The 72,089-nt window shown below is 31.4% G+C and overlaps 3 protein-coding genes across 6 annotated transcripts; 1 reads left to right on the top strand and 2 right to left on the bottom strand.

The window, feature by feature from the left end:
* Positions 1-32,235: 32,235 nt before the first annotated feature.
* LOC127251078 (monodehydroascorbate reductase) lies at positions 32,236-35,891 on the bottom strand. The gene is made up of 10 exons (XM_051274643.1): positions 35,727-35,891; positions 35,067-35,138; positions 34,482-34,533; positions 34,033-34,113; positions 33,782-33,900; positions 33,476-33,695; positions 33,260-33,378; positions 33,042-33,167; positions 32,826-32,966; positions 32,236-32,736 (listed from the first exon to the last, which is right to left on the bottom strand). The coding sequence occupies exons 1-10, from the start codon at positions 35,775-35,777 to the stop codon at positions 32,413-32,415; spliced, it is 1,305 nt and encodes a 434-aa protein (XP_051130600.1). The 5' UTR covers positions 35,778-35,891; the 3' UTR covers positions 32,236-32,412.
* Positions 35,892-57,886: 21,995 nt separating this feature from the next.
* Positions 57,887-63,242, top strand: LOC127251096 (70 kDa peptidyl-prolyl isomerase-like). Of its 3 annotated transcripts, XM_051274671.1 has the most exons (14): positions 57,887-57,983; positions 58,067-58,280; positions 58,836-58,922; positions 59,323-59,580; positions 59,684-59,764; positions 59,853-59,933; positions 60,199-60,393; positions 60,573-60,662; positions 60,751-60,926; positions 61,009-61,131; positions 61,205-61,351; positions 61,425-61,552; positions 61,632-61,752; positions 62,943-63,242. In XM_051274671.1, exons 2-14 carry the CDS (start codon positions 58,076-58,078, stop codon positions 62,976-62,978), a joined length of 1,728 nt encoding a protein of 575 aa, XP_051130628.1. In that variant the 5' UTR covers positions 57,887-57,983; positions 58,067-58,075; the 3' UTR covers positions 62,979-63,242. The 3 variants fall into 3 exon arrangements, with proteins under 3 accessions (XP_051130628.1, XP_051130627.1, XP_051130629.1); XM_051274670.1 differs by having other exon boundaries at positions 57,914-58,280; XM_051274672.1 differs by lacking the exon at positions 57,887-57,983 and having other exon boundaries at positions 58,132-58,280; positions 58,831-58,922; positions 62,943-63,241.
* Positions 63,243-64,157: 915 nt separating this feature from the next.
* On the bottom strand, positions 64,158-70,800 carry LOC127251046 (double-strand break repair protein MRE11). Of its 2 annotated transcripts, XM_051274601.1 has the most exons (23): positions 70,660-70,800; positions 70,379-70,424; positions 70,066-70,201; positions 69,625-69,782; positions 69,280-69,370; positions 68,771-68,890; positions 68,609-68,677; positions 68,440-68,531; positions 68,243-68,345; positions 68,061-68,168; positions 67,893-67,955; positions 67,749-67,820; positions 67,541-67,618; positions 67,337-67,399; positions 67,186-67,246; positions 66,651-66,736; positions 66,175-66,288; positions 65,982-66,059; positions 65,809-65,874; positions 65,466-65,722; positions 65,015-65,135; positions 64,653-64,877; positions 64,158-64,407 (listed from the first exon to the last, which is right to left on the bottom strand). In XM_051274601.1, exons 2-23 carry the CDS (start codon positions 70,393-70,395, stop codon positions 64,375-64,377), a joined length of 2,211 nt encoding a protein of 736 aa, XP_051130558.1. In that variant the 5' UTR covers positions 70,396-70,424; positions 70,660-70,800; the 3' UTR covers positions 64,158-64,374. The 2 variants fall into 2 exon arrangements, with proteins under 2 accessions (XP_051130558.1, XP_051130559.1); XM_051274602.1 differs by lacking the exons at positions 70,066-70,201; positions 70,379-70,424; positions 70,660-70,800 and having other exon boundaries at positions 69,266-69,370; positions 69,625-69,667.
* Between the last annotated feature and the right edge of the window lie 1,289 nt (positions 70,801-72,089).

The following is a 72,089-nucleotide window of genomic DNA, read 5'->3' as shown; positions in this document are numbered from 1 at the left end:
AACGCAGATATTGAGTAACTAAATTATTTGTCTTCTTTTTTTTTTTTACGCAGTATATAACTGGATATATATTCTATATATTTGTTAGGCATTCAAATAATGAAAAAAAATAATGGATATGATTTAATTTGAAGATTGTTTCAACTTTACTACTTTTAGGAGGTTGACCCTAATTTTAAGGGTAAATTAGTTTAATTCAACAGTTTTAAATTTAAATACGGTATGGTGTTCTTTACCTTATTGGTTTCAAATATGATTTCATAGATAAATCGATTAAATTATATTAGAAAAATTAATATTCTTTTTAAGTGAGTACTTACATAACTTCTACAAATATAAAATAAAATCTAAAATTGTCCCAAGAAAATAATGTGAAACATTTGTTTTTGTCTTTTTAATTTCAAACTACATATCATTTGCATAGCTATTGGATTCAATAATTATGATAAATTTTAATGTATGTAATTGTACTAATGGAAGCCTGCAAGTCTTTCATTGTTTTAGCCATTGATTCAACAATTTTTGTGTGCAATTATCGATATGTTGAATGACTAATGTGATTATGATGGATATATATTTAGAACATGATGTTTAGAAGATAGATATATGATATAATAAAAATTCGTCAATACGTTACTTTCGAAATCGATAAAAAAATAGAAAAAAAATCAATTATCTTAACCACTTCCTATATATTCAGAAAGTCGATTCTAATTAAAAATAAAAAAATTCTAATTAAAAATAAAAATTTTTAGAAATAATTATTTTACTAAATCATACATATTCAAAATATAATATTATATATAGTTATCATAGATGATGTCTTTATAAAGCTATTATGATATTTTATCACGAAATACACTTCATATATAATTTACTAGAATGACATTTTCATAAATATATTACTGATATATCTTTTTAATTCGCAAATTATTTATTATAATAAAATAACAATTAATTATATGATCATTTCATCATCCCCACCCACAATTTATTTACTAAACTTAATTTTACCATGCAGAGTCTCCCTCCCTCCTCTCATTGTCTTGCCTACGTCGACCACGCATTCTGTGACCACCGACGACGACATCTCTAGCCGTGCCCGCCTCCGTCAAACACACTAGTCACATCCGCCCTCAATTTCCCTTATATTTAAACCTCCGCATTTGACAACCGCTGCCGTCTACATCTCTGGCCGCGCCCAACGCCGTCTAACACGCTAGCCGGTTCCGGCGTAGATTCCCCTTCTATTTACACCTCCACAGTTGACAACCATCGATGACGACATTTCTGGCCGCATCAGCCGCATCAAACACGTTTTCCGCCTCCGCTCTCGATTTCCCTGTCGTGCGAGGTAATGGGAGGGGGAGAGGTAGGACTGATTAAAGATGAATGAATTTGGTGGTTGTACTTTTAATACTGTGTAATTTTCTTATGATGATCGTGCGTAAATGTGCATTCTTGATTAGTCTCTTTTAGAATAAAATATCTAATATATATATTGCGTAGTTATTCCTAAAAATTTTTTTGTTGGTCTTCGGACATGTACGATGTATATTTAGGACACATATATTGTTTAACTCAGGATAAATTGATAACACTAAACTTTATTATGTACACTTTTATTTCATGTTATGGTTCATATTTATGATTTACATATTACATTGTTATGATATATTGATCATATTTAAATCATGAACCATGTTAGATATATTTTTCACAATTATGTTTATAAATATGATATATACATCAAATATAAATGATGTAAGTTGCATATTAGGATATTGAACATATAGTTATGATATATTTCATTTTATAATTGATATATATAATTTATATATTGCATAGTATGATGCATTTGTCATGTTTAAATGATGGACTATTTTATATACATTTTTCACCATTATGTTTATATGTATGATGGAGCGGTAACATTCTCTGAACATATTCTTTTATTATTGGGGTCAACTTTACTGTCATTTTTTTTTTATCTCATTTTATTGTAGCAATAGTGAATGTATTGTACATTATTATGATCACTTTTTGTCTTTTTTTCATTTATTTTCGCACGGAAAATCTCCGTTTATGTGCGTATCTATAATATGACTTATACGCATCGTCAGAATTTGAAAATAATGCATTTGTCCAATAGTCGTCACCTGAATAGTCGAATGATATACACCGTTATAAAATATGTTGTTTATTTTAATATAATATAGTTTACAGGATATAATATTATAATGTTGCTCGAGCGCAAATATTGAGTAACTAAATTACTTGCCTTTTTTATTTTTACGCAGTATATAACTGGATATATATTCTATATATTTCTTAGGCATTCAAATAATGAAAAACAATATTGTATATGATTTAATTTGGAGATTGTTTCAACTTTACATATTTTTAGGAGGTTGACCATAATTTTAAAGGCAAATTAGTTTAATTCAACAGTTTTAAATTTGAATAAGGTATGATGTTTTTTATCTTATTAGTTTCAAATATGATTTCACGGAGAAATCGATTAAATTATATTAGAAAAATTAATATTTTTTTAAGTGAGTACTTACATAACTTCTACAAAAATATAATAAAATCTAAAATTGTCCCAAGAAAATAATGTGAACAATTTTATTTTTTTAAATTTCAGACTACATAACATTCGCATATCTATTGGATTCAACAATTATGATAAATTTAATGTATGTAATTGTACTAATGGAAGCCTGCAAGTCTTCCATTGGTTTAGTCATTGATTCAACAATATTTGTGTGCAATTATTGATATGTTGAATGACTAAAATGATTATGATGGATATATATTTAGAATATGATATTTAGAAGATAGATGTATGATATAATAAAAATTCATCAATACGTTACTTTCAAAATCGATGAAAAAATAAAATAGAATAATCTTACCGTATTCTACAATTTTTAGAATGTTATCTTTGTATACAATACATTGGCACTGGCCGGAATGCACATCATTTTGCTTAAAAATAAATATTTTGAGCTACACATGCTTTGCACAGAATACAAAAATTCCATTACATATATTCTTACCATCAATAATAGTAACAAATAATTAGGTAAGTATCAAATTTTCGCAAATAAATGAATGATTTTTAGCTAGCCAGGGTTCAAACGAATAAATAGTTTTAAGTCAATCACGATCCAATCGAATGAGTAGCTTTTAGCTTACTATGGTCCAATCCATAAATAATTTTTAGCTTTGTCATGGCCTAATAAATACTCCATCCATCCAATTTGTATTGTCCTAAAGTATATTTGCACAGTTTTTTAGGTGATTGTCTTTTTTTTTTTTTTTATGAATTGACAAATTTGCCTTAATTGTATGGTAGAGATTAAAAGTAATAAATGAATTAAGGGTAAAAATATAAAATTTGTGTTAAAAAAAAAATAGGACAATAGGTGTTGGACGTCCCAAATAGGAAATTAGTATATTAGTTTGTGGACAAATGGAGTATTTGTTAACCAAGTATGACCCTATGAATAGTTTTTATCCGATCATAGCTCAATCGAATAAATAGTTTTTAGCCTGTCACGGCCTAATAAATAGCTTTTAGCTAGATATAACCCAATGAATAGATTTTAGCTAGTCATGATCCAATCGAATGAATAAACTTTTAGCTGTACACAGCCCAATAAATAGTTTTAGTCAATCATATACAAAATTTTCATGTTAGTCAATCAATTCGATTCATATTTGTGATCAGGCATGTGTACTAGACAAATGTTACACTTGTTTTACATATAAAATTTACTTCTAAAGCATAATATATTTGTCTATAGAAACACATTATTAATGTTTAAGGGTCATTTTGGATTGACTTAAAAAATAAGCATAAGTCAGAAGCAAAAGTCAAAAACATCAGCTCGATTTTGTGTTTATATAAATCATTAGAAAAACAGTTTTTTGTACAAATAATTGTTTGGACGTTATAGAGTTGAAAATACTTTTAAACTGTTAAAATTGTTTAAAATGACATGCGGTTAATATAATACTCCTTCCGTCCCTTAACAATAGACTAAACTATTTTATTTTTTTTTGTAACTGTATGATCTACTAACATTACAAATACTATTACAATTTACAATATATTACACCAATGTCATTACATTTATATCATACAATATTATTAAGAATAGTTTAGTCTTTTTATATTTATTTATACTGCATCTCAATATAATATTAATATTTTTAAAACTCCCCGTAAAAAGTAAATTTATAGATAGATATGGGATGAATGGAGTAGTATTTTTCTATAACACTTTTATAATTTATTTTAAATTTTATTAATTATATTTAAATATTTTAAATTAGCATATAAAAAATATACTTTTAAAATTTGATTATTTATATTTTAAAATTTTAATTTAAGGATAATATATTAATTAGATATAAAATTACATTATAATATTAAATTATTTGTATTTTATAATTTATTTTAAAATTTTATAAATTATATTTAGTAATTTAAGTATAATTAAAAAATTTATATACTTTTATTTAAATTTGGTATCTCAATTTAAAATTTTAATTCAAGTAAAATATATAAATTAATATAATTATATTTTTAAATTTTTATTAAAATATACTCCTTCCGTCCCATAAGTATTCATTTAGTTTTTGCACGGAGTTTTATGTATATTAATATTATATTGATCCTACGGATGTGTTTGTTTGGGAAATTGAATTTTATATTTGAATTTTTGAAGATTTTAAAGTAGGAATTTGTAAGTTGTGTTTGTTTGAAGGTTTAAATTTTGTAATGATTATATTGGGAGAAATTATTATTTTATTTAAAAAAAATAATATATTGATGTGATATTTTGAAATTGATAGTACTCCCTCCGTCCTATTGAAAGATTGTCATTTTTTCATTTTCGTCCGTCCCAAAACAAGGTTACCATTTCCTAATTTAGTAATTGTATTACATACCTAACATAATAAATACCCTTTCAACTTACACTATATTACACAAATGTCATTACTTTTATATTACACAATACTAATAGGGATATTTTCGTCTTTTTCACTACAATCTATTATAATATTAATATTTAAAAATCTACGTGCAAAAAGTAAATGGCAACCTTGCACCGGAACGGAGAGATTATATAAATATTGTTAAAACAATATTAAGTAATAATGAAAAGTGATGTTTGATTTAATATTTAAAAATTAAATTTAAAATTAAATTTTGGAGAAATATTTATTGTTCTTTCATTTTTTTTAGGATTGTGATTTATTTTATCAAATTCTCTCAAATTTGTATTATAAATGCTAATTTTTTCGATTAAAACTATCAATCAAACAATTATTTTTAATTTTTTACATTATACTTAAAAAAAATAATAATAATTTGTCATTAGCACCGTCACACTAACACCCATTTTCAATTTTGATTTTTTTACTAATCCCAATCCCAATCAAAAATCTCAATTGCAATTGCGAGCACGTCAACAGTCACATGCTGGATTTGATGACTTCTTACAATTTCTGAGAGAAAGAAAGGCCAGGAAGCACAGCGTTTGTTAGAAATTTTGGGGAAAAATAATGAGATTATATTATTGATCATCAGAGCCTATATATAGGCAATACAAAACAGGCTCGATAGACTCAAATATAAGTAATCTAATATATGAATAAGATCAAATCTAGATATAAATCTACTATATCTAAAACTGAATATCTAAAATATCTCAACATCTCCCCACAAACTCAAGTGGTATAACATAAACCAACTTGAGTTTGATGAGAAATTTGAATATAAATGCAAAAAAAAAACATAAATAAAATTAGCAGTTGACTCTTCACCTACCGGAGCAAAAAACGAGATGACTCTCCACCGGAGTCGAAAACGAGATACTCTCCACCGGAGCAAAAAACAAGATGACTCCACTGGAGTCGAAAACAATATGACTCCACCGGAGCCGAAAACGAGATGACTCCACCAAAGTCGAACACGAGATGACTATCCACCGGAGCCGAAAACGAGCCTAAAGCAAGATGACTCCACCGGAGCCGAAAACGACAAGACTCCACCGGAGCCGAAAACGAGATGACTCCACCGGAGTCGAAAACGGGATGACTCCATCGGAGCCGAAAATAAGATGACTCCACCGGAGCCGAAAAACGAGATGACTCCACCGGAGCCTAAAACGACATGACTCCACTGAAGCCGAAAACAATATGACTCCACCGGAGCCGAAAACAGACAAATCGCAAACATCGGACAGATCAGATCGCACGCAAGCAACAGACAAACAACGGACAGATGGCAGATCATAGACAGATTTTCGGCAACAAATAAGCAACGAAAGATGGCGGATCGCACGCAGACAACGCAATGACAGATGGCAGATCGCACGCAGCAACAGACAGACGATGGACATATGGCAGATCGTTTTAGATCGCTCGAAGGCAACAGACAAGCAGCGAAGATTTCAGATTGCACACAGTCAACAGATAAGCAGCGGATAGATGACAGATCGGAGACGAGACGAGACATATTTGCAAAAAGACAACTTGCAAAGGCATGATCTCAAAATCACAAGACCTCCGGGTACAATCCAGGTTGAATGTACCCGGAGAAACACGGGTTGATAGGCTATATCTACAGCATGAGAAAAATAGGCTCTAATACCATGTTAGAAATTTTGGGGAAAAATAATGAGATTGTGTTATTGATCATCGGAGCCTATATATAGGCAATACAAAACAGACTCGATAGAATCAAATATAAGTAATCTAATATATTAATAAGATCAAATCTAGATATAAATCTACTAAATCTAAAACTGAATATCTAAAATATCTCAACAGGGTTTAGGCTAAGGATTTTTTATTTACTTTTATGTACAGTAATTACATAGTAAATCTTAAATCCAATTTATCAAACGAACACAACCGAAGGAATAAATTTGAAATGACTAAAATAACTTTATTAGTATTATATAATATAAATATAATGATATTTATATAATATATTGTAAGTTTGTAAGGGTATTTGTAATGTTTAGGTAGATAGTACAGTTGCTAAAAAATAAAATTGATAGTTTGTTATGGGATTGACCAAAATAGAAAAATTGAATAATTTGTTAAGGGGCGAAGGAAGTAATATATAAATTAATTATTTTTATATTATTGTATTTCATTTTTCTAGTTTTATTGTTAGATTTAGATATTTCTTTGATATTATATTAGATTTAGATATTTTCTTAATATTAGTTTGTTATATTAAGATCTGAGTCTACTACTATATATATCTTGTAAACTCTTATTTTTTAGATATACAATTTCATTATTTTCTCCCAAAGATTCTAACATGGTATCAGAGCCTATTCGTTATCGTCTTCGGCAGTCACATATTAGTTAGGACCATCTTGACCTTATTCAAATCTTGATGGCCCTTCGACCTGAATATGAGGTTGTTCGTGCCTCACTCCTACATCGACATCTATTGCCTACTCTTGATGCTGCAATTCAGAATATTACTTTTGATAAGACCCATCTCTAGTTGGCTAAGACATTGAGTTCTGATTATGCTTTAGTTGTTTCTCGCCAGTCCCGATCTGCTAGTACTGGATGTCGAGTTTGCAAGTCTTCTGATCGCACTTGGTCCACCTGTCCTAAGATTGAGTGCCACTCATGTCGTCCGCATGGCCATATTGCTCCAGTTTGTCCCACTAGATCTCAGCGTTCAGGTAGCTCTGCTCCCAGACATTCAGGTGGTTCTGCTCCCAAACCTCGGGAGCCTAGTGGGTCTTATTCGACTGCTTCTTCTTCAGTTACAACTGCTACTACTAATGAGACTCCGCATTCGTCTTACAATCTTCACGACATAGAAGCCATCATCAAATAGGTTATGCAAACCAATTCTGCTATGTCTACTACTTCAGGTACATCTACTTGGTATTTTGATTTTGGTTATTGTTACAACATGACCTTTAACCTTTATAACTTGACCTCTATGTTTCATGTCTTCCATTTACCACCTATGCATACTGCCAATGATACTATCATGCAAATTACTCACACCGGTCTTGCGTCCTCCCCTTCCCAATATCTTTCTGATACATATTGCATCGCTGACTTAGCTTTAAATCTTATTTATATTGGTCAATTAGTTGAACAAGGTCTTACCGTTACATTCTTTTCTGGTGGTGTGCAGGTTCAAAATTCTCAGACGGGTCAGCTTCTCGAGACGGGTCACAAAACGGGTCGGTTATTTGAGCTTGAGTCTCTCCATACCTTCTGCACATATCTCCGCTCTGCAGCTCATACATCTTATTCCTCCAGTCTTCATTGGCATCTTCACCTAGGTCATGCGTCTTCCAGCAAGCTCCAGTCACTTCATACTAAAGGTCTTTTAGGCCCAGATAGTTTTGAGTCTTTTAATTGTGTCGATTGTAAATTTGGAAAGCAACCTACTCTTAGTTTTTCATAAAGTTCATCTATTGCTACTGAACCTTTTTCTTTAGTACATTATGATATTTTGGGTCCTTCTCCTATTACGTCCATCAGTGGTTTTCAGTATTATGTTATATTTATTGATTATTTTTCACGATTTACTTGGATTTATTTTTTGAAAAATCGTTATGAATTACCCTCTATATATTCTCAGTTTGCTCAGATGATTCACACTCAATTATCATGTCCTATTAAAGTCCTTCATACTGATAATGCTTGTGAGTACAATACGTCATCATTTTTGCAATTTCTATCCAGTCAAGGTACCTTGGTACAACGTTCTTGTCCTTATACATCTCAACAAAATAGACAGGCAGAACGCAAACATTGTCACATTCTCGATATTGTTCGTGCCCTTCTTCTTTCAACTAAGTGTCCTGATCGTTTTTAGGGGAAAACAGCCTTGACTGCTGTTTATAGCATTAATTGGTTACCCTCATCAGTCCTCAATGATGTCAGTCCCTTTGAGCGTCTATTTGGTCAGTCCCTTGATTATAGTTTGTTTCATCTATTTGGTTGTGTGGGCTTTGTCCTCCTCCCTCCCCATGAGCGGACAAAGCTTCAACCTCAAGCTCGTTTATATTATTTCTTGGGTTATGGAGTCGAACAGAAGGATTATAGATGTTGGGATCCTATCTCTAATTGGTTGCACATATCTCATATGTCACCTTTTGGGACCGCACCTATTTTTCCATCTTATCCAAGTTTAGCACACTGTTTCACTCATATTCTCCCTTCTTTTCGTCTTCTATCTCCGATCTCTTCCCAGACACCTCTTCCTCTTCTTCGCTGCAGCTTATTGATCAATTTTTCTTATCACCGTCTCCTAGAGTTGATCCGTCTGCGCCTCCTGAGCTGACGCCTCCTCCTGCACCTTGCGTATCTATAATATGACTTATACGCATCGTCAGAATTTGAAAATAATGCATTTGTCCAATAGTCGTCACCTGAATAGTCGAATGATATACACCGTTATAAAATATGTTGTTTATTTTAATATAATATAGTTTACAGGATATAATATTATAATGTTGCTCGAGCGCAAATATTGAGTAACTAAATTACTTGCCTTTTTTATTTTTACGCAGTATATAACTGGATATATATTCTATATATTTCTTAGGCATTCAAATAATGAAAAACAATATTGTATATGATTTAATTTGGAGATTGTTTCAACTTTACATATTTTTAGGAGGTTGACCATAATTTTAAAGGCAAATTAGTTTAATTCAACAGTTTTAAATTTGAATAAGGTATGATGTTTTTTATCTTATTAGTTTCAAATATGATTTCACGGAGAAATCGATTAAATTATATTAGAAAAATTAATATTTTTTTAAGTGAGTACTTACATAACTTCTACAAAAATATAATAAAATCTAAAATTGTCCCAAGAAAATAATGTGAACAATTTTATTTTTTTAAATTTCAGACTACATAACATTCGCATATCTATTGGATTCAACAATTATGATAAATTTAATGTATGTAATTGTACTAATGGAAGCCTGCAAGTCTTCCATTGGTTTAGTCATTGATTCAACAATATTTGTGTGCAATTATTGATATGTTGAATGACTAAAATGATTATGATGGATATATATTTAGAATATGATATTTAGAAGATAGATGTATGATATAATAAAAATTCATCAATACGTTACTTTCAAAATCGATGAAAAAATAAAATAGAATAATCTTACCGTATTCTACAATTTTTAGAATGTTATCTTTGTATACAATACATTGGCACTGGCCGGAATGCACATCATTTTGCTTAAAAATAAATATTTTGAGCTACACATGCTTTGCACAGAATACAAAAATTCCATTACATATATTCTTACCATCAATAATAGTAACAAATAATTAGGTAAGTATCAAATTTTCGCAAATAAATGAATGATTTTTAGCTAGCCAGGGTTCAAACGAATAAATAGTTTTAAGTCAATCACGATCCAATCGAATGAGTAGCTTTTAGCTTACTATGGTCCAATCCATAAATAATTTTTAGCTTTGTCATGGCCTAATAAATACTCCATCCATCCAATTTGTATTGTCCTAAAGTATATTTGCACAGTTTTTTAGGTGATTGTCTTTTTTTTTTTTTTATGAATTGACAAATTTGCCTTAATTGTATGGTAGAGATTAAAAGTAATAAATGAATTAAGGGTAAAAATATAAAATTTGTGTTAAAAAAAAAAATAGGACAATAGGTGTTGGACGTCCCAAATAGGAAATTAGTATATTAGTTTGTGGACAAATGGAGTATTTGTTAACCAAGTATGACCCTATGAATAGTTTTTATCCGATCATAGCTCAATCGAATAAATAGTTTTTAGCCTGTCACGGCCTAATAAATAGCTTTTAGCTAGATATAACCCAATGAATAGATTTTAGCTAGTCATGATCCAATCGAATGAATAAACTTTTAGCTGTACACAGCCCAATAAATAGTTTTAGTCAATCATATACAAAATTTTCATGTTAGTCAATCAATTCGATTCATATTTGTGATCAGGCATGTGTACTAGACAAATGTTACACTTGTTTTACATATAAAATTTACTTCTAAAGCATAATATATTTGTCTATAGAAACACATTATTAATGTTTAAGGGTCATTTTGGATTGACTTAAAAAATAAGCATAAGTCAGAAGCAAAAGTCAAAAACATCAGCTCGATTTTGTGTTTATATAAATCATTAGAAAAACAGTTTTTTGTACAAATAATTGTTTGGACGTTATAGAGTTGAAAATACTTTTAAACTGTTAAAATTGTTTAAAATGACATGCGGTTAATATAATACTCCTTCCGTCCCTTAACAATAGACTAAACTATTTTATTTTTTTTTGTAACTGTATGATCTACTAACATTACAAATACTATTACAATTTACAATATATTACACCAATGTCATTACATTTATATCATACAATATTATTAAGAATAGTTTAGTCTTTTTATATTTATTTATACTGCATCTCAATATAATATTAATATTTTTAAAACTCCCCGTAAAAAGTAAATTTATAGATAGATATGGGATGAATGGAGTAGTATTTTTCTATAACACTTTTATAATTTATTTTAAATTTTATTAATTATATTTAAATATTTTAAATTAGCATATAAAAAATATACTTTTAAAATTTGATTATTTATATTTTAAAATTTTAATTTAAGGATAATATATTAATTAGATATAAAATTACATTATAATATTAAATTATTTGTATTTTATAATTTATTTTAAAATTTTATAAATTATATTTAGTAATTTAAGTATAATTAAAAAATTTATATACTTTTATTTAAATTTGGTATCTCAATTTAAAATTTTAATTCAAGTAAAATATATAAATTAATATAATTATATTTTTAAATTTTTATTAAAATATACTCCTTCCGTCCCATAAGTATTCATTTAGTTTTTGCACGGAGTTTTATGTATATTAATATTATATTGATCCTACGGATGTGTTTGTTTGGGAAATTGAATTTTATATTTGAATTTTTGAAGATTTTAAAGTAGGAATTTGTAAGTTGTGTTTGTTTGAAGGTTTAAATTTTGTAATGATTATATTGGGAGAAATTATTATTTTATTTAAAAAAAATAATATATTGATGTGATATTTTGAAATTGATAGTACTCCCTCCGTCCTATTGAAAGATTGTCATTTTTTCATTTTCGTCCGTCCCAAAACAAGGTTACCATTTCCTAATTTAGTAATTGTATTACATACCTAACATAATAAATACCCTTTCAACTTACACTATATTACACAAATGTCATTACTTTTATATTACACAATACTAATAGGGATATTTTCGTCTTTTTCACTACAATCTATTATAATATTAATATTTAAAAATCTACGTGCAAAAAGTAAATGGCAACCTTGCACCGGAACGGAGAGATTATATAAATATTGTTAAAACAATATTAAGTAATAATGAAAAGTGATGTTTGATTTAATATTTAAAAATTAAATTTAAAATTAAATTTTGGAGAAATATTTATTGTTCTTTCATTTTTTTTAGGATTGTGATTTATTTTATCAAATTCTCTCAAATTTGTATTATAAATGCTAATTTTTTCGATTAAAACTATCAATCAAACAATTATTTTTAATTTTTTACATTATACTTAAAAAAAATAATAATAATTTGTCATTAGCACCGTCACACTAACACCCATTTTCAATTTTGATTTTTTTACTAATCCCAATCCCAATCAAAAATCTCAATTGCAATTGCGAGCACGTCAACAGTCACATGCTGGATTTGATGACTTCTTACAATTTCTGAGAGAAAGAAAGGCCAGGAAGCACAGCGTTTGTTAGAAATTTTGGGGAAAAATAATGAGATTATATTATTGATCATCAGAGCCTATATATAGGCAATACAAAACAGGCTCGATAGACTCAAATATAAGTAATCTAATATATGAATAAGATCAAATCTAGATATAAATCTACTATATCTAAAACTGAATATCTAAAATATCTCAACATCTCCCCACAAACTCAAGTGGTATAACATAAACCAACTTGAGTTTGATGAGAAATTTGAATATAAATGCAAAAAAAAAACATAAATAAAATTAGCAGTTGACTCTTCACCTACCGGAGCAAAAAACGAGATGACTCTCCACCGGAGTCGAAAACGAGATACTCTCCACCGGAGCAAAAAACAAGATGACTCCACTGGAGTCGAAAACAATATGACTCCACCGGAGCCGAAAACGAGATGACTCCACCAAAGTCGAACACGAGATGACTATCCACCGGAGCCGAAAACGAGCCTAAAGCAAGATGACTCCACCGGAGCCGAAAACGACAAGACTCCACCGGAGCCGAAAACGAGATGACTCCACCGGAGTCGAAAACGGGATGACTCCATCGGAGCCGAAAATAAGATGACTCCACCGGAGCCGAAAAACGAGATGACTCCACCGGAGCCTAAAACGACATGACTCCACTGAAGCCGAAAACAATATGACTCCACCGGAGCCGAAAACAGACAAATCGCAAACATCGGACAGATCAGATCGCACGCAAGCAACAGACAAACAACGGACAGATGGCAGATCATAGACAGATTTTCGGCAACAAATAAGCAACGAAAGATGGCGGATCGCACGCAGACAACGCAATGACAGATGGCAGATCGCACGCAGCAACAGACAGACGATGGACATATGGCAGATCGTTTTAGATCGCTCGAAGGCAACAGACAAGCAGCGAAGATTTCAGATTGCACACAGTCAACAGATAAGCAGCGGATAGATGACAGATCGGAGACGAGACGAGACATATTTGCAAAAAGACAACTTGCAAAGGCATGATCTCAAAATCACAAGACCTCCGGGTACAATCCAGGTTGAATGTACCCGGAGAAACACGGGTTGATAGGCTATATCTACAGCATGAGAAAAATAGGCTCTAATACCATGTTAGAAATTTTGGGGAAAAATAATGAGATTGTGTTATTGATCATCGGAGCCTATATATAGGCAATACAAAACAGACTCGATAGAATCAAATATAAGTAATCTAATATATTAATAAGATCAAATCTAGATATAAATCTACTAAATCTAAAACTGAATATCTAAAATATCTCAACAGGGTTTAGGCTAAGGATTTTTTATTTACTTTTATGTACAGTAATTACATAGTAAATCTTAAATCCAATTTATCAAACGAACACAACCGAAGGAATAAATTTGAAATGACTAAAATAACTTTATTAGTATTATATAATATAAATATAATGATATTTATATAATATATTGTAAGTTTGTAAGGGTATTTGTAATGTTTAGGTAGATAGTACAGTTGCTAAAAAATAAAATTGATAGTTTGTTATGGGATTGACCAAAATAGAAAAATTGAATAATTTGTTAAGGGGCGGAGGAAGTAATATATAAATTAATTATTTTTATATTATTGTATTTCATTTTTCTAGTTTTATTGTTAGATTTAGATATTTCTTTGATATTATATTAGATTTAGATATTTTCTTAATATTAGTTTGTTATATTAAGATCTGAGTCTACTACTATATATATCTTGTAAACTCTTATTTTTTAGATATACAATTTCATTATTTTCTCCCAAAGATTCTAACATGGTATCAGAGCCTATTCGTTATCGTCTTCGGCAGTCACATATTAGTTAGGACCATCTTGACCTTATTCAAATCTTGATGGCCCTTCGACCTGAATATGAGGTTGTTCGTGCCTCACTCCTACATCGACATCTATTGCCTACTCTTGATGCTGCAATTCAGAATATTACTTTTGATAAGACCCATCTCTAGTTGGCTAAGACATTGAGTTCTGATTATGCTTTAGTTGTTTCTCGCCAGTCCCGATCTGCTAGTACTGGATGTCGAGTTTGCAAGTCTTCTGATCGCACTTGGTCCACCTGTCCTAAGATTGAGTGCCACTCATGTCGTCCGCATGGCCATATTGCTCCAGTTTGTCCCACTAGATCTCAGCGTTCAGGTAGCTCTGCTCCCAGACATTCAGGTGGTTCTGCTCCCAAACCTCGGGAGCCTAGTGGGTCTTATTCGACTGCTTCTTCTTCAGTTACAACTGCTACTACTAATGAGACTCCGCATTCGTCTTACAATCTTCACGACATAGAAGCCATCATCAAATAGGTTATGCAAACCAATTCTGCTATGTCTACTACTTCAGGTACATCTACTTGGTATTTTGATTTTGGTTATTGTTACAACATGACCTTTAACCTTTATAACTTGACCTCTATGTTTCATGTCTTCCATTTACCACCTATGCATACTGCCAATGATACTATCATGCAAATTACTCACACCGGTCTTGCGTCCTCCCCTTCCCAATATCTTTCTGATACATATTGCATCGCTGACTTAGCTTTAAATCTTATTTATATTGGTCAATTAGTTGAACAAGGTCTTACCGTTACATTCTTTTCTGGTGGTGTGCAGGTTCAAAATTCTCAGACGGGTCAGCTTCTCGAGACGGGTCACAAAACGGGTCGGTTATTTGAGCTTGAGTCTCTCCATACCTTCTGCACATATCTCCGCTCTGCAGCTCATACATCTTATTCCTCCAGTCTTCATTGGCATCTTCACCTAGGTCATGCGTCTTCCAGCAAGCTCCAGTCACTTCATACTAAAGGTCTTTTAGGCCCAGATAGTTTTGAGTCTTTTAATTGTGTCGATTGTAAATTTGGAAAGCAACCTACTCTTAGTTTTTCATAAAGTTCATCTATTGCTACTGAACCTTTTTCTTTAGTACATTATGATATTTTGGGTCCTTCTCCTATTACGTCCATCAGTGGTTTTCAGTATTATGTTATATTTATTGATTATTTTTCACGATTTACTTGGATTTATTTTTTGAAAAATCGTTATGAATTACCCTCTATATATTCTCAGTTTGCTCAGATGATTCACACTCAATTATCATGTCCTATTAAAGTCCTTCATACTGATAATGCTTGTGAGTACAATACGTCATCATTTTTGCAATTTCTATCCAGTCAAGGTACCTTGGTACAACGTTCTTGTCCTTATACATCTCAACAAAATAGACAGGCAGAACGCAAACATTGTCACATTCTCGATATTGTTCGTGCCCTTCTTCTTTCAACTAAGTGTCCTGATCGTTTTTAGGGGAAAACAGCCTTGACTGCTGTTTATAGCATTAATTGGTTACCCTCATCAGTCCTCAATGATGTCAGTCCCTTTGAGCGTCTATTTGGTCAGTCCCTTGATTATAGTTTGTTTCATCTATTTGGTTGTGTGGGCTTTGTCCTCCTCCCTCCCCATGAGCGGACAAAGCTTCAACCTCAAGCTCGTTTATATTATTTCTTGGGTTATGGAGTCGAACAGAAGGATTATAGATGTTGGGATCCTATCTCTAATTGGTTGCACATATCTCATATGTCACCTTTTGGGACCGCACCTATTTTTCCATCTTATCCAAGTTTAGCACACTGTTTCACTCATATTCTCCCTTCTTTTCGTCTTCTATCTCCGATCTCTTCCCAGACACCTCTTCCTCTTCTTCGCTGCAGCTTATTGATCAATTTTTCTTATCACCGTCTCCTAGAGTTGATCCGTCTGCGCCTCCTGAGCTGACGCCTCCTCCTGCACCTTGCGTATCTATAATATGACTTATACGCATCGTCAGAATTTGAAAATAATGCATTTGTCCAATAGTCGTCACCTGAATAGTCGAATGATATACACCGTTATAAAATATGTTGTTTATTTTAATATAATATAGTTTACAGGATATAATATTATAATGTTGCTCGAGCGCAAATATTGAGTAACTAAATTACTTGCCTTTTTTATTTTTACGCAGTATATAACTGGATATATATTCTATATATTTCTTAGGCATTCAAATAATGAAAAACAATATTGTATATGATTTAATTTGGAGATTGTTTCAACTTTACATATTTTTAGGAGGTTGACCATAATTTTAAAGGCAAATTAGTTTAATTCAACAGTTTTAAATTTGAATAAGGTATGATATTTTTTATCTTATTAGTTTCAAATATGATTTCACGGAGAAATCGATTAAATTATATTAGAAAAATTAATATTTTTTTAAGTGAGTACTTACATAACTTCTACAAAAATATAATAAAATCTAAAATTGTCCCAAGAAAATAATGTGAACAATTTTATTTTTTTAAATTTCAGACTACATAACATTCGCATATCTATTGGATTCAACAATTATGATAAATTTAATGTATGTAATTGTACTAATGGAAGCCTGCAAGTCTTCCATTGGTTTAGTCATTGATTCAACAATATTTGTGTGCAATTATTGATATGTTGAATGACTAAAATGATTATGATGGATATATATTTAGAATATGATATTTAGAAGATAGATGTATGATATAATAAAAATTCATCAATACGTTACTTTCAAAATCGATGAAAAAATAAAATAGAATAATCTTACCGTATTCTACAATTTTTAGAATGTTATCTTTGTATACAATACATTGGCACTGGCCGGAATGCACATCATTTTGCTTAAAAATAAATATTTTGAGCTACACATGCTTTGCACAGAATACAAAAATTCCATTACATATATTCTTACCATCAATAATAGTAACAAATAATTAGGTAAGTATCAAATTTTCGCAAATAAATGAATGATTTTTAGCTAGCCAGGGTTCAAACGAATAAATAGTTTTAAGTCAATCACGATCCAATCGAATGAGTAGCTTTTAGCTTACTATGGTCCAATCCATAAATAATTTTTAGCTTTGTCATGGCCTAATAAATACTCCATCCATCCAATTTGTATTGTCCTAAAGTATATTTGCACAGTTTTTTAGGTGATTGTCTTTTTTTTTTTTTTTATGAATTGACAAATTTGCCTTAATTGTATGGTAGAGATTAAAAGTAATAAATGAATTAAGGGTAAAAATATAAAATTTGTGTTAAAAAAAAAAATAGGACAATAGGTGTTGGACGTCCCAAATAGGAAATTAGTATATTAGTTTGTGGACAAATGGAGTATTTGTTAACCAAGTATGACCCTATGAATAGTTTTTATCCGATCATAGCTCAATCGAATAAATAGTTTTTAGCCTGTCACGGCCTAATAAATAGCTTTTAGCTAGATATAACCCAATGAATAGATTTTAGCTAGTCATGATCCAATCGAATGAATAAACTTTTAGCTGTACACAGCCCAATAAATAGTTTTAGTCAATCATATACAAAATTTTCATGTTAGTCAATCAATTCGATTCATATTTGTGATCAGGCATGTGTACTAGACAAATGTTACACTTGTTTTACATATAAAATTTACTTCTAAAGCATAATATATTTGTCTATAGAAACACATTATTAATGTTTAAGGGTCATTTTGGATTGACTTAAAAAATAAGCATAAGTCAGAAGCAAAAGTCAAAAACATCAGCTCGATTTTGTGTTTATATAAATCATTAGAAAAACAGTTTTTTGTACAAATAATTGTTTGGACGTTATAGAGTTGAAAATACTTTTAAACTGTTAAAATTGTTTAAAATGACATGCGGTTAATATAATACTCCTTCCGTCCCTTAACAATAGACTAAACTATTTTATTTTTTTTTGTAACTGTATGATCTACTAACATTACAAATACTATTACAATTTACAATATATTACACCAATGTCATTACATTTATATCATACAATATTATTAAGAATAGTTTAGTCTTTTTATATTTATTTATACTGCATCTCAATATAATATTAATATTTTTAAAACTCCCCGTAAAAAGTAAATTTATAGATAGATATGGGATGAATGGAGTAGTATTTTTCTATAACACTTTTATAATTTATTTTAAATTTTATTAATTATATTTAAATATTTTAAATTAGCATATAAAAAATATACTTTTAAAATTTGATTATTTATATTTTAAAATTTTAATTTAAGGATAATATATTAATTAGATATAAAATTACATTATAATATTAAATTATTTGTATTTTATAATTTATTTTAAAATTTTATAAATTATATTTAGTAATTTAAGTATAATTAAAAAATTTATATACTTTTATTTAAATTTGGTATCTCAATTTAAAATTTTAATTCAAGTAAAATATATAAATTAATATAATTATATTTTTAAATTTTTATTAAAATATACTCCTTCCGTCCCATAAGTATTCATTTAGTTTTTGCACGGAGTTTTATGTATATTAATATTATATTGATCCTACGGATGTGTTTGTTTGGGAAATTGAATTTTATATTTGAATTTTTGAAGATTTTAAAGTAGGAATTTGTAAGTTGTGTTTGTTTGAAGGTTTAAATTTTGTAATGATTATATTGGGAGAAATTATTATTTTATTTAAAAAAAATAATATATTGATGTGATATTTTGAAATTGATAGTACTCCCTCCGTCCTATTGAAAGATTGTCATTTTTTCATTTTCGTCCGTCCCAAAACAAGGTTACCATTTCCTAATTTAGTAATTGTATTACATACCTAACATAATAAATACCCTTTCAACTTACACTATATTACACAAATGTCATTACTTTTATATTACACAATACTAATAGGGATATTTTCGTCTTTTTCACTACAATCTATTATAATATTAATATTTAAAAATCTACGTGCAAAAAGTAAATGGCAACCTTGCACCGGAACGGAGAGATTATATAAATATTGTTAAAACAATATTAAGTAATAATGAAAAGTGATGTTTGATTTAATATTTAAAAATTAAATTTAAAATTAAATTTTGGAGAAATATTTATTGTTCTTTCATTTTTTTTAGGATTGTGATTTATTTTATCAAATTCTCTCAAATTTGTATTATAAATGCTAATTTTTTCGATTAAAACTATCAATCAAACAATTATTTTTAATTTTTTACATTATACTTAAAAAAAATAATAATAATTTGTCATTAGCACCGTCACACTAACACCCATTTTCAATTTTGATTTTTTTACTAATCCCAATCCCAATCAAAAATCTCAATTGCAATTGCGAGCACGTCAACAGTCACATGCTGGATTTGATGACTTCTTACAATTTCTGAGAGAAAGAAAGGCCAGGAAGCACAGCGTTTGTTAGAAATTTTGGGGAAAAATAATGAGATTATATTATTGATCATCAGAGCCTATATATAGGCAATACAAAACAGGCTCGATAGACTCAAATATAAGTAATCTAATATATGAATAAGATCAAATCTAGATATAAATCTACTATATCTAAAACTGAATATCTAAAATATCTCAACATCTCCCCACAAACTCAAGTGGTATAACATAAACCAACTTGAGTTTGATGAGAAATTTGAATATAAATGCAAAAAAAAAACATAAATAAAATTAGCAGTTGACTCTTCACCTACCGGAGCAAAAAACGAGATGACTCTCCACCGGAGTCGAAAACGAGATACTCTCCACCGGAGCAAAAAACAAGATGACTCCACTGGAGTCGAAAACAATATGACTCCACCGGAGCCGAAAACGAGATGACTCCACCAAAGTCGAACACGAGATGACTATCCACCGGAGCCGAAAACGAGCCTAAAGCAAGATGACTCCACCGGAGCCGAAAACGACAAGACTCCACCGGAGCCGAAAACGAGATGACTCCACCGGAGTCGAAAACGGGATGACTCCATCGGAGCCGAAAATAAGATGACTCCACCGGAGCCGAAAAACGAGATGACTCCACCGGAGCCTAAAACGACATGACTCCACTGAAGCCGAAAACAATATGACTCCACCGGAGCCGAAAACAGACAAATCGCAAACATCGGACAGATCAGATCGCACGCAAGCAACAGACAAACAACGGACAGATGGCAGATCATAGACAGATTTTCGGCAACAAATAAGCAACGAAAGATGGCGGATCGCACGCAGACAACGCAATGACAGATGGCAGATCGCACGCAGCAACAGACAGACGATGGACATATGGCAGATCGTTTTAGATCGCTCGAAGGCAACAGACAAGCAGCGAAGATTTCAGATTGCACACAGTCAACAGATAAGCAGCGGATAGATGACAGATCGGAGACGAGACGAGACATATTTGCAAAAAGACAACTTGCAAAGGCATGATCTCAAAATCACAAGACCTCCGGGTACAATCCAGGTTGAATGTACCCGGAGAAACACGGGTTGATAGGCTATATCTACAGCATGAGAAAAATAGGCTCTAATACCATGTTAGAAATTTTGGGGAAAAATAATGAGATTGTGTTATTGATCATCGGAGCCTATATATAGGCAATACAAAACAGACTCGATAGAATCAAATATAAGTAATCTAATATATTAATAAGATCAAATCTAGATATAAATCTACTAAATCTAAAACTGAATATCTAAAATATCTCAACAGGGTTTAGGCTAAGGATTTTTTATTTACTTTTATGTACAGTAATTACATAGTAAATCTTAAATCCAATTTATCAAACGAACACAACCGAAGGAATAAATTTGAAATGACTAAAATAACTTTATTAGTATTATATAATATAAATATAATGATATTTATATAATATATTGTAAGTTTGTAAGGGTATTTGTAATGTTTAGGTAGATAGTACAGTTGCTAAAAAATAAAATTGATAGTTTGTTATGGGATTGACCAAAATAGAAAAATTGAATAATTTGTTAAGGGGCGGAGGAAGTAATATATAAATTAATTATTTTTATATTATTGTATTTCATTTTTCTAGTTTTATTGTTAGATTTAGATATTTCTTTGATATTATATTAGATTTAGATATTTTCTTAATATTAGTTTGTTATATTAAGATCTGAGTCTACTACTATATATATCTTGTAAACTCTTATTTTTTAGATATACAATTTCATTATTTTCTCCCAAAGATTCTAACATGGTATCAGAGCCTATTCGTTATCGTCTTCGGCAGTCACATATTAGTTAGGACCATCTTGACCTTATTCAAATCTTGATGGCCCTTCGACCTGAATATGAGGTTGTTCGTGCCTCACTCCTACATCGACATCTATTGCCTACTCTTGATGCTGCAATTCAGAATATTACTTTTGATAAGACCCATCTCTAGTTGGCTAAGACATTGAGTTCTGATTATGCTTTAGTTGTTTCTCGCCAGTCCCGATCTGCTAGTACTGGATGTCGAGTTTGCAAGTCTTCTGATCGCACTTGGTCCACCTGTCCTAAGATTGAGTGCCACTCATGTCGTCCGCATGGCCATATTGCTCCAGTTTGTCCCACTAGATCTCAGCGTTCAGGTAGCTCTGCTCCCAGACATTCAGGTGGTTCTGCTCCCAAACCTCGGGAGCCTAGTGGGTCTTATTCGACTGCTTCTTCTTCAGTTACAACTGCTACTACTAATGAGACTCCGCATTCGTCTTACAATCTTCACGACATAGAAGCCATCATCAAATAGGTTATGCAAACCAATTCTGCTATGTCTACTACTTCAGGTACATCTACTTGGTATTTTGATTTTGGTTATTGTTACAACATGACCTTTAACCTTTATAACTTGACCTCTATGTTTCATGTCTTCCATTTACCACCTATGCATACTGCCAATGATACTATCATGCAAATTACTCACACCGGTCTTGCGTCCTCCCCTTCCCAATATCTTTCTGATACATATTGCATCGCTGACTTAGCTTTAAATCTTATTTATATTGGTCAATTAGTTGAACAAGGTCTTACCGTTACATTCTTTTCTGGTGGTGTGCAGGTTCAAAATTCTCAGACGGGTCAGCTTCTCGAGACGGGTCACAAAACGGGTCGGTTATTTGAGCTTGAGTCTCTCCATACCTTCTGCACATATCTCCGCTCTGCAGCTCATACATCTTATTCCTCCAGTCTTCATTGGCATCTTCACCTAGGTCATGCGTCTTCCAGCAAGCTCCAGTCACTTCATACTAAAGGTCTTTTAGGCCCAGATAGTTTTGAGTCTTTTAATTGTGTCGATTGTAAATTTGGAAAGCAACCTACTCTTAGTTTTTCATAAAGTTCATCTATTGCTACTGAACCTTTTTCTTTAGTACATTATGATATTTTGGGTCCTTCTCCTATTACGTCCATCAGTGGTTTTCAGTATTATGTTATATTTATTGATTATTTTTCACGATTTACTTGGATTTATTTTTTGAAAAATCGTTATGAATTACCCTCTATATATTCTCAGTTTGCTCAGATGATTCACACTCAATTATCATGTCCTATTAAAGTCCTTCATACTGATAATGCTTGTGAGTACAATACGTCATCATTTTTGCAATTTCTATCCAGTCAAGGTACCTTGGTACAACGTTCTTGTCCTTATACATCTCAACAAAATAGACAGGCAGAACGCAAACATTGTCACATTCTCGATATTGTTCGTGCCCTTCTTCTTTCAACTAAGTGTCCTGATCGTTTTTAGGGGAAAACAGCCTTGACTGCTGTTTATAGCATTAATTGGTTACCCTCATCAGTCCTCAATGATGTCAGTCCCTTTGAGCGTCTATTTGGTCAGTCCCTTGATTATAGTTTGTTTCATCTATTTGGTTGTGTGGGCTTTGTCCTCCTCCCTCCCCATGAGCGGACAAAGCTTCAACCTCAAGCTCGTTTATATTATTTCTTGGGTTATGGAGTCGAACAGAAGGATTATAGATGTTGGGATCCTATCTCTAATTGGTTGCACATATCTCATATGTCACCTTTTGGGACCGCACCTATTTTTCCATCTTATCCAAGTTTAGCACACTGTTTCACTCATATTCTCCCTTCTTTTCGTCTTCTATCTCCGATCTCTTCCCAGACACCTCTTCCTCTTCTTCGCTGCAGCTTATTGATCAATTTTTCTTATCACCGTCTCCTAGAGTTGATCCGTCTGCGCCTCCTGAGCTGACGCCTCCTCCTGCACCTCTCCTTACTTTTCGTCGCTCCACTCGTGTAAGTAAACCTCCTTCTCACCTTAATGATTACCATTGTTACTCTGCCATTTTATCTCATCATGAACCTAGGTCCTTTCGTGAGGCGAATGTTGTTCCATTATGGCGGCAAGCTATGACTGAGGAATTGCAGGCTCAAGAAAAGACTCACAATTGGGATTTAGTGGATTTTCTCTCTGGCAAGACCCCTATTGGGTGCAAGTGGATTTTTAAAATCAAGACACACTCTGATGGTTCCATTGAGCGCTACAGGGCTCGTCTGGTGGCCAAAGATTATTCCCATGAGTATGGAATTGACTATAAGAAGACCTTTGCTCCCGTTGCTCATCTCACTACTGTTCGTTGTCTTCTTGTCGTTGCGGCCGTTCGTCAGTGGTACCTTCTTCAGTTAGATATCAAGAATACATTCCTACATGGCACACTTTTTGAAGAAGTTTATATGACCCCTCCTCCAGGTTTTTTGTCTTCTGGAAAAGTTTGTCGCTTATGTCATGCTTTATATGGGTTGAAGCAGGTCCCTCGGGCTTGGTATGCCACATTTAGCGCTGCACTGTTGGAGTTTGGTTTTACCATATGTGTTTACGACTCTGGTTTATTTCTTTGTCATTCTTCATCTGGGATAGTTATACTCTTGCTTTATGTTGATGATATGATCATCACGGGAGATGATGCATCTAGTAATTCTGATCTACAGGTATATTTTAGCCAGCAGTTTGAAATAAAGAGCTTGGGTCCCCTTCGTTACTTTTTGGGGCTTGAATTCTCTGATTCTCCCGATGGTTTCTCTCTGTCCTAGGGTAAGTATACCTCCGATCTTCTTGCTCGAGCTGGTCTCATAGACTATCAGGTAGCCTCCACACCACTTGCCTATGACTTTCGGCTTACCCCTCATGATGGCTCTCTTCTTGATGATCCTACCATCTATTATCAGGTTGTTGGGAGCTTGATCTATTTGACTGTTACTTGACCAAATATCACTCATACAGTCCATATTGTGAATCAGTTCATGGTAGCTCCGAGGACTTCTCACCACTCTGCCGTCTTAAATGTTCTTCGTTATGTGAAAGGTACACTTCTGCATGGCTTATATTTCTCCTCTCACTCGTCATTGACTCTCATCGGTTACTCTGATACTGATTGGACTAGTGATCCCACCGATCGTCGCTCGACCACTGGTTTCTGATTCTTCCTTGGTGATTCTCTCATTTCTTGGTGCAGCAAGAAGCAAACTTTAGTTTCTCGCTCTAGTGCCGAGTCAGAGTATCGTGCTCTTGCTGACTCTACTTTAGAACTTTTATGGCTTCGACGGCTACTCACTGATCTTGGTGCCCCTCAGCCATCTTCTACGGCTCTTCACTGTGATAGTCAGAGTGCTATGAAGATGACCCATAATGATACCTTTCACGAGCGCACTAAACATATTGAGCTTTACTGTGACTTCATTCGACAGCATGTCGTCAATGGGGGAGTTCATCTCGTTCCAGTATCCTCTACAAATCAGACATCAGATATTTTCACAAAGTCTCTTCTTCCGGGCCGCTTCTGATTACTCTTGGACAAACTCAAGTGGTCTCTACTGCCCCATCTTGAGTTTAAGGGGATGTTAGATTTAGATATTTTTTTTTATATTATTTTAGATTTAAATATTTTTTTATATTAGTTTGTTATATTTAGATATATGTCCACTACTATATATATATATATCTTGTAAACTCCTATTTTTTAGATATGCAATTTCATTATTTTTCTCCAAAGATTTTAATAATAATTATTATTATTATTAGAGATAAAATAGTAATTTTAACGGAAAAGTGCTTCTACTTATTTAAGAAGCTGCCTTTTGAAAAAATACTTTTCAGATTCAAAAAATATTTCTACTTTTGGACAAAAGCTCATCCAAATAGATACAAACTATTTTTTTAGAAACATAAGCCAATCCAAATTGAGTAAGCAATACTAATTTTCACGTATTTCTTCTTCTAAGTATAAGTACTTAATTGAATTCATAGATTTAAAATAATAAATGAATAAATAAATAAATAATAATAATAAAGTGGCTACCTGTATGATTAGACAAATAAGCATACACTTCACAAAAAATAAGATTCGAACAAATAATACTCCCTCCGTCCCGAAATTAAGTATTCATTTACTTTTTTTTGCACGTAGTTTTAAAAATATTAGTATTATATTGGGATATAAGTAGAAATAAAGTAGAAATGACTAAAATAACCTTATTAGTATGTGTGATATAAAGGTAATGGCATTTGTGTAATATATTGTAAGTTGTAAGGGTATTTGTAATGTTAGGTAAAAAATACAGTTACTAAAAAAGAAAATGGATATTTTGTTATGGGACGGACTAAATAGAAAAATGGATACTTTGTTATGGGACGGAGGGAGTATTTAATTTTAAACAAAATTTATAGTCTATATATTTAAAACTCTTTATTTTTCGTAAAATTAATTTATATTAATTACAAACAAATAAATATATTTTTATTTATTTATACTATATAAGATTTTATTATCTAGAAATATTCATACTATACATATTTTATTGAAATATGATGTTTTAAATATTTAAACACCTATTTTTAAAACAAAAATTAATCATATATATTAATTTTTTATTTTAAAAATATTAACAACACTAGACTTGCTCATTTGGTTCAGAACCGCCGGTTTTCCGCTTTACGAACCGGTGGTTTCGGTTCGGGCTCAAACCGAACCAAAACCGTCAATTCGATAGTTCGGTTTCAATTTGTGTTTGAGCCAAACCGTGAACTTCCGGTTTACGGTTTGAACCGGCAGTTTGTACAATATATTTTTTATTTTTTATTTTTAAACTATGCCCGCCCAAACCGGCGGTTTAAGCGGGTTTATTTTTTCAAAATGAACGGTCAAGATTAATTCACGCAAATCCGACGGTCGAGATTTGATGGAACAAACCGGCGGTTTCAGTTTGAACCGCCAGTTTGAGCGGTTTTTTTTTTAATTTGAAATTTTGAAATGAACGGTGGAGATTTAATGTACGTTATAGTAAATGAACGGATGAGATTTAATGATCATGTGTATAAATAGATGCATGAATTAGATGAATTTTCTTCACCCCAACTTCTACATTCTTATCTCTCTCTAAATCTCACTCTCTCACTCACCTACTCTAAGTGTTAAGTAATTAAGTTTATACTAATATTTTAATATTCTACGAATCTACTCTATTATATAGTATTTTACTTTAGATAAAAGTATACTTTTAAAGTAGCTAATAGCTATTGGTTGAATTTTTATTTATTTGTATTGTTTATTTCATTACATTATTTATATATTTAATATCCATTAAAAATTAATTTTTAAAATAGAAAAATGTTATCGTCTATGTTTAGAGGAAAGAGCAAAAGTAAAGCTACTGTTGATTCACATCCTCCTCCTCCCCAGTTTCCTTTTTTTTTTTTTTAATGAGCAATGAAATATAGAATATTTGGATGAGCTTGATTCGTTAAATCAAAATCAATGTCCCGAGGCTCCCGACAATGTAGAAGATGTAAGTTGAAAACAAAAAGCTCCTCAAATTCAAGCCTTAAGATCCGATATTTTCTCCGTTCATTTTATCAAGAAAGCAACTGAGGTAAGTAATTGTTTTCAAGTTATTTGTAATTATTGTTCTAAAGTTTATAATTACAAGAAAGGGGGAGAATATGGAACATTTACATTCTATATCGAGAAGAAATACCCTTCTAAAATTGGAATAACTACATCACAAACATAAATTCGAGGACAAATGCCGTCATCCATTTCCAAAATTGGAGATGAGGTAAGTACCCCTACTTTATTTAAATATAGTGATATTACTGCTAGAAGAGAATTAACTAAGTTAGTTTGTTCTAAACATCTTTCTTTTAGATTCGCAAATGATTTACACTTTGAAAAATGGGTTACTAATGCTTACAATCCTTCGGCTAGAAGAATATCACGCTCGACACTCACCCGTGATATTGATATAATGGTTGGTGAATGGAAATTAGAATTAATTAATATGTTTAATAATTTTCAAAATAAAGTTTCTATATGTTCGGATGTTTGGAGTAATCATTGGCAAGAACATCATTATATGGGCATTACATGTCATTGGATTGATAACTCATGGACATTACAAAAACGTTTAATTGCATATAGAGAATTTGATGTAGAACACACCGCAAAAAATATTTCTTACAAGATACGATCTATTTTGCAAGAATATAATTAACTTACAAAAAAAATTCAATTTCATTTGATAATGCAAGTGCTGATATGGCTGGTTTAAATTCTCTTATTGAATATTGTCAACCATCAATTGGTGGTAAATTTTTTCATATTAGATGTTTTTGTCATATTTTAAATTTATATGTTCAAGATGATTTATATTGTTTGAAAGAGCATGTACATCCTATTAAACAAACAATTTTTTATCTAGTAAGACATGCATCATTATTAAAACGATGGAAAAGATATTGTAGACAAAATAATTACAACAAAAAAAAAAATCGGTTGATATTTCAACTTGATGGATTTCTACTTATAAAATGCTACGTGGTTCATATGAATATAGAAATGCACTATATGATTTTTTTCTCATGAGAAGCATATGAATGTAGTTTTATTTTATTTCTACAAGAATGGGATTCATGTTCAAATTTGTGTGAAATATTACAAGTTTTTAGTGATACTACTACTGAATTATCTGGTATTTATTATCCTACTTCTAATTTGGCTATAAATCATTGTGTTAAAATTGCTTTAATATTAAAGGAATCTTCAAATAGTTTGCTTCAAAATGCTATTGTTTCTATGAAACTTAAATGGTTTAAATATTTTTTATATTTACATGATATATTCTTAGTTGCTAAAATACTTGATCCTAGAGTAAGATTAGATGGATTAGAACAATTGCTAACATATTATTACGACTCATTATTTCCTGAAAAAGATAATGAAACCCCTAACCCTACTTCAATTGCATATGGAGCAAAACAATTTTTAATGGATATTTATAGAGAATATAAACAACAATTTGATGCTTGTAGAATTGATCTTAACCAAAATATAGATAGTAGTTCGGGTGTGTTTGTTTGGGGGTTTGGATTTTAGATTAGGATTTGAATAGCTGTATGATGTGATATAAATATGTATTGATGTGATGTTTTGAATGTAAAATTGATTTTTAGTATAATATAAAAAATGAAAAATAGGTGTTTGATTTGATATTTTTGGGGGGAAAAAATTTGTGTGAATAGTAGAAATTCACACAAATCCTTCAAACAAACACACCCTAATGTTTCTTGTAGTGATAGTTTATCTCAACCTTCACAACTTTCACTCTTTTATGATTTTTATAATGTAAGAGGACGTAAACGTTCTAAAGAAATTTCAAACCCATATTTAGAATCCGAAACTTATTTAACAACAACTTTTGAATATGGTGAAAATGAATTATAAGAAATTGATATTTTAAAATGGTGTTCTAAAAGAGCATCTACTTATCAAATAATGACATTAATTGCAAAAGAAATACTTGCTTGTCCCGTGTCAACTGTAGCTATCGAACAAGCTTTTAGTAAAAAAAAATTGCTAAAATGGTCCTTTAATGCCAAATTTGCCACACTGGTCCGCCGTTGCTAATGTGGCTGACATGTCATCGTCACGTCAGTGACACATCGAGGACCATTTTAAGGAAAAAAAATTTACTTTCGGGACTATTTTTAGATATGGGTTCATTTAAGGTCCTAAAATGATAAATATGGTACTAAAAAAATAGTTTACCAAGACATTTTGTATAATAAAAAAAAATTCATGTGTCGCTAATGTGGCATCTACATGGCGATGACATGCCAGCCACGTCAGTGTCACGTCAGCAACGGCAGGCCAACGTGGCAAGTCTGGCACCGGAGAATCATTTTATCGAAAAAAATTTTACTTACGGGACTATGTTCAAACATGATACATTTAAAGTTTTAAAATGATAAGAGAGTCCGATACCGGTGTAAAAATATTTTATCCAAAAAAAGAATAATTTAATATAAAAAAAAAAAAAAAATAATACTAATCTGATATATTTCAAAAGAGAAACCTGGACACGAAGCAGGTTTGTTTTGTGTTTTGGTTTGAAAAAAAAAAATAATATGAGGTGTAAAAAAATGTGTATATAATATAAAAATAAGACATGTGTAGTATATTAATTTTTTTGAAAATATGTTTTAAAAAAAATTTTAGAGAAAAAACAATCTCAAAGTACAAATCCACCCCACTTTATAACATATATTCTAAATAATACTCACTCTATTCATTTTGAATGTATATGTACTCTTCGAGAGTTTTATAATAAATTAAGAAATAATTTTATTTTATTAGTTAGTGCAAGTGTGTAAAATATTTTAATATTTCTTTTTGTATAAATTAATTGGATGTTTGTAAATTGAAGTAAAAGTTAAAAAGTATTTTAGTATTAACATATAATTACTTTTACTAAAATATGAAAAATGTACTTTGGAATTGGACGGACGAAAATCGTAAAAAAAATACTTTAAATTGGAACGGGAAAAATATATTACACGCATTCGTTATTTTTTATATTATATTCACAATTCTCTGTACCTGACATAATATATATATATATCCTTAAACCATTTTACAAAAACAAACACACCATCAGATTCCGTTATAATTATATCGATTTTTTTTTTCATGCTTAGTTAAATTTATATAGTAAATAATTTTATTCAGTCACAGTTTTATTGTTTTTATTTTAATAATAATAATCAATTTCTCATTATTTTTTAATTATCACATCATATTTTTATCAATTTTCTAATAAATATTCTCTAATCCACTTTACTTTTTATCTATTCTACTTATATACTACCTCCGTCCTGGGTCAAATGACTCATTTAGTTAAAAATACAGTATTTTAGGTAATGTAAATTAATAAGTTATTAATAATAACTTGTGATATTATTTTATTATTTTTTTATATGATTAGTATCGTTGATATTTTAAATATTTTTAGTGTTATGTCTTAATAAAAATATATACAATAAGGATATTATTTCGTAAATTATAAAATTTTATATAATACAAATAAATATAAAAAACATACTACATCTGTCCAGCTCTAATGGTTCTATTTATTTTTTACATATTGAGTTTTGAATATTAATTATTATATAAAAACGTAGTACAAATTAAGAGAAAATGACAAAAATATTTTTATTAGTGTTTTATAATACTCTTATAATGACATTTGTGCAAAAAATTATACAAATATAAGAATATTTTTAATGTTAAGTACAATAACGCAATGGTAAATGAGACTCTTAAAGCCGAACGAACAGAGGAAGTATTTATTTATTTATAAATAACTTAAAACTAATTTTATTAAAAATAAGAAATTTTAAATATAAATAAAAATATTTATTTATTAAACAGAAATATAGAAAGTGAATCCTGTAAACTGATAGAAATTTAATTTAATTAATTTATATTTTTTAAATTTTTTAAATTAATAAATTTACTAAAAATAAAATAAAATAAATATTTTTTATTTGATAAAAATAAAGGTCATATGAAACCGAACATAGAAAATTTTAAAATACTAGTCTCTTTGTTCCAATAGAGTTGTCTTGTTTATCCATTTTCGTTCGTTCCAAAACAATTGTCTTGTTTTCTTATTTAGTAATTGTGGTTCCCACTTTATAACAAAATTATTCCTCATTTTCCAAACTATCGCTAATTATTACTCTAACCTACTTTTTAAAATCATTAAAAAAAAAAATAGTATTTTAGTCTTTTACCTTCTACTTTATACTCACTTTTAATTAAATATTATTATTCTTTAATTACGATGACAACTCCCAATAAGCTTTTTTGGGATGGAGTGAGTATTATTTTGTAGAACTTTAAATGAATCATATCCTGTAAGTGAAATTTTTCACTAAAATGGTCCTCCGACACATCTGACATGTCATCACCAGGTAGATACCACGTTGGAGGATCATTTTAGCGAAAAAAATTTAGTTAAGAGACTATTTTTAAACATGGTCCAACATGATAAAAGGGATACGGGACTAAAAAAATAATTTACCCAATTTTTTAATTTTCGTGTACAAACATAATGACGTAATTACCCTAAACAAATGGAGTATTTGTATACGACTGATTTAATTTTTTTTTCATATCTCATGCATATTGAAAACATATATATTATTTTATAAACTAAAACTCAAAACAAACACGAAAGAAACACATTTCATCATCTTAATACAATACATCACATCATAAGATAAGATCATTTCGTCTCAAACATCACATAGTCGCATTCCATATTTCACAGAAAATAAGGATCACTTTCATAGACCATATAGTATACAACAAACAAACAAACAAACAAACATTCCATAATAAACTTCATACCTTGGTTGCGAACGCAAGACCCTCCGCCGTCAGTTCTTCCAGGCTGCCGACGGCGGGCTGCCCGCGGGCAACTCTCGCGATCGCCGTGTTCTCCTCCGGAGTTCCGCTCTCCAAAAACGCGCCGACGACCTTCCCGTCTTTGATCCAGTACGTTCCAAATTTGTGGCTAGACGACGCAGGATCGTTGTCCCCGAATAAAACAGTCTCGCCTACATTGTCGCCGTAGAATTGCCACGAAAGATCGAAGGCCCGCGAATAGAAATACGGAAGGTAGTCGTATTCGTCGATGGATTTCCCTTGTTCACTAGCGAAGATCGCCTGCAATCGACTCATCAATAAGCTAAAACGCTGTCGATCTTTACAGCCGAGTAAATGTAGCTTGGAAGAGAACTCGGAGAAGTCGATACCTTGACAGCCTGCTCGGCAGATTTACGTGCATGATCGACATGTTCGACTCTTCTATCCTCGTTGTATAATTTCATGGGGAATGTCGCGACGTCGCCCACAGCGTATACATCAGGAACGCTCGTTTTAAAGAAACCATCAGTCTGCGAAACCGACATGTTAGAATATCGACAAGACTTCTTACAAAGCGCGTACAAGAAAATCGAAGCTGCTTGTACCTTGATTCCACCCTTTTCCTCGGCGACCAAACCTTTAAATAGAGTCGTGAGGGGTCTTCCACCGACGCCGACAACAACTATATCGGCTTCCAGCACTCGACCATCCTTGAGTTTGACGTCCGTAACCTGAGAAGAATTTGGACAAGAAGATCGATGAAGTTTCTTGTAAGAAACAATCGACGGCTCATTAGCTTTATGCGAAATGCTTCAGAATTCACCTCTCCGTTTTCATTTGTGCCGAATCCAACTGCTACGGTGCCCTTAATAATATTGATTCCCTTTTTCGCGTAGTAACCTTCGTAGAAGGCAGCAATGCCAGCGGTGAACAGCCTAGGCACTGTAATCGAATGTAAGAAAACGATCAAGAACAGTCCAGTGTAATCGAGCAATCACTATAACGATTTAGAAAATATAGCACATTTGATTCGACTTACTGCACCAAGGCTCGGGGTAAACCATGGTGACATCAATGTTGTTGATTCTCAAAGCAGCGCTCAGCTCCAAGCCGATGTACCCTCCACCAACGATGACGGCCTTTCCATTTTCCTTTGATTTGATTGCTTCGACAAGCTTATCAGCATCATCGATTTCTCTCAGGTAAAAAATGTTTTTGGCATCAGCGCCTTGTACACCGAAGTCAGACAGTTTAATAACCTACCAAAATAATGTATGCATTCAGGCACAGCAGATGCTGCAACAACTCAGAAATGAAGATATAGAGATATCACAATGGAACTTACAGTGGAACCGGTTGCGATAATCAATATCTCGTATTTATAGGTTTCGCCAGCGGCACTGGTAAGGGTCTTGGAAGCAAGATCTGCTTTGGTAATTTCTGTGCTGAGGATCAAAGATATACCTGAAAATTGTCGAATTAATGCCATGTATAGAGTTTCACTTAAAATGTAAGATGTTGTTCGCGAGAATCGCAGTGTATATATATTATCAAAGTCATAACCACTCTTGATACAGCAATTCAATAAGGGGATACCTTTCTCGGTGTACCACTCTGGAAGGAGCCTCTCTCCGCCACTGCCAACACACACATGGAAACCTGGAAGCCTTGCGGTTCCTGAAGATAATAATGCTTAGAGGATCAGCTTTTCGTCGCAAATAACTGATGGATCACAGGAACTTTGATAGTACTTTAGATGGAAGCCTTGATAAAAAGTTTAACTACCTATCTAAAGGATGTGGTTTCAAACATTAGGAGTGGTTAAACGTTGAAATCAATTTCTAAAATTATGTTGTCATAAAAATTATGGTTTCTTGATTTTGCAGATGCATGTATGATTATTTGACAAAAGGTGTTCTCCCTCCCATCCCAAGTGTCCTCAGAAAAAACGAAAAACATCATCCACAATCTAAAGACGTGCACAAAGCTTAGCAAGCTATAGATTCACTCAGTGATTGATCGAAAACAATGCCAAAGCATCTCACCTTCTGGAAATAGATATGCCTTACTAAGTGCCGGCCGTTCATAAGGGGCCACCTGAAACCATCATTGACCAGAGTTATTGATCTTTAAAAAAGAGAGAGTAGCTGCTTTAGCAAACAGATTCATTCTATAGGATTAGAAGAAATACAGAAATATTTAGGAAAAAACACATCTAAGAATGCTCTCAAATATAAAAGCACTGAACCACAGCAACCAAAAAGGCTAAAGCATGCAGACGAAAACTGTTGAAAAAGTGCAAAACCCAAGATGTTAACAGAGACACTTTCAGGTACCAAGAAGAATATAATCTTGTGGGAAAGGATAAAAATTAAAAAATACACTCATACAATTTTGTTTAATTTCACTGTATAAGATAATTGGTTTGTACAGGATATGCTTCCTTTTTGCATTTACTCGCTCAAATACTTCATCTCAACAAAATCCAAAGTCCAATATGACAAAATACTTTGATAGAAAAAAGACAATCCTCAGTACATTAACTAATTTTCTAGGTAAATGTTGTCTCTCTCAAGAAAATATGTAACAAATAATCAAATACTACTTCATAATCATAATTGGGTGCATACCGCCTCTTTGGAAATGATGGCGAGTTCACCAGGTTTAACTCCCTGCTTGGCAAACTCCCTAGCAGCATATCCCTGCAAGCATAAAAAGTTCAAACTCAAATTTTAGGACTACAACTTCTGAGCTACTTCAAATCATTTTGGCAGCTCACTAGCTTTATGTGAGATATGTACGCCAAATTCAAAGCTTAACATAACTACTACCAAAACTAGCTTAACATACCTAGACTTTGAGATGCAGAAACATGAAGAACAAAGCATACTTACACAAATCAGAAGCGCGTACAAACATAGGAAACTAATGCTTATCGAAAGTAAACTGAAGTCAGCAAATAATGCATAGCATAAGGTTTTCAAATCGAGTGACAAACGCAGCACAGATCTGAAAATCTCACTTAAGTTCAATCAAAACCAAAAACAAACTGACCAAAATTAAAGAGGTACACCATCATCGGATCGTTGCAAACAGAAGAATCTCATCAGCAACCACATCAACTCGGTTTTAAAAAACTAATAAAAAACCAAAAATGCTCAGCATCGCGGAAAGTAATCAAACACGTCTTCAATCCAAAATCCCTAGCAGATAACTAATCCATAACTCATCCCGAATAGCTAAGCTTCAAAACACTCAGTAAATCGACGGCGAAGAAAAGGAATACTCACGGCAGCAACGCCACCGCCGACGATCACATACTTGAATGACTTCTCCGCCATTGCACCGATCGATCTCAATTATCGGAGAAACAAATCGACAGCGGATGCTCTCACTGATTGCTTCGTATTGGGAATTTGGGCGACAAAAATGGGAAGGTTCATTACATCCAACACGCCCGTATTTATACTCACATGTATACAGAGGCAGACGATTGTCAATTAGCAATTGGCAATTAGGAAAGGGGTCTGTAGCTGAAATCCACTGCGACTCGGACACGTGTCATCATTGCATCCGTTCGATATGCTGACTTTGAATTTGCGAAGGTTTCTCTATTGCCACATCAGACGTTGATTGTCCAAATTCTTCGTTCGTACATTTGACTGACTTATTCCCATTTTTTAGCATACTAAAAAATTGAAATAAAATAATTCCGATCAAACGATTATTAATTAGGTTAGTGTGAAAAGCATCATAAATAATACAAAAAATATATATTCTATATCAAAATATTAATTACAATCACAAAATGATATTGCCAATTTCGAATTTTTAAAAATAAAATAAAATAAGTTTTGCTTTTTCTGGACTGCTTTGACGGACTCGGAATCTTCGCGTTCACACTTGGGTTGGGCGGGTTCTAGAAGATTTACGTAATGCTAACTGATATTCTCGTTGTACGTTAATATAAGATACATGTCGGTTCGTTTAATTATAAGTTTTAGGAGCGTGAAGTTTTGATAATTTTAAAAGTCTTAGTAAAAAAATTTAAAAACTTTATTTACACAACATATTTTCAATTTGACACTATTAAAAATATTATATCAATTGTACTCTTTTTGTTTATGTCCAAATGGGCTTTTGGGATTTTGTATTAAGTTAAAAAAATAATAATAATATTTTATTAATTAGGATTTTGTATTACATTTAAAAATAATATTATTTTATTAATTAGTAAAAATATGTAAGAGATTTTGACATTTTTGTCATTTGATTTCACGTAAAAATTAAAAGTATTTTGCGATTGAAGTATAATTACTTTTACTAAAATAGGAAATTGATATTTTGAAGTGAATCAGACGAAAATAGTAAAAATAGTATTTTAATTTGGGACGGATGAAATATTTTTTTATCTTATAAAATATCGAATATTAATTTTTTACTATTGACAAATTTTTAAAATTCGGAAGATTCTCTTGTGTAAATGAAGCCTAGGTGTATAATTTAATATTTTGTGAAAAATATAATTATTTAATGTAATAATTTCTATAAAAAAAAACAAAACTTTCAAAAAATATCAAGGTGTGTTTTTTTCTTTTTCAAAATATCCAATATATTTATCCTAAAAAATAATATATTATACAACATTATTATTTTTACATTACTCGTACAATTCTCTATATTTCTCATAAAAAATTATTATACAATCAAAATACAAAACAAACAAACCCTATATAAATAAAGTGTTCAAAGCATTTATTTAGTTCTGTTCCGATATGGTCCTGAATTAGAGATTCAGGATCATCCTGATTCAATTATAACTATAGGATATGATAATAAATAAACGACCAAGATCATATGCATGGATGATTAAGTAATTTACATTATATAATAGATAAAATAATCATTAATTTATGCATAAATTAAGGATATATATAGATGTAATATTTATATATTATTGTGGTTATAATAAATCCAAACTCGATCATTTTCACACCAAAATAAAAAGAAAAAGAAATTATGCACTCTCCGCCAACGTTGATCGATCCAAAAAAAATATATTAGTGAACTTGGAACTTGGAAGAAGATGGATCAAAATGATTTGCATTCCCTCGAGTACTCGCACTATGAAATTCAAGAAAGTCATGAACTCTCATAATTGTTTTTTTTTTTTTTTTCATTTATCGGGAAAGTAATGTAGAGCGAATTTATTTTACATCATATTTGTATTCATTGAACATCATATTATACATATGAATACACATAAATTTATTGGTTATCCAGCAACAAAGGGTCGTATTAAGCGGTACTGAATCATAACCAAAATCGATAAAAAAATACGGATATTCAATTATATGTTGCGAAGCTTTAATTCTACATTATTTATTAAATTCAATAGTTATGCATATAACTTATCAGGAATAAAAACAATCGAAATTATTTCATTGGGTGGATTTAGATTTTATTGTGTGTGAGAATAAATATTACGTAAGTATTGTTTAAAAACAAATGTCATATTTCACGAAATAGCGTGATTAATAATTTTCAAGATAATTCCATTAATTTATTTATATTTAATGCACAAATGTATATTAGGAAGCAACACAGTCAACTTACTAAAAAAAAATGAATATTTCATATGTAAAAAAGATTGCATCATATTGCAATTTATTGAACATCACTGAAGAAATATACATTGAATCTAGTTCTTATAAAACATCATATTAGTATTATGATGACATCATATTTGACACTACTATACATCATTACGTTTTTTATCGATAAACTATTACCTAAAAATTTAAAATCATGATTAATTGATGGTTTTAGAAATCAAAATTGATTTTATTATATTGAGTAAAAGGCATCATATCATATCAAAATTTAGAAGTGTTAGACATTTATAATTCAATTTTATTTCCGCTTAAATTATAGATAATATCCGAAAAAACTGGAGAGTTAATACACCCCTTAAATCAAACCAAATACAATTATTTTATCCATTATTTTAACATCAGATAATAGTATAGAATAAATATTCCGTTATGTGTTGGGTAAAAAAAATATTTAGTATTTACCTATACAATATGTATGCTGAATTGACATCATAATTTTATATACGTATATCAATTCATGATACTATGTGTATCATAACTTACAACGTTGTGATAAATATCATCTAAACTATATCTATACACCATAATAATATAATGTAGGAATCAAACAACAAAATTGATATAGATTCGAGTTATGCATTGAAATGCTAGTTCTATTTACTAAAAAATCAAACACATATAATTTTTTCATCAAGCATCTAAATACAAAACACTTATGGTCGACATCCCAATAATCTATTAACTTTAAAATTGGATTTACACATATAGGCATCGAATAAGAAAAGGTAAACCCCTAAAGCATGTTCCCTTAATGAAATTCCTTAGCGAGTCGCCGCTAGACTGAAATAAATTGTTGTTATTGAAAACGGCAACCTTCATGGGAACACACGAGACTTGTTACTTAGTTTTCTTTGACTTTGGCTTCACCGATGGTTCTTGATGATTTTGAAGGTTGACGTAGAAAAAAGTAGAAAGAAACTAAATTCTGTATGTATTACTTTTTGTTATCAAAATCAGGCTGGAAAGACCAACTTATACACACAGGATATACTAGTACAAAGTAGGGACCACTGAATCCAAAACAAAATAACAAACTCTCACAATTATAACTGAAATGTGATGAATTAGGTACTGCACCAGCACACACACAGAATTATTCCTCATTCTCCATGTTTTAAGTGTCTTCGGTTAACATTCTCCTCTCAAGCTGAACTTGGGAGATACATCCCAAGTTGAGCTTGACACACAAATGCTTAAGAGTATTAGCACTAGTCCCTTTTGTGAACATGTCTGCCAATTGTTGAGATGAAGGAACAAATTGAAGAACAATAGTACCTTTGGCATGGTGATCACGAATAAAGTGACAATCAATGTCTATGTGCTTAGTGCGCTCATGAGAGACAGGATTTTGAGTCATTTGTATGGCTGATTTATTATCGCAAAAGATAGGTATTGGCAACTGAACATTCAACTAAAAATCTTTGAGCAAATAACTTACCCACAGCACCTCTGAAACTGTTGCTGCTATGGCCCTGTATTCAGCTTCTGCTGAAGATTTAGCTACTGTTGATTGTTTCTTAGTTTTCCAAGATATTAAGCACGAACCAAGGAACACACAAAACCCATTCAAGGACTTGCGAGTATCCAGTCAGCACCCCCAATCAGCATCGCAGAACACATGGAGATATGTTTCAACATTAGAAGGAAACATAAGTTGAAAGTTTGCAGTGCCTCTTAAGTACCTTAACACCCTTTGAAGAGCCTTCCAATGGTGAGTAGTAGGATTGTTCATGAATTGAGTAAGCTGTTGAACTGAGTAGCAAATATCCGGCCATGTCATAGTCAAGTAGAGCAATTTTCCGACAAACCTTCTATACAAGCTAGGCTTGGAGAATGGTTCTCCCTTCCCATGTTGTAATTTACCACCAACCACAAAAGATGTGTCACATGATTTAGCTGTTGAGAGGCCAACTTCCAATAATGTATCATCAATGAATTTTTGTTGGGATACAACAAGACTAGTACCTGTTCTTTGAATCTGCATACCAAGAAACAGATTTGCTTGGCCCAAATCTTTAATAGTGAATTCCTTGTCTAAGAATTGCTTGATGTCTTCAATGGAGGAATGGTTGCTTCCAGTTAGAAGTATGTCATCCACATATACCAGCAACAAGATGAGATCTTTGCCTTGATTTAAGGTAAATAGACAATGATCGTATGAAGATTGATGGAATCCAAATTTCAACACTTTTGAGACAAATTCTTTGTACCATTGTCTTGGCGCCTGTTTTAGGCCATATATGGCCTTTGTTAGCTTGCATATTTGACCATCGAGGACCTTATAACCTTGATGAGGGAGCATGTACAAATTTTCATCCAAATGGCCATGAAGGAAGGCATTGTTGATATCTAACTGGTGAACAGTCCACTCCCGGAAATAGGCAACTGCCAGAAGAGTTCTTACTGTGACAACCTTGGCAACTGGAGCAAATGAGTCATTGTAGTCACGACCATGAACTTGAAGATATCCTTTTGCCACCAAACGAGCTTTAAATCTCTCAACACTTCCGTCTGTTTTTCTTTTTATTCTGTAGATCCACTTACTTTCAATAGGTCTTATACCTTTAGGAAGATCAGTTACTATCCATGTATGATTCTTTTCAAGAGCTCTCAATTCATCATTCATAGCATCACTCCATTTCTTATCTTGTTGAACTTGAGTGAATGAGGTTGGTTCTTGATCATGAACAACAGGAACAACATTCCATACTTGCAAGATAGCACCATTTGTGTTGTTTGGATGTTTTGTAACAAGAGAGCACACATTGTCTTTGAGCCAAACATGTGGTATTCTTTTTCTTGGAGGTAAGGTAAATATAGGATCAGAGATGGGATCAAGAGGATTGACTTTTTCTTGATCAGCAACACAATCATCAGAGGTTTCCACCTCAGTGATGTATGGTGAGTCAAGAGAAGCAGGGTAGTTGATTGATGAGGATGCTGGAGAAGGTTCAGGACTAAATGTCTCACCATTAACAGGTAATAAGGGATGAGTATAGGTGAAGGGTTGAGGTTCACTAAGATCATGGTGGGAATTAGAGTATGGCAACAGACCTGGTTGGATTAGAGGAACTGCAGAATTAGAGCAAGAAAAGACTTCTTCATAGAAGATCACGTGTCTAGCTACAATCCTCTTTTGATGATCAAGATCAAAGAGCTTGAAGCCTTTCTGGCCAACTGGATAACCAAGAAATAGACACTTGAAGGCTCTAGGTTCAAGTTTATGTTTGGTTGGAGAAGGATTTGAAACATAACACAAACACCCAAACACTTTGAAATGACTATAGTCAGGATCAGATTTGTGGAGTTTTTGATAAGATTTTTCCCAATTTAGCACAGAAGAAGGAATTCTATTTAGGAGATATGTTGCATGCAATAAAGCATCACCCCAAAATTTTTCAGGAAGGGAAGCATGGAAAAGCAGAGCTCAAGTCATTTGTAACAAGTGTTTATGCTTGATCTCTACTCTTCCATTTTGTTAAGGGGTGTGAGGGCAAGAGTGTTGGTGAATAATTCCATGCTTATTGTAAAGGGATTTACATTGAGAGTTAAGAAACTCATAACCATTATCAGTTCTAACAGTTTTGATGCTGCAATTGAACTGATTTTTCACATAATGAATAAAATTTATTTTCAGTCACTTGGTTCAAATGTTGTTTGTTAGGCAAAAGATAGGTCCAAGTAGCTCTTGTATGGTCATCAACAATAGTGAGAAAATAGGAGCAACCATTTAAGGTGGGAGTTCGATATGGACCCCAAGTGTCCATGTGAACAAGATCAAAAGCACCATTTGCACAAGATGAACTTCTGCTAAAGGATAGGTTCGATTGTTTAGCCTTGTGACAAGTATCACAAGGCTTGTAGTTACAGGCTGGAATAAATGATAAGTTTTTAAGACTCTCAGTAGAAGAATGACCAAGTCTATAGTGCCAAATATTACAATCCTCAGTAACAGAATTGACAATATACCTAGTAAGAAAATAAAAGTCAGGCAGAATGTATAGGTTCTATTCTTGGTATCCAGTTGCCAAAGTGGCTTTAGTTCTCTGGTCCTATGTAAGACAAACAGTAGGAGTGAACACAAGATTACAATCAGTGTGATTAAGAAGACTACTAACTGAAAGAAGATTGAATTTGAAGGTAGGTATATAATATACACATGGCAAAATGATAGCAGAACCCAAGATGACTTCCCCTGCATATTTAGCCATAAGTCAGGAACCATTTGGTAAATGGATTTGAGTTTTAGTGAGAAGAGGTTGAAGGGTAGAGAACATGGATGCATTCTTGCAAATATGGCATGAAGCCCCACTATCTATTAACAAAGAATATTCTCCCATACAAGCAGAAGCAACACATGAAAAGGTACCTGAGTATTCAAAGCTGATATTGGCTTGATTGAAAGCAGTTCCTTATGGCCTTTGCTTCATAATCCGTTGGATTTCAGCTCGAATAAGTGCTTCAATGTTTAGTTCAATATTATTCCCTTTTGCATTTCTGATTTCATTATTGCTCTTTTCTTTAAGCTCCTTTGTTTCAGCCAAAGCACAATTCATTGTGGATGCTCTTTTCTCCTTTAATTCTTTGAACTGGGTGGGAACACCATGTAATGAGAAACATGTGTCTCTTTCATGTCCTTTCTTCTTACAATACAAGTTGCTGCCTCCTTTTCTCTGTCAAGAACTTTGATTGAAATGGGACCTTTGTTGCAACATTGAATGCATTTTGTTCCAATGTAAAATGAATCTCCTTTTGTTTTTTAAACTGTATAATTAGAGAGTAACCTTTGCTCATTGTTGGCAAATGGTCCATCATCAATATTTGCCCCTTAGCTCCTTCATAGTTGTCATTCAAACTAGTTAAGAATTGAATGACTATGTCTCTGTCCATTCTGCTTTGAAATCTTTTATGCAATCCACATGTGCATTTGGCTCCACATGTGCACACAAATGGTGGATCAACGGTTAAAAACTCTTGCCAAAGCTCCTGTAACTTAGTTGCATAAGTAGAAATGATATTTTCACCTTGTTTAAGAGATGTGCGAGATCTCTTTAGTTGATAAATAAGGCTGCCATTAGATTGACCATACTTCTCCTTGAGACTGTCCCAAAGGTCCTTTGCTGTTGTGACAAAGACAAAGGCTCCTTGCAGATCTGGATTCATTGAGTTAATAATCCATGTGCAGACTAGAGCATCCACCTCTAGCCAAACTTCATACTCAGGATCAACCTCCTTTGGATTGAGTTGCTTTCGTGTTAGAAAATCGTTTTTACCTTTGGCCATGAGTGCATTCCATACCCTGTGAGACCAGGTGAAGTAGTTGCTTCCATCGAGAGGAATGGATGATAGGGTTAGATGTGGCTGGTCTCCACTAGTAAGTTTGAGAGCTTTTGGAAGGGAGCTCTGAGGTGAAATTAGGGCCTGAACTGCTATTCTTGCTGCTACTTGTATAGCTGCCACTGATGTATCCTGAAGAGGTGCAAGAAGAGGAGTTTCAGCAGCACGCTCGTTGTTAGAAGCCATGGTGATGAACAAAGCCTTAAAGGCTCTGATACCATGATGATTTTGAAGGTTGACACAGAAAAAAGGTAGAAAGAAGCCAAATTCTGTATGTATTACTTTTTGTTATCAAAACAGGCTGGAAAGATCAACTTATACACACAGAATATACCAGTACAAAGTAGAGACCACTGAATTTAAAACAAAATAACAAACTCTGACAATCATAACTGAAATGTGATGAATTAGGCACAGCACCAACACACACACAGAATTATTCCTCATTCTCCATGTTTTGAGTGTCTTCGGTTAACAGTTCTGGAACTAGATTCGTTGTTTTGGCCATTGACGGCGGCGCGGCTGCGTAGTCGACGGCACGACTGGAACGACTGCGACGGGGTGGCTGAAAATCACGAATGAGGGTTTCCGGTCCGATGGGATTAGGGATCGGGTTATTTTGGTGGACAATGGAAGGAGGGGAAGACGGCGATGGTGTGTGGTTGACAGCAGGAGGGGAAGACTGCGGCAGCGTGACTGGGAGATTCGTGACGGGAGTGATTTCGCACGAGGGTCAGGATTGGGTGAATTTTTGGAGAGCGGGGTTATTTCAACTAGTAAATAATTGTATATTGTTAATTATGAAAAAAAATTTAATTAAAGAATATTCTTAAATTAATACATAAAAATATTAATGCGAGATTACGATGAGAATTTTCAAAAATAATTGTTGTGATTCAGGTTAAATTTGATTAATGAGTAGGTTTGAAATTTTTAGAAATCAAAAATCAAACTTACTCAATATAATGAATATTTCACTTGTTAAAAATATTGTCATCATATTACGAATTTGTAAACATCAAAATAAGATAGTATATATTATTTCTATTTTACCTTAGACACCGTGCTGGTGATACTATTACAACATGTATGAAATATATGTACATTATTACGTTTTTTGAATATTTTTTTATTTGGAAAGAACTTAATTGCATATGTTTCTAATTTATGTAGATTAATATTTTCATTTATAACGTAATTAGTTAACGCATTTAACTTTTTCTTAATTAATTGACATTTAATTACATCTTTTTAAATTTCTTAAAGTACCCTCACTGAATAACAACTATTGGATCGAAATGAATTTTGATCGGACAGACAAAATGAGTTTAGTATGATCCTGAATTTTATATAAGATCATGAGAATACCGATAGTCTATTTAGTTTTAATATAAACTTTATGATAGTACGAATATATCTAATTATTTTATATAAAAACATTAAAATATTAATTTCAACATGCATATTATTTATTTAATTGTAATTTAAAATTAATTTAAATTTTTAAAAATAATATTCTAATATATTATTTTATGAAAAAAAAATAATATATATTTATCGAAAAGTGTGTGAAATTAATAGTAAATGAATTTATATACTATAATATACCTTAAAAAGCATTCACTCCATCCAAAACCAATGAATATTTCCTCCACCCTTATTCATTTATTTTAGCATACATGTTAATATTATATTTATACATATTACAAATTAATAATCATTGTAAATGAACTTTATTTGTCCACAATAAATATATATATATATATATATGAAAAACAGATTATCTCTTTTTTATTAATAATCATTGTAATTGAACGTATTTACAAAATATCATCCACACGAACTCTAAAAACAAATATAAGTAATACAATTTTTGTCTTCAGGCTTGATACAATTATATATATATATATATTAAATATTAGTAATTTAAACTTCATAAAAATAAATAAATAAAGATATACATCGTCCGTTCAATTTTTATTATATATTTGTACAATTTTTTAATAATTATTTTTTGAATATGAACTAACAAATTTATCTTTTACGGTAATGCAAAGATTAAAAAATAGTAAATGAATGAAAAATAAAAATAAAATAAAATTCGTATTTAAAAAAAAAATAAAACATTAATTTGTGGACAAATTGAATATTATGCATAGTGATATTAGTATTTAGTGTTACTAATTAATTGATATACGACATTGTCTCATGGTGATCAAAATAGTTTCGGAAATTTAAATTATATTTGGATGTGGAATTTTTATTATTTATTAAAATTTTAAAATTTTATTTTTCAATACAGAAAACAAAACAAAAATTCAAAAAAATAAAAAAATAAAAAAATAAAAATAAAAATAAAAATTGAATAGTGAGAGAAATAACAATAACGAAAATAAAGATCTCTAGCGGGTGAACCAATTAAAGGCAAGAGAAGAGGGCTACAGCCCACCGTCTGGGTCCCACCTTTTCAATTTTTTATTTTTTTTTTTTTATCTTTTATAGTAATTTTTAAAAAATACTATATCCGTGCCCTACAGATGTCAACGGGGGCGGATTCGGGACGGGTTTTGCAGCCCCTTAGACCCGCCCTACTAAAAAATATTATGATCCAAGACCCGTCCTACTCCACTTCAATCTAGCCTAAGGACCTGTCTAACTTCGAATTCTCCGGGTTGGGGGAACCCGACAAATCCGTTTTTTTAAAGAAAAGAATAAAATAATTTTTTTAAAAAATAATTTAATACTAAAAAAAAGTATGCAACAAAGTACCAAAAAATTATAGTTCTAAAAATAAGGATAATCAAATATTGACAATAGTCCGCAGTGATGTCAGTTAGCAATAGTCCCGATTATAAAGAGAATGGTAGGAAAAACAAATACTAACACAAATTTGATTTAAATTTAAAGTTCTATTTTATGTTTAAAATTTTTAAATAAATAAATAATATAATTTATATTGTATAAAAATATAAATAAATTATAATAATTATTAAAATATCCGGATTCGGGTTCGTGTTCGGGGAGGAGCGGATTTTTAGTAAAATCCGTAACACGCCCTAAACCCGGCGAGGTCTAAAACTCAAAATCCACAACCCGCCCTGAACCAAATTTTTTAGATCCGAATCCGCCCTATTAAGACTGGGTCCGGGGCTAACCCGCACCATTTGACATCCCTACCGTGCCCGCAAAGATGAATCATTTAGTTAGAGATATTGTATTTATTTTAAATAGCGTAAATTAAATAAGTTATTAATAATAAATTATAATATTATTTTATTATTTTTTATATTAGTAGTGCTGTTTATATTTTAAATATTTTTAAAATTATATCTCAATAAAAATATATGCAATATTGGATATCAATAATAAATTTTATATAATATTATTTATTTATTTATGAGTAAAAATTATTTTTGGTCCCATTCAATATCACAATTATCAATTTTACTCCCATTCAAAAAAAAATTATCAATTTTGGTTTCACTCAAATGAAAATTTATCAATTTTAATCCCAAATCGGTTGACTGGGACTGAACACGGCCGTGTTGAATGACTCAGAAGGTGACTGGGCGTCCCAGGCAGCCAACACGGCCGTGTTGATTACCCTGCACTCCTGAACACGGTCGTGTTCCTGCCCGTGTTCTTGGCAGTGTTCTGAACACAGTCATGTTCCTGCCCATGTTCTCAACCAAACCATGTTCTAGGCCATGTTCCTGTCCATGTTCTCAACACAGCCATGTTCTAAGTCATGTTCACGACCATGTTTTCAATATAATCATATTGTAGGTCATATTTATTATTATTTTCACTTTTTGGTTAAAATTATTTGATATAAATATATACATTTATAATTCAACAAAAATATTTTTTACAATTATTTCATAATATAAAAATAATCAAATTTTAATATTTAAAAATATATAAAAACAATAATATATTAATATATATATTTTTAATAATATTCCCTCCGTCCCACTTACTATGTGGACATTGCAATTTCTGTCTGTCTCACATCCCATGTCACTTTCTTTTTTAAAAAAAATAATTACACACTATTTTTTAATTTAATTTTTTTTTAATTTTAATTAGTTATGTTAATCTTAATTTATAATTATTTATATTATATGATAATTATTTTCACTAATACACTTTTAATTATCTACTAATTATATTTATCATAAATTTTCGTGTTATAGTGACCCAAACATCCAACGTGAGATGATGGAAGTTTATTTTAAAATATTAATTTAATAATTAATTTAATTTATAATTTATAAAATAATTATTTTAATATAATATTTTAAAATTTTTACTATAAATTTTTAAAAATATATATAATGATTATTAAAAATATATATTAATATATTATTGTTTTTATATATTTTTAAAATATTAAAAATTGATTATTTTTTATATTATGAAATAATTATAAAAAAATATTTTTGTTGAATTATAAATATATATATTTATATCAAATAATTTTAATCAAAAAGTGAAAATAATAAAAAATATGACATACAATATGATTATATTGAAAACATGGTCGTGAACATGGCTTAGAACATGGCTGTGTTGAGAAAATGGACAGGAACATGGCCTAAAACATGGCTGTATTGAGAACACGGCCAGGAACACGGCCGTGTTCAGAAGTGCAGGGTAATCAACACGGCCGTGTTGGCTGCCTGGGACGCCCAGTCACCTTCTGAGTCATTCTACACAGCCGTGTTCAAGCCAACACGGTCGTGTTTAATCCCAGTCAACCGGTTTGGGACTAAAATTGATAAATTTTTATTTGAGTGGGATCAAAATTGATAATTTTTTTTTAATGGGACCAAAATTGATAAATTTTTATTTGAGTGGGATCAAAATTGATAATTTTTTTTGAATGGGATCAAAATTGATAATTGTGATATTGAATGGTACCAAAAATAACTTTTGCTCTTTGTTTATTCATAATTAACTTAAAACTAGTTTTATAAAAACTAAAAATAGAAATAAGTTGTCCCGTAAGAAATGACTCGGTGGCGTGGGGATTGGACGTGTGACCATGAGGTCATAGGCAACACCTTTGGTTACCTGCCACACATGATTCGCCTAGTGTGAGTTGTCTGCCGGCCTGAATTCAAACCCCCGGATAGAGTGAATATATATATTATATGAAACAATAATTTAATTAAATAAAAATAATGTTAAAAATAATTGAATATGTTCATTAGGATGTATTTTTTTTAGAAATTATATTTTTCAAAAAATATAATATATTACAAATACTTATTATTTTCATATTATTTATTTTATACTTCACATCAAAATATATTTTTCCAAACTATTTCATTAAATAAACAAACCCTTAGTGTTTTAATTATGTACTATATTTTTAAGCAACATTATTAAATAATACAATATATAATAATCAAAATCAACATAATTTTTTTAAAAAAAAATTAATTAATTACACAAGATATTTTTATATATATACATAGTGTTTTTTCACAATATTTTTCAATTGCGATTCTAAAAAGTAATAATCATAAATAAATAATATTTTATACAAAGGTCAAAATAATTTAAATACTCGTTATAAAAAGTTAAAAAATCATTAAAAATAAAAAAGTCAATATTCAATTTAAAATGATATTGTCTCCGTCAACTTAATAAGTTTACATTTACCTTTTGCGTCATTGTACTTAACATTAAAAATATCCTTATATTTGTATAATTTTTTATACAAATATCGTTATATTTGTATTATAAGACACTAAGATGACATTTGGTATTGCAGATAAATGAAAGTAGATAATGAAATTGAGTAGGGAATGAGAATTAAATATCTTGTTTGGTAAAATAGAGAATTCAGATGAGAAATGTAAAAAAAAAATGCAGCTATATGAATGGATCGAATAAGAATAAATGATTAATCAGAAAAATAAAAATAAAAAAAAAAGAATTTTGATGAATGAAAATTCATGAACAATATTTTTGGTGATTTTTTTTTAAATATTATACATTATATACGATGTTTTTAAAAATTATATTTTCATACAATTTCTTAAAAAAACGTAAAAATTAAATACTTTAATAATAAATCTAATTTAATTTTTGTAAAATTAAAATAATGTAATTTAAAAAATAAAAATTAAATAGTACAAAAAAGATAAAAAAAAAAATTACAAAAAATATACTGTAACATCATTTCTCTGCATATGGGAGAGAAATAAAAACATAGAAATATAAATGATTTATCTCTCAAATTTCATTTCTATTACTCAAACAAACAAGAGAAGTGAAGCCATTTTTATTTCTCCTGCCTCATTTCTCTGTACCAAACACACTATTATAGAAGTAAAAATAATTGCAAAAAATATCACTCATGTAAACATACTATCACTTTTATTTTGTAGTTAGCTCGCTGGCAAAATATATCTTATATGTTTAGAAAAGTTATTATTTCTGTCATTTGTTGGGAATTCTATTAGGTTATCAACGAAAATGGCCGGATATAACTCTGTATCGTGATGAGGTCACTTTTCAAATACGATATTTTGACTCAATTCCTACCAAGGGTTACACAAAATTCGTATTGGGATAATACAAAGTTCGATCTCAAATTTTGGTAAAAAATATCGAGACAAGGTGAACGTAAGGAATAAAATGTATATGAATGCTTAATTTCTTGTAGGGATAAAACACTGAACGTGTTTTTCTTATTTTTAATTATATCAATATTTTCTCTGCAAATAGGACCAACCCATCTATTTAAAGATCATAACTAACATTTTATTTAAATTGAATAAACACAAATGTTCAATTTAAATTTCAATTTCACAATAACTGAGTGTATTTTTTCAATTCAAATATTAATTTGAATTCAAAATGAATTGATGTATTGATTCAATTCAAATAAAAGTTTGAATTCATAATTTAAATATTATTAGACACATCAATTCATAAATAAACACAATTTTTTTTGAAAATAAAATTCTAGGAAAATTCCATAATAGCCCGTACCACTTAGTCATACCCATGACTAAGTTGGCTATTACATTCTGTCCCATAAATTTAATTACAGAACTTTCAGATTTGTAAACGGCAGACTTAGTCACGCCCATGACTAAGGCCGTATCAACAATCTGTCCCAGAATTTGTGTTACTTATCAAAATCATGTCTAAATTAGCTTCTTCGAGTGCACACTCCACGCATCCCATCCCAAAGTTCACTTAATCTCAACATTCCTTGGTCTCGAATAAATTCAATTACACTAAAATTACCAATAATCCTCCACCATTTTAGTGTAATCCTTGATTTATTCACAAATTAAATCACAACCATACACAATAAATCCATGCATAAACGAGAATGTCACGAAGACTGAATTTTCTCATTAGTACAATACACGTTACAAATATTCTAGAATTAGGGTGTCGCTAAGGATTGAACCCTTTCAACTCATTTGAATACATGTAGGTAGAGTATACACGAATTTACAATTCCCTTGGTTCTAACTAGACACTTTTCAAGCCATGTGTCAATATCCATTCGCGAGCACATCGAAAGCAAGTCTGAACTTTCTTGAAATGGAAAAAATTCATACTCGTATAGGTAGCTCATTTATTCTTGCTCCTGCATAAGCAATTTTTCAAATGAGTTATTAAGAGATATATTCTCAACCTACGGTTTTTGCAGGTTTGAACGCATACCTGGGATGTTTGAATAAAATGGGTTGTAATCTTCCCAATATGAACTTTCCAAATTGAATTCAGCTTCTAGCGTCATACTAGAATGGAATTGGGTGTCTCGTACTAGGAAGATTTAATGCACTTCAATCCCATCCCAATCGACGACTTGTACACTAAGTCTCTCGCCAACACTTTTATCAAACAATTAGTTAAATTATGTTCCGACCGAATAAATTCAACCTATATCACCACATTCATGATTAAATCACAAATCATGCTATGTCTCACACCTATGTGTCGAGACTTACCATTTCACTATAAGCTTTAGACATTGTTGAGGCGCTATCACAACGAATAGAGATGGGTGGCACCGGTTTCGGCCATAATGGAATCTCATATACCAGGTTATGAAACCATTCAGCTTCCTTTCTATCCGCGGCTAATGCTACAATTTTAGATTCCATCGTTGAACTTGTGATGCACATTTGTTTCTTGGAAGCCCAACAAATTGCACCTCCCCCAAGCAAAAATGTTCATCAAATGGTGGAAGAATGATCCTTCGCATGGCTAATCCTACTCGCGTCCGAGTATCCTTCCAAAATCGAAGGAAAACCAAAATACAACAAACCACAAGTAACTGCATTTTAATATTTATTCCCCACACAATTTGAGGAACCTCCCCAATTGCAGTATTGGCATGCAGATTGTTGCTGCTAGACAACGTGTACTTTTGTTGGAGTTTCGAACGCTACTATTGATATAAGACAATACTGGTAATCGCCACTTTATTTAGTAGCCGACAACATTCCATGAAGAATTCTCACATCCATTTCAAATTCTCTCATGAGGTTATAAAAATTAAATTACTAATAATCTGAATAACCTTATCTGAAAATTATTTTGTATAAAATTCCAAATGTTTCAATTCATATAATCTTAATTCCATCAATTTCATATATTGGAAAGATCTATTTCACAAACTTCAGCCATAAAATCAATCAAACATTTGAACCAAATGTAAGTAAAGTAACTTAACATTAACATGCTTGAATTTACAGCATACATTCAACAATCTATGCAATGTTGATCATATATTCTTTATATACCAACATGTCTTAATCATTTAAGACATTAAATGCTAATTACTTGCAGTAATTATTATAAAAAATATACACAATGTCTTGAGACTCAAGACATAAACCACTAATTAATTATTTACAATAATTAGAATTCATTCGACTTATTAAATTAAGTCGATTCCTTTGCACAGTGATTCCCTTTTCCAACTTGGCAATCACGTTTGAGGTGACCGGATTTTCCACAAATCCAACAAGCCAATTTTGACTTCTTCATGGATCTTTTGTTGGATTCAGAATGCTTGCATTTCTTTCCATGATTGAATTTGGAATTTTTTCTTAATGTTCATCAACTCTTCCTTATTGTGTTTAAGCGTTTGCTTAAATTCCTTCCATGCATGCAGCAACTTGTCGATGATACATAAAACAACAATGGATTCATCCATCTTCAAGTCGTGCTGCATGAACTGACCAAGGATGCGAAGAAGCTCGTTGTACTACTCCATGACATGCCTCGAATCAACCATCTTGTAGTTGTTGAAGTTACTTACCAAGAATTTCTTGCTCGAAGCATCCTCAGCCATGTATTTAGATTCGAGTGCCTCCCAAAGTTCCTTGGCCGAATCCATATTTTGATAAATATCAAAAAGTGGATCAAACATTGCATTGAGAATATGACCATGACAAACGTAGTCACCATTCTCCCATTTGCTCCTGCGACGAGTTGCCTCCAAAGTTTCATCTTCAGTTTCTTCGGGGCATGGAGTGCTCAGGACATACGCAACCTTCAAATTTGTGAGAAAGAAGTACATCTTCTTCTTCCAGCGACGGAAATCAACGCCTTCGAACTTTTTCAACTTGCCAAACTTGGTCGACATGTCGCTCAGAATTTCGCTCGCCATGTTCGTGACTAAATTATTGTATTCAATTATTGGGGATTTTATTGGGTTATCAACGAAAATGGCAGGATATAACTCTGTATCGTGATGAGCTCACTTTCCGAATACGATATTTTGACCCAATTCCTACCAAGGATTACACAAAATTCATATTGGGATAATACAAAGTTCGATCACGAATTCTGGTAGAAAATATCGAGAAAATGTGAACGTAAAGAATAAAATATGTATGAAGACTGTAATTTCTTGCAGGGATAAAAGACTGAATGTGTTTTTCTTGTTTTTAACTATATCAATAATTTCTCTACAAATGGGACCAACCCATCTATTTAAAGATTATAACAAACATTTTATTTAAATTGAACAAATACAAATGTTCAATTTTAATTTCAATTTCAAAATGAATGGGTGTGTTCTTTCAATTCAAATATTAATTTGAATTCAAAATGAATTGATATATTGATTCAATTCTAACAAAAGTTTGAATTCGTAATTTAAATATTATTAGACACATCAATTCCTAAATAAACACAATTTTTTGAAATTAGAATTCTAGGAAAATTCCAGAATAGTCCGTACCACTTAGTCATGTCCATGACTAAATTGGCTATTACATTATGTCTCATAAATTTAATTACAAGATTTTCAGACTTGTAAACGGCAGACTTAGTCATGCCCATGACTAAGGCCGTATCAACAATCTGTCCCAAAATTTGTGTTACTTGTCAAAATCATGTCGAAATTAGCTTCTTCGAGTGCGCACTCCACGCATCCCATCCCGAAGTTCACTTAATCCCAACATTCATTGGTCTCGAATAAATCCAATTACGCTAAAATTACCAATATCATTTGCCCGCACGTGACGTTCACACCACGTACGGTCATGTGCGGCCAAACGATATAAATTGCGACTTTTGCACACATGTGAGATATATTTTGTCAGGGAGATAAATATAGGATAAAAGTGATAATGGGGTATACATAGGGATATTTTTTGCAATTTTTTCCCTTAATTTTGTACTATATTTTGATATAATCATTAGTATTAAAAGATAAACACACAGAAAACAAATGTAAACTTTCAAAGTGAATGAAAATAGTATATTTTATATTATTTTACACGATTCTCGATACCACAAAAAAAAAAGAATTATTTCATCTAAAAATGTTGAGTGAAAAGTAGCCATAATTTTTCATACTTCGTAATAAAATTGCTTAAAACTAAAATTATTAAAGAAACGGTACCTTTAGTTGTGAAAGTAAGATAATTTTAATAGTTTAAAGAAACAATAACAATAATTTTTTTTCTAAAAAATAGTATTACTTTTTTTATTTTAAAAAGTACAAAATAAATATATGTAATATATAGTTTTTACTATTTACTTATCAATATTTTTAAAATATATATGAAAAATACAATTGATCAAAAATAAATAAATATACATATTCTAAATAAACATAGGTTTTGTTCACCCAAACTTATTTTTGAATTATGATTTTCCAAAAATAATAAATCCAATAAATAATACAAAATATTTTTTACAAAGTCAAAATGTCAAATAAAAATTCAAATATTTATTAAAAAAGTTAAAAAATCAAATATTCAATTTAAAATAATATATTTTATATTTTTGGCACAATTCTCATACCACACACCAAAAATCAATACATCTAAAAAACACTAAGGTTGTGTTCTTTTGTAAGTTTTACCACAAGTTTTTACTATTTAAATTCTTTTTTCCTCCAAATATATCACATCAAACAATTACTTTTGTTTTTTTATATTATACTATAAATTTCTTTACATTCAAAACATCACATCAACCTCTATTTATATCATATCAAGCAACTATTCAAATTCAATTTTTTACTATTTAAAAATCCAAAACCAAAAACTAAAATCTACAAAAAAAAAAACACACCGTAAGTGAACAAAACTTATATTGTTTAAAATTTTCGAATATTAGCTCCTTTATATTATAAGGTAGTTTGGAGGTGTGAAGATGGATTAACTATGAGGTCGTTGGTTTAGATTTTGTTTTGAAGACAAAATAGTAATTATATTTTCTTTGATTTATTTTGGCCCTTTAAACATAAATATTATTAAAAATGTATGAACGGAATAAAGATTTTATTACGAAATTGACAAAAGTTTATACTAGATTTAGTTAGGCTCTGCCCCAAACCAAAAGTAGAATACAAATCGACATAAAAACACACTCAAAATGCAACGAACACACAAAAATCTATCTTAATAACCCACGACAACCAAAAGGAGATCCCTACAGAGAATAAAATAAGGCGAACAAACTCCTACGATGTTGAACGAGTCCTTTGCAGCTCGAAACAACCAAACAGGGGAAAACCAAACGTGCTAAAGAGCTTCACAAGATTACATGAAGAAAGCAGCGCCGTGAACCGTCGCCGGAGAAGTGGTTGAGGAAGAGGATGAAAGAGGTTAGAGAGAGGTATTGTAGAGAGAGAAAGAGATTGTATCGAATGATAGCTGCCATATCTCACCATCCATATATATGTGTAGATTAAAAAAGATCAAGCGGTCAAGATTAAAACTCCAAATCAGACGGTCAACACAGCGTCTAAGAAAGACGTGGAACCTCAACGGGTTGCGAGCACGGTTCAGGAGCACGGGTCAGGCCAAGGGTCTCGGGTCACAGGCTGGATCATGGGTTTAGGCCTGGTTTTCATGAGCTGCAGTAACGAGTGTGTTTGTGTCTTATTAATGGGGTGAATCTACTGTATTATAAAATTAACAATAAATCAAAAGTAAAAAATAAAATTTAGAATAGGGATTATTGAGATAGCAATTATGGATGAGAAATTATGTGATATCTGACTTTGGTAAAAAATAGTTATACAGAGAACTCCCATTAAAAATAATAATAATAATCAAGAGTATAATATAATAAAAATTGACAAAATTAGAAAAAGAAAATATCTTTGGTATATTGTAAATTATAATTTTAAATTTTAATCACGTTGATTTTTTTATTTTTTTATTTTATGTTTTATCAATTTGGTCTCATTTAAATTAAAATTAATCAGTTTTAATCTCATTATAGCTACACGGACTAAAATCGATTGTCTTACATGATTTCTAATATGATAATGTTTTAGGTCATATTCACTTCTTTGTTTAAATTGTTTAATATATATTTTTTCCATCTCAATTCAAAAAATTATTTTTACTATTTTTTGTTTGTCCCACTAAATAATATTTATTGTTTATTTTAGTAAAATAATCATATATTAATATCAAAATATCAACATTTTCACTAAATTATAAATATATCATTATGTATATAATTAATTTAAATATAAAGTCAAAGAAAAAAATATCAAGATCTCTTACACAATACACTAATCAATAAAATATTATTTTTTCTTAATCCGATACAAAACCTCAAAAATATTATTTTTTTATAATTATTTAAAAATACTAAAAATAATTAAATTTTAATACTATACTTTTTTAATATATATTTTGATTATAAAAATACTTTAATTAATTATTATTGTTATTTCGCAATAATTTTTTAAAAATATTAAATCTTGATTATTTTTTAATCATATATAAAATTTAAAAGTAATCAAGATTTAATATTTTTAAAAAATTATATTAAAAAATAATCCCTCAATTAATATATTTTAGTAATGATATGATATATTTAACGTATTAATATTTAATTTAGGTAATAATAGTAAGCTTTAATATTATTTTATATTTTTTTATAATTAATAATATCGGTGACTTTAATATAAATTAAATATGAAGTATATTATTAAAATAAAAAATATATATTTAAATATTTTAAAAATTATATTACAATAGAAAATGTATGTCGCACGGTTACTATTTGCATAAAATAATCTTTTCTATAATATAAGTAAATAAAAAAATAAATTTATTTATTTATAATTGACACAAACTAATTTTATAAAAAATGTGAAATTTTAAATATAAATAAAATATTTATTTTTTAAGAGAGATGTATAAATAAAGGATTTTGAGCCGGTCCTATATGTGATATATGGTATTATATGTTATGTATTTAATTAAGTTAATTTATTTTTGTTAAGTATGTTTTGATTTAAAAGTTTTTATTAAAAATATAAAATATCAACTGTTATGTGTGTGTTTATGTGATCTATTTGAATTATATTAACAAGAGGTGTACGGCCAGAAGTAATACAATATACTAATTTGTTACTCCCTCCGTCCCGGATATCGTGTCTGCTACTCTGTAGATACGGTATTTTAGGAGGGGTGTAATTAGTAGATAATTAAGAATTCATTAGTGAAAATAATTATTTTATAATATAAATAATTATAAATTAAAATTAACATAACTAATTAGTTTAATTAAAATTAAAAAATTTAAAATGAGATTAAAGTGTGTAATCATTTTAAAAAAAAAAGAAAAAGAAAGTGACATGGGGACGTACAGGACATAGTATCTGGGACAGAGGGAGTATTACTTTGTGTGATGTTAGTTTATATGTTGTATTTGTATTATATTAATATATAATATGTTCTCCCACTATTAACTAAATTAATTAATTTTAATTTGGAAATTTAAATTAAATAAAAAAAACTAAAATTGATAATTATAATTTACAAGAACATTAAAAATGATCTTTTTCCCCTGCAAATAAAAATACAAAATACAAATAAAATGTATGACCCAGTGAGGTCAGCCCAATTAATATTGATGGGCCGTTGTTGGATGGAAATTGAATATTGGTATTGGTTGCACTGGTAACTGAAGTATTAAGTATCGTTCTGGAATCATCTGGAATATTGGAGACTCTCTGCTACTGCTACCAGCATAGTTCCGATCCGCCGATTTCCGATCATCGGAAGGGTAGGGGAAGGGAATTTCTTTTCGTTTTTTTACTTATATTTTGAAGAATCCGTTTCAGGTTCCAAATTCTGATTCCGAAGCAGATTGTGGAGATGATGCAGTTTTCGAAAGTTAATCTCAAAGCAATCGAGGAAGAAGATGAGGAGGAGGAGGAGGAGGAGGCCGGCGAAGAAGTCGAATCAGCGCCGCCTATGAAACCGGGCGATGAGAGAGAAATAAGCTCCAATGGTCTCAAGAAAAAGCTCATTAAAGATGGCCATGGTTGGGAGACCCCTCAGTTCGGCGATGAAGTTACAAGTACGATATTCAATGGCTTCTTACGATTTCTACTTTGCGTTTGTTCTACTTTTAGCTCTATTAACATCGTCTCAAATGAAAACCAATAAATAAGGATCAAAATGAACGTCTGCGGCTAAATTTTCATGCAAATGTAACTTATTTTGTGTGAAATTAAACGCTCTTCTCTGCCTGAAAAGTTTATACAACGAGATTCATTACGGTAGATAGCAATGTATTCGAAAATGTGTGTTTATTTTGGTTTAGAAGAATTTTGTATGTTTTGGGGGCTTTTTTTGGATTAAAATAGGTTTTAGATGTAATTTCAACAACAAAAAAAAAAAAAACGTTTATACAACTAGATTCATTACGCTAGAACAGGAGAAAAAATTGTTGTGCTGGGGATCTTACAGTGTAGAACAGGATCAAAAACACAAATAAACACAAAGTGCCATTCTGACTTATACCAATATGTATCTTTGGTTTTAACTTCGAAGTGAAAGCAGTTATGTTAGTTTTTGTCATCCATTCTTTTGAAGTGATAATATTTCTGTGTGTTTGTGTACTGAAGTGTAGTTCAGTACACGGGCAATTTGTTGGATGGAAGCACATTTTTATCAACAAGGACCAGCGATGGGCCCTTCACATTCAAGCTTGGACACGGTGGGTTTCTTTATATCTTCATTCTGTCAATTTCATTACTTCAGTTCTATTTAAAATTTAATTGTGCAATATCGTGGCAATGGAGTTGTAAAGCATGTTAATTAGTTATGTGATGGAAGATAGTGATGTGAGCCGAGTTATCTTTGAACAATCCGTGATAAGTTGCTATTTGTTTAAAAACTATGATTGTTTGGCAAGAAGAAAGTGATGGCTACTTCCCATTCAAATCCTTTATTGGGTAATCTTAGTTTTGGTGATATGGTTCAGGGTAATGCAATATCCATATGCCTTTCAGTTGCTGTAAATGCTTGTCTACTATACTGCTCTTACCATTTCTCTCGGTCAAGCTTCTTCTCATTTAGAAGGTTAAAGTATATGTTTTGTCTTGTGGGTTTTATAGGGGAAGTAGTTAATGGGTTGGATGATGGAATTGTAACAATGAAGAAAGGAGAGACGGCAATGTTTACTCTGCCTCCACATTTGGCATATGGAGTAGAAGCAAATGCCGTTGTGCCTCCAAATTCTACGGTTCAGTTTGAAGTAGAACTCTTGTCATGGATTACTGTAGTTGATGTTTGCAAGGATGGTGGAATTATTAAGAAAATTCTGAAACATGGAGAACCAATTGGCCCTCCCGGCGATCACGATGAAGTTTGTGGTATTGTTTACTTTATGATACTTCAAGTTAACAACAGTAGCAGTGCAATATTTTTTTTGTGAATCCATTTTTTTGATCCGATTGTATTTTGATGATGTATTAGTTAGGTATGAGGCATTGCTTGCTGATGGCACCATTATGGCAAAAACACGCGAAGATGGTGTGGAGTTTAATATTGAAGATGGTAAATTGTGGAATAGTTGTGCTTTGATTAATTATTAAGGAACTACTCTCGACAAAATCACACTTTTTTAATCTGCTCTCCTTCTTAGGGCACTTCTGTCCAGCATTAACCAAAGCAGTTAAGACGATGAGACGAGGGGAGCAGGTCAAATTAGTCGTTCAGCCAAAGTGTAGGTTCTCGCCACTTCTGCCTTTACGTGTTCCTAGGATATTGTTATCTATCATTTTTATGGTCTTGCGGGGGGACAGCTTGTACTTGTGTTAAGAGCTTCAGATAAATTTGAAATGATTGATTAAGAACAATTCCTATTTCTTTTACCACATTACAGTCACAATTTGTGCAGGAATATCTTTACAGATTTAGTTGCATTTCCGGTTTCACTATTTTTATCAATGCCGTCTTTAATTGATGTGATTATGTCTTGATGACTACAGATGTCTTTGATGAACCTGGTAAGGAGGCAGACGGTGAGCATCCTTCCATCCCACCTAAGTCTGTCCTATATATTACAGCAGAGCTTGTTTCGTTTAAGTCGGTTGTAGATATAACTGGTGATCTTAAAGTTAAAAAGAAAGTGTTAAAGGAGGGTGATGATACATTGACAGCAAATGAAGGTGCTACTGTTACAAGTAAGTCATCTAATACGATAAAGTCATTTTCATTCCCCAATAGATTTCTGTTTTAGAATAAGATTGCTTGCGGATGTGCATCATATAAAAATTAAGGTACCGTAATAGTTTACGCATTATAAGGATCCAAACCTACAATGTGAACTTCTTCCAAGCATTTACGTCATTTTTGTCCGCAGTTAGGTATAAAGGAATGTTAGAGGATGGGACTGTATTCGAGAGTAAGGGCTTTGATGGTTCGGAGCCACTGAAATTTCTCACTGGTGAAGGTCGGTATTTTGTGAAAATATATACTCTTAAGTTAAACTAAAATGTAGTTTGCTCGGTTAACCTGATATCTCCTTCTGTACTTTGCAGAGCAAATGATTGACGGAATGGATCGAGCAGCGTGCACCATGAAGAAAAATGAATTCGCACTGGTTACAATTTCCCCGGAGTATGGATTCGGAAGCGGTGAAGTAAAACGAGATCTCGCCGTGGTTCCCCCGTCGTCAACCATTCTGTATGAAGTTGAAATGTTGGACTTTGTCAGGGTAACCTTTTCAAGCAACATAACCTTAAATTAATCGTGCTTGATTGAAAGTTTGTATAATCGCACGATACTTATGGAAAAAGGAAAAAGCGCCGTGGGAAATGAGCAATACAGAGAGGATAGAGGCTGCTACACAGAAGAAAGAAGAAGGCAACCACCTCTTCAAAATCGAAAAATTCCAACGAGCTGCGGCAAAATATAACAAGGTAAGCAACATTCAATAACATGTATGATGATTTGTTAAGATGTATGACGATTTGTTTACCTGTTTCCTTTCAGGCAGCTGATTATGTAAGCGAATATGGATCCTTCACCGATGATGATGAGAAATTAGTTAGATCGTTGAGGATCTCTTGCTGGTTGAACGGCACAGCTTGTTGCTTAAAACTATGCGATTTTCAGGGAGCAATCAGTCTCTGTTCGCGGGTAAACTATTACAATATCATGCTCGGCTGTGTAATGAAAACTGGATTCCTGATTTTTTTGGAACCTTGGACAGATCCTCAATACTGAAACCTGCAACGTGAAGGCATTGTACAGGCGGGCTCGAGCTTATATTGAAGTTTCTGAGTTTCAACTTGCGGAAGTCGACATTAGAAAGACCTTAGAACTCGATCCTCACAACAGGTAATCGTTCATTCGGGTTTGTGTGGTGTTATGATATGTTATGTTATGCACATGGCTCACTCGATCGATATATCGGCAGGGACGCCAAGTTATTACAGCAGAAACTGAAACAGCTTCGAGCTGAGAGCAACAAAAGAGATGCAAATTTGTACAGAGCAATGTTCCCAAGTGTGTCCAGAGATGATTCTCCTGCTCCTAAGGTAATAATAAATACTATTTGAATTGACACATTTTTAATTTTTGTTTATCATACTTAACAAATATAAATTAATTCAATTAACTATTTAACATATAATATACTATAATATTATGCATCATGTAGAATTTACTCAAACTTCTTTAATTTTTATCTCTCTTAGAAAAATATATATTTTTATTACATTTAAAATTCCACATCTTTTATAAAATTATTTTATGCTAATAAAAATAAATAAACGTATTCTTTTATTTACTTATATTATAGAAAATTTTATTATCTCCAAAATGATATCTATATATTGTATATAATTTTTATTGCGATATAATTTTTAAATACATATTCTAAAAATTTTTAATTATATATATTAAATTTATTTTAAGACTATTGTTATTGTTAATCACATAAAAAATAGTAAGATAATATCGTAATTTATTATTATTAACTAATTAAATATTACTCTCTCCGTCCCAGATACCATGTTCACGTTGTCGTTTCTGTCCGTCCCACGTACCATGTTACTTTCCTTTTTTGAAAAATGATGAGACACACTTTAATCTCATTTTAAATTTTTTAATTTTTGTTTATTTTAATTAAACTAATTAGTTATTTTAATCTTAATTTATAATTATTTATATTATAGGATATTTATTTTCACTAATATATTTTTAATTATCTAGTAATTACACATCTCCTAATACCGTATCTACAGTGTAGCAGACACGGTACCTGGGATGGAGAGAGTATTATATTAAATATTGTATACCTAATGAAAGGGGGTCAACTGACCCGGACGGAGGAATACTTCCTTTTTTTAGTTAACAAAATCTATGCTTGTTTTTTTTACTTTCGATTTTTCTTTTTGCCCACAAAGATCATGCACTTTTTTATTTACAGCAACATCAAAAAAATTTTACATTATGTCCTTCAATCTTATATGCCTTTCCTTATATAAAATTTTTTATTACATTACTAATTATTTATTGTATTAGATGACAAAATCTAAAATACCACTGGGTCCAACGGGTTCAAAATTGTGTAGAATGATATTTTAATAAATAGAAGTAAAAGTAAGGTAAATTGGTAATTGGTGATTTTTTAGAATATATATAATAGTATTATTTTGACTAAAGCAAAATTGAAGAAATGCAATTTATATAGAATATTTATTTTATTGTGATGTTTACTGTACAGAGATTGAAAATTGTGGAGGATGCCAAAGAGGGATGACTCGAGCCGAGCCAAGCCAATTGCAGATGCCCTCATTCTGATCCAACCGTCCATCTCCATCTTGTAAGATTAATATCAATGGTCACTATGGCTTTGCATGATTTGGAAGTAGAGTGTTTATTTGTGTGGGACGGAAAAATTTTAAAATACTAGTATTTCTTAACTATTTTAACTTTTTTTTATAAATAAGCTTTGTAATTTTGCTTTCCATAATATCAACTTAAGAGTGAATTTGATCAAATGAGGACTCTTCAGTCTCATTTTGGAATTGTTTGGGTTCATTATTGTCAACAGATATATATATATATATATATTGAAATGAAGAAATATTTAAAATGTTTACAATAATGTGAATTTAAAAAATAAAATAAAGGTAATATAGGTCTATTGGTTTTCTTATTGAATTGCATTTCATTAATTTTGTGATCCACTCCTTCCTTTTGATTTGAAACATTATAATGATGTTTTTAGAACAAAATTTTGATTGTAACAACATTGGCTATATAGTCCAGAGGGTACGAACAAGAGCGTGAAAACAGTGAAGTGTGGTCAATCTTTATTTGCTACAATTTGAATTAAGATTAATTAATTTTAATTTGAATAAAACTAAAATTGATTAAAAAAATTTCAATAAACCAAAATTGATAATTATAATATCCGATAACACCAAAATAATATTATCTAATAAGAATCTAATTGAAACTTTTACATTATTGGATGTGAAAGAATCCAATGACATTACCTAAAAAAGAAGAAAAAAAATGAGAAATTTTTTAAAAATGGTTAATATTTTTTTACTAAATAACATATCAACATCATAACATAAGCTAACAATTTTACTTCAAAATCTTCCAATTGAAAACCCCTATAGACCCATAATGTTCAATATTTTTCTCAGCAACTATCTATCTATATAATAATCAGCAGGGCCCCACCTCACCCCACATAGAGAGAACATACATATAGCATATTTTGTATGTATAGGCTGAGGATCCCATCCATCACATATACTACTTCCTTCATCCCTCACCAAAATAAAAAAATTGATAAATTGTTAAAGAACGAAAAATTGATAAATTGTTAAAGAACGGTGGGAGTATTAGACTCTGCGTGATTATCAATTCCCTTCCAAATTCTTAACAAAATTAGTTCAAAACTTAGCATAAACAAACAAACAAATGCAAGGTAATTCACTGCCTGCCTAGATGAACCATAACACAATAGCAATACATATTAAAAGCGGACCGAAATCTGCCGCCGGAATCGCCAAATCCGGTATCACCCAAAACCTACTGTTCCCGAAACAGTATAAACAGCTGGAGGGTCCAACTAAATACAAATCTAAGCAGCCTGAACCAAAGGGCTGCCGCCATTTACATCACCAGGCAGCGACCGACTACTTTCTTAGAGCTCCGTAATTTCTTGTCACCTGCACATATCCAAAATCCATCCATCAGCATGTACTGGATTTGAGCTTATTTTGGAGAAACACAACTCGAGATAATTATTGCTTCATTAAAGCTATGAATAACACATTTAAGGATATCTATAATCGGCTAAAATGATGAAGCAGTGAATGAGGAAGTCAGCTATGTAAGTTGAAGCAAATGGAAACCCTTGGTTAGGAAAGAAATGTGTAATCAGAAATTTTTGGCCTAGTATAGCATAAGTTACCCGAGGTTGAGATTTGAGCCTCTTCGCCATGTCATTGTCATCGTCATCATCACTGTCGTCGTCATCTTTGTCTCTACTTGAGAGTAATTTATGAAGTGAAGATGAACAAGAGTTGTCTGATTTCCTTCCTCTTTTAGAGGAGGAAGCGCCTCTGCCTCTGCCTCTGCCTCTTCCCCGTGGAGCAGCCCTTTTTCTGCCCTTTCCCTGCAGGGTTTCAGCGTCGTCCTTCGACAAAAATCAACAGTTTTGTCTCAGTAAAATTTGAGGACAAGAAATTAATGGGAGCTACCAGAAGTGGAGGAATTACTGAAAGTAAAACTAAAAACATAAAAAAGAGTTTTGAATATAAAGAGAGGACGCACAGAGCTGTCGGCCACAGCATGAACTTGAAGTTTTTCTGTTTCATCATTTGAATCCGAGTCTACTTCATCGTCCTCATCAGCCCCGGTATGAAGCGAAGCTGATGCAGCAGCTGATGCAGATCTGCAGAAATGAGTGATTGATGAGCTAATTTACCATTGAGATGCAGCATAATTAGGCAGCACTATATAATTCTTTCAAAGTAGGTGCTCTGGGCGCAAATTATGCATTCTGCATGCCTAAAGAACGAGATACTCCTAGAAGAATCTACTGATAAGAATATGAAAGTTAAGGAGTATATTCAAAAATCATCGAACATTGTATCTAAAAGAAGACACACTGAATAGTTCTCACAAAAAGAAAGGCTGAATAGGCGCACTGGGAAAAAAAATAGATAAGCAAAACAAATGTGTAAAAAAGCAGCCAAAATGGTGCATTAACAACTAAGCCAACCTCTGTGAATGACGGAAACCCATGGCAGCATCTAGAGTTGTCTGTTTTAATGAATTGGAAGACCTGCCTCGCCCTCGTCCCCTTCCTCTTCCTGTGGTCTTAGCAGCTTCTGGTGAATCACGAGAAGACCTCAAAGACTGTGATAACCCTTGCCTGTTCTTTCTTGCAGATGTTGTACCAGAGACTACAACAGCATCTTCATCTTCACTGAAGGCATCGGCAGTTCCAATTACTTTGGTACTTCTCTTACGAGCATTCTGAAGAAACAATGTGCACCGATAATAAAGCTTGCAGCAGCTTAAAGAACTTCTGGGACTGTTGGGTTAAGATATGAACTACATACATCTAAGGGCAGGCCACCGAACTCTGGGCCATCTTTTGTTTTCAAGGTCCTTTCTTTGACCCGCTCCTGCATGCAATTGGAACTTATTTTTGTTACTCAAACATTTTTAGTAAATAAAATTCTTATGGTGACATTGAAGAGATTATTTTAAACAGAAGAAGTCTAATGTTTGCCTCTAAGCACACTCCAACTTTGAGAATAATGTCTTCCTCTTCGAACTTATGAACATCAGGATCCTGGGCAATTTTATTCTGTTGCAGAGTAGAATATCAAAATTATTGGAGCTGCTAAAACCCAAAATAAATAGCCAACCAAAATGAAACAGCATAAGAACGGGGGTCAGAGAATACACTCAAAATGACTTACACGAGTTTCTTCAAGGTTGTATTGCAGGCAAGAATAGAAGGCCATTTTATCATCCTTGTTGACAAAATTGTGTAACGCTACATCCAAATCATTGACTGGGAGCACTTCCATCTTCTGTAAAATCAAAGTATGACATGCCGCATCATCACTAGAATAGAAAAAAGGTCCATAACACTAGACTATTTACATTTTCTTCATTCATGGAAGATTATTTTCTCACTGTTTGTGATTTTGTAAATTATCTTAGTAAAAAATGCAGAGATAAGTTGGTCAAGAGGATGACCATCTACTCATGAAAGAGAACTGGAATATAGTTTTGACATTTTGTAAAAAGGGATGTTGAGATGGTTATTAGAGATGATGATACAAAATGGAAAGATAAGAAGGCCTTCTGCGAAAGAAGTAACACTTCCCGAATCATGGAACCCAAACATGGGTAATCAAACTGTTCAGGAAATAAATGAGATGAACTATACCAGATTACTTTCAGCAACTAAAGCTTCAATGTTTTGCTGATTCAGCTCTTCTGGTCGAAGTCGTTCAGATTCATCAATTTTACCCACTGACAAACAATCAGGAGTTATATCATCAAATATTAGTTATATAGAAGACAAATATGCCACATTATTGTAAATGGGCCAATATTAGTGAAAAGGTGAGATAGGGCTTCTAACTGTGATGTATGAACAATTACTTCATATTACACATCGAAGTTGTAAAGATGGCAATCAGAGGACAGCCTCAAAAACCCTCCTTTAAATAAATTGAAGTACTGATCTGCTTTAGCTGAGGGTCTGAGGCTGATTACAATAAAAACCTGATAAGAGATCACTTGAAGAAATTGATTCGGAAAAGTTATCCGAGGGATTTTTACCATATTTTCCACTATGAGGGGATTCTACAAGATATATATACCCAGTACAATCACCTAAGAGCAGTTGGATGAATGTCTTCTATTTATACACATGGAAAAATAACATGCATCCATAGTCCAAAAAAATGCATATATACCTCCACTTTGACCTTTTCTAGAAGCTTTAGAAAATATAAGAATATCCTGAGGGTTTGCAACCTATTTCACGGAAGAGATAATATTTGTCAGCCTCAAAGTTTCTTTTGTTTCTAAACAAGGATGTTGTGGATCAAATAAAGAATTCTATACCTTCCCCACATATTTCTGGCCAAACCTTTGTGGATTGATTGTCATAAACCCTGAATAATCCACCTATATAATTAAGCATTAAAGAGTAAAGTATCATGAAAGATTAACCACACTACAACAAAAATGGAAAATACAAAAAAAAAAAACATCAAATAGAACCACCACCACCACCACCACCAACCCCACAAATGTAGAAGATATAACCTTGACTCGAACCAAGGGAAGCTTGAGCGCTGATTTCTTTATAGCATTTCGATTAGCATTGTCTACCAAATTTGTAACCTATAACAATGCAGCAAGCAAAGAAAATAAAGCAGAGAGTATCCAAATGAACTTATATAAGAAAATTAAATCACAAAAATGTATAAATAAAAACAAATAAGAAGTGAGAAAAAAGACATGGTAGCCTTACCACTTTGTCCAAATGTTCAAGAATGGAATTTTGATCGTTTGGATCTATACCAGGTTCATCCTTCAGCACTACCTGTACATAATTATGTCAGTTTCAAAATGCTATTGCTAAAGTTTTAACCGTATTAGAGAGGAATAAATCTACCTCTGCATACTCAAAAGGTCGCACTGAATTGAGAGGTATTTTTGTTGGCCGGTACTGATTGCCCTGATGTACATATCAATTTGACAGATACAGACTAATAAATAATAAAAAAGCAGAAAATAAAAGGACACAAGAATGATTGATGAGAAGTAGGGTAATAATCATAACCTTAATCTCTAAAAGCAGAACATGTTTTGGCTTTGATTCACCATCAATCAGTGATGTTGCAACAGATGAACCTGGCTGTGTAATGTGAAAACCCATGCCTGGAACTTCCTGTTTACAAAACATGTTACAATCACGCACTAAACAAATTAGAAAACCAACAAAGAATGCCAAATGTTACAAACCTGAGGATCAACAAGGCACTCGTGCTCATGCCCCCATACAATGAAGTCCAAAAATCGAGGTAGAAAGTGCTCATTTATTGCATTTTTAGGATTTGTCTTCACTCTTAAAACAAAAACATAGGTAGTCTTACTATCATGTCCCAAGACAACTAATGTACACCTCTGCCACCATAAACAGCAAGAATATTGATGCTAACCTGTTCTGATGAAGTACAAGCATATTGAACCAGTCAGAGACTTGACAACCCTCCTGGGCTTCAGGGCGCATCCATTGCACGGCATGTGGGGTCTACTCATAAAAATTAATACTAATGAGAGAAAATGTTAAGGAAACTCTGAGAAAAGGCGAGAATCAGACACCTATACCTGGAACATTCTATTTAGGCGTTCATCTCTGATATTTCCAAGGCCATAAAGAGCAACAGATGTTGATCCCTGTTGTGCATAAAATGGATCTCAAAGGATTGTCGTATTTATTCTTTAACTGGATCCAATTTCACAACATATGAGTTACAGTAGAACTGTTACCTTTCTTATAAGAATAGGGTATAGAGTGATCTGTCCAACCCCAGAACCCTCGAGAACCATCTTTCCGAAATAGTTGACAAGATTGCATGCTGAAAGGATATCAACAGCAGAAAGGTTGTCCTAAAGCAATAAGAAACAAAAACAACCTGTAAAATATGCATGGCAGACAAAGAAAGCAAGAAATAAAATAATGTCAAAGTGTCAAACAGAGAATCACAGGTATGTAAAACATCTATATCCTATACACACAAGATAAAGTGTGGCAATACCCAGTTCAGTTCATAAAACCATTGAAAGGTCAAGATGATAACAAGAAAATCACAAGAATTTTATTGGCAATGTTAAATGCATCCATAAAAATTTTCAGTTGCACTGACAAGAAGGTTCTGAAATCAGATAAGTGCTATGTTGGGAGGTAATTCAAGCCCTGAACAAAAGAGAGTAAACTGGCAACACAATGACTACAATGCCAAACACTACAAGCACCCCAATTACCATAGCGACCATACCACTCCAGCAGGATCGTCATGATTTCCATGAATGCTGAAAATCGGCAATCCAACATTGAAGTGGGGATCTTCATAGTTAACATGTCCAAAGCTGAATAAAGACATAAACCCTAGATCAAAATCACATCAGAAAACATAAGGAATACAATGCTAGAAGATCTAACATGAATTTCAGATTGAACACAATTGGAGTACATATTGCAGCACAACAACGAAAATTCAAATTCAGAAAATTAGAAAATTTATTTTGTAAATTTTCAGTTAGTAAAATCTCACACTAAAAAGATAAAATCAAAGATGTAAGCTTCATTTAGAGAACATATTGAGCTCTGCATAGATGATTACGAGTTTGCAAAGTTCACTGTCTGGTCACTGACGACTTGGAAATTAACTGGCCTATCACTGAGACAGTGCCGACGGATGATTTCAATGGCTTTGACTAAGGTTGACCTTGAAGGCTTATTTTCATGAAAAAGATCTCCACCAAGAAGAATGAAATCCACCTAACATTCAGAAATAAATAATAGCTAAGATAAAATAATAAAGTAAGTAACCAACAAATCACAAGTACAACAATTCTTCATAAATGTAGAAGCCAAGAGCTCGTGATACAGTAACAAACACAAAATTAGACATTGAATAGTACAATATATAAATAGAGAATGAACCGCTCGCACAAACATAATCAGTTAAAAGTAATCCAAACCCTTCCATGCTTCCAATGTAAATAACTATCATCGAAACAGATGCATGTGAAGAAGCTAAGAAAAAGACTGGACTCCATACCTGCTTTTTCTCAGCAATTGAGCAAATCTCTTCAAATGCCTGAAATGAATCATGTCTTCGAATTTCATCTTTCTCCATATATCCAAGATGGCAATCCGTGGCAACTAGTATTCTTAGCACGTTAGTTGTATCTTCACTGAAAATTTCAGTTCATAAAGACAAACAAGAAAGAACACAGTTGATCACATGTAACAACTCAGATTTAAACCAAGTTCCCCAAAGATAACTTTACAGCCCATACGAAAACTAGCAGATATAAACATAAAAAAACTGCCTATAAAAACCAAAGCATGAAAGTATACTTCTCACGCACCTAGAGGAGCCAGCCATTTCTTATTAATGATAGTTGCCCCTTGTCTCTGCAAAAATAACTTGAAAATAATATAAGCAAATCGTACCACTAGTTCAATAATAAAACTAATTGCATCTTTCGCGACAAAAAATTGCTGAAATTGTTGATAAACTAATCAAATATCGATAGTTTTTCGAATAACAGCAAAGCAAAACAAAGCAAAACCCTAACCCCTATCGCTTTCCAAAAACAACAGATTAACAAAATGAACGGAATTTAACAGTAGGAAGGTCATCATTTACATGAAAAGAAACGAAGAATAAATGGAAAATCAAATCGGAACAGCCGGCGGAGGCGTTGAGTACGGTGCCTGTCTGCGTAGGAGCGTCGCGTTGCAGACGACGCTAGTGGTCGTGGCGGGGATTTCCTTTTAAATAACTCGAAGTTCATCGCTTGTCCCAAAAGAATAATCCATCAGTCCAATGAAATTAGTCCAACTTTTTTTAGCATACAATTTTAAAAAATATTGTGTTAAAGTAGTTAATTTGTTTGATGAATATAATAAAATTAAAATATTTTTTATTTTATTTTTAAATATTGAATTTTTTATTTATTAATATTATTTAAAAATAATAATAATTATTATTGTATTTATTGTAAATTAATACATGCATTTACATAAAAAAATAATAATAATAATTTTAATAACTTAAATGTAATTTATATAATAAAAAAAGTTATATAAACAATACATAAAATTTTTTTAATTTGGTTGTTGTTAGATATAGTTCGTTATGACATACCAAATTTAATATCACATCGCGTACGTACGGTACAAAATTTTTTGTATGATATTTTACTGTGCCGTACAAATATTTTGGTATGCCGAATTTTTCAAAATTTCGATACAATATGAATTTTTTTGTATGATAATGCATACAATAAGATATTTTCAGTATATATAGATAATTAAAAAAATTGGTATTTTTGTATATACTGGTTATTTGATACAATATTAATATCTTTTTTTTAATAAATTAAAAAATTTGGTATGATATACAATATATTTGGATATTTTCGGTATATTATCTCAAATCATCTCTAACTGAATTGTATAACATGGTATTAAAATATAATACTTTACGTCAAATACCGAAATTAAAAATAAGTTTATAAATTTGCTTTATAAATAAGTTTTATCGTTTTATTTTTTTTAGAAAAAGAAAAAAAATAAATATCAAATCTCATTTTTAATTAATTTTAAATTTTCATATTAAATTAAAATTTAATTTTAAATGAATATTTATTTATATTAAATTAAATATTTATTATTTTTATTATTTAAAATTTCGGTTCAAACTTCTAAATTTACAATTAACAAATAATAAAACTAAAAGATATTAGTAAGTTAATAAAATATAGTTAAGTTTTTTTAATTAAAAGTATTAGTTACTAATTATTACTATAATATGAAAGTGGACTAATTTCGTGGGACGGAGAGAATACTAAAAAATAATTATACGGGCAACTGATATAAATTTTCACCTATATTTTAATCTTAAATTCAATTTCTACACACATTTTACACCACATTGCATTCCTTATTATTTTTTTTAAAAGTCTTAACATTAATTCCCTAGCTAACTCTCAATTTCAATATTGTCCTTCTTATTTTCTTCAAATTCTATTTTATCAATTATGATATTTCTCTCTTTATTAGATTATTTTTGTG

The sequence above is a fragment of the Andrographis paniculata genome, unplaced genomic scaffold, assembly GCF_009805555.1.
Source record: "Andrographis paniculata isolate CXL003 unplaced genomic scaffold, ASM980555v1 Contig38END, whole genome shotgun sequence".
In the NCBI taxonomy this organism is placed as follows: Eukaryota; Viridiplantae; Streptophyta; class Magnoliopsida; order Lamiales; family Acanthaceae; genus Andrographis; species Andrographis paniculata.
The sequence above is the reverse complement of the archived record's forward strand: the minus strand, read 5'-3'. Positions and strand labels throughout refer to the sequence as shown.

Excerpts from the sequence above, each read along its gene's own strand:
- LOC127251078 (XM_051274643.1), bottom strand. The coding sequence starts at position 35,777 with ATGGCGGAGAAGTCATTCAAGTATGTGATCGTCGGCGGTGGCGTTGCT. Across the intron at positions 34,534-35,066 it reads CCATCATTTCCAAAGAGGCG|GTGGCCCCTTATGAACGGCC; the intron begins GTATGCACCCAA and ends TGATGGTTTCAG. Across the intron at positions 32,967-33,041 it reads AGGAAAAGGGTGGAATCAAG|ACTGATGGTTTCTTTAAAAC; the intron begins GTACAAGCAGCT and ends TCGGTTTCGCAG.
- LOC127251046 (XM_051274601.1), bottom strand. Across the intron at positions 68,532-68,608 it reads GCCTAAATAGAATGTTCCAG|ACCCCACATGCCGTGCAATG; the intron begins GTATAGGTGTCT and ends TTTTATGAGTAG. Across the intron at positions 67,400-67,540 it reads TTCCCTTGGTTCGAGTCAAG|GTGGATTATTCAGGGTTTAT; the intron begins GTTATATCTTCT and ends TTAATTATATAG.
- LOC127251096 (XM_051274671.1), top strand. The coding sequence starts at position 58,076 with ATGATGCAGTTTTCGAAAGTTAATCTCAAAGCAATCGAGGAAGAAGAT. Across the intron at positions 59,765-59,852 it reads GGAGTTTAATATTGAAGATG|GGCACTTCTGTCCAGCATTA; the intron begins GTAAATTGTGGA and ends TCTCCTTCTTAG. Across the intron at positions 61,352-61,424 it reads CAATCAGTCTCTGTTCGCGG|ATCCTCAATACTGAAACCTG; the intron begins GTAAACTATTAC and ends AACCTTGGACAG.